Source organism: Coloeus monedula (assembly GCF_965178545.1).
Source record: "Coloeus monedula genome assembly, chromosome: W".
NCBI classification, from domain to species: domain Eukaryota; kingdom Metazoa; phylum Chordata; class Aves; order Passeriformes; family Corvidae; genus Coloeus; species Coloeus monedula.
Genome location: NC_138821.1, coordinates 24,224,608 through 24,296,696, shown reverse-complemented (window position 1 = coordinate 24,296,696; position 72,089 = coordinate 24,224,608). Strand labels below are relative to the sequence as shown.

At 44.8% G+C, this 72,089-nt stretch overlaps 1 protein-coding gene across 1 annotated transcript; it reads left to right on the top strand.

Moving 5' to 3' along the window:
• Positions 1 to 32,601: 32,601 nt before the first annotated feature.
• Positions 32,602 to 66,825, top strand: LOC309584640 (chromodomain-helicase-DNA-binding protein 1-like; the record flags this gene model as incomplete). The annotated part of the gene is made up of 6 exons (XM_082300781.1): positions 32,602 to 32,774; positions 34,797 to 34,898; positions 36,214 to 36,281; positions 38,534 to 38,683; positions 38,984 to 39,237; positions 66,725 to 66,825. Exons 4-6 carry the CDS (start codon positions 38,547 to 38,549, stop codon positions 66,823 to 66,825), a joined length of 492 nt encoding a protein of 163 aa, XP_082156907.1. The 5' UTR covers positions 32,602 to 32,774; positions 34,797 to 34,898; positions 36,214 to 36,281; positions 38,534 to 38,546.
• Positions 66,826 to 72,089: the final 5,264 nt, after the last annotated feature.

Here is a 72,089-nt window from a genome sequence, read left to right as displayed (position 1 = left end):
AGCCGTGGAACCCCCCCCCACTGCCTTGCCGTGGGCAGCCGGAGCGGCTCGGCTCTCCCCCCTCTCCACTGCGATAAGAAAAATTCAACATCCCAGCTGCAAAGCTGCAAGGCCGAGGTGAGATTAACCCTTTTACTGCTGTGAAGAGCTGAAAACCTGAGGGAGGAGAGAGAGAGGAGATGCTTAAAGCTGAAATTCTGTTGTGAAGCTATGATATATCAGAGTATCCTGTTGTAATTTCATGAAGATATGGGGGGTGGAGTGTTCAACTCGTAAGCAAAAGCACCTGCACTGAGATAGGCAGATGCTGACGCAGCTGTAATTTCATGAGAAGTTTGGACAGGGAGAGATGAACCAGATGAGGACTTTTGCTCCAAACGGGAAAGGAGAAAACCTCAGTACCTAGAGATGCTCCCAGAGATAGTCTTAATGATGAAGATGATGAAGACCCTTTGCTCCCAGGGAAGGAGAAGGGCCTCTGTTTTTGTTTCTGAACGGCTCAACCTTAAAATTGTACCCCAAGAAACTTCAAGAGTGGACCCTCGAAAGCAGTTGCGGGAAAAGCTGCAAGTCGGGGGAAAGGACTCACACGCAGGCAGAGAGACTCCTCTTCCTAAATGGACTGAACAATATTTGGAAGTGGGCGGCTGTCTCGTTGTGGTAATGTTTTCATAGCATGAGCAAGAAGAGACTTCTCTTTCTAAATGGACTGAACAAGGTTATTATGGAAGTGGTAAACAGACTGAACATCTTAAGGGTTGTTTTTTCACATTGTCAGTGGGAGAAGGGAGGAAGGTGGGGGGAGGAGGAGAGTTCTGAAGGTGGTATAATTTTTTTTTCTTCCCTCTTTTAGGTCTGTTAATAAACTTTATATTCTTTCAAGTTTGGTGCCTGCTTTGCATTTCTCCTAATTCTTATCTCACAGCAGATAAACAGTAATGAGTATTTTGGACCAAACCACTACACTAAATTGGTGTTTCTGCCCGGTTGCAAACCGAACCCGCGACAAGAATAGTGGAAGATCTTTGCATACGGGATTGAGCCAAAATATTATTGCTATCATCCTAATGAGCCAATCCCCTTTATAGTTGAAATTATTCATTGCACCTGTCGTACCCACCTGAAGGGAATCCGGTGTGATACACCTCAGGTTAAGAACTGTAACTGGGACTCCTATGTTAAGAGGCAAAAAGAGCGACAGAATTGCCCCCAGGGGTCTCCTGAAGAATACTCTTGCTGCCGAGAAGATGGTACCCCTCGTGGCTCGAAGCAACCGAGTCGACGAGCGAGGCAGAAGAGTAGAAGGCTGTGGAGGAAAGAATCCCCAGAATGGGATAATAAAACTACGCTCATGGAAATGCCTCAAAAGTAAGATTAAGAGCAAGGATCCCTGGAGGGAGGGCAGGTCGCAGTGTGTAAATTGGAGGAATCCTCGAACATACTTTTGTACTCCCCACGCCTTTAGTGATGCTCGTTGCTTGACCTGGCATATTACCCTTCTTGTGCTTACATTGTATTTAAATGAAGCTAGCGCAACAGAATCCCTATCACACCAACCATTTAAATGGTCATTAATACGGTGGGAGGATCAGAAGGTTATACAAACAGTAACTACGCCAAGTAACCCAAGCTTTAGTTGTCAACTCTGTGATCTTATACAAGTAAAACCATGCCTGAACAAAAAAGGATTTTATTTCTGCCCAGCATCTAACCCAGGGAAAACCTATTGTAACTGGCCTGGACACTACTACTGTGCATACTGGGGCTGTGAAACAGTCGCCTTTGGGTTTTCCCCTGGAGGAAAAAAAGACAAATATATCAAGGTCGGGTGGAGGCCCAGCGGGTGTCAGCCCCCAGAGGTAGGGTCAGACACAGGAATAAAGCAGGGTGGAAATTGTCACGGAATTCAGATAAATGTGACCAATAAAATGGATTCCGGATAGGCAATAGGAAAAACCTGGGGCGCTAGATTATGGGAATCCGGTACAGATCGAGGTGGGCACTTTCTGATAAAAAGGGAAGAGATACCACCGAGTGCTGAAGCCATAGGCCCCAACGTAGTTATTAACCCCCCTATAAAAATTCAGTCCCAGGGTAATTGAGCGGCAGAGGAAGACCACACTGCTCAAACACCGACTATTTATAATCAAACTGAATCAGACCAAAAGGAATTGAGGGAATACAGCACCTTATGGAAAGTAATGCAAGCCAGCTTTGGCATTTTAAATAAGACCAGCCCAGAACTGACAGAAGGCTGTTGGCTATGCTATAATATCAAGCCTCCCTTTTATGAGGCTGTCGGAATAACGGGTAAACCACAAAGACTCAACGAGAGCAACCCAAAACAGTGCTCTTGGAAAAAGAACAAAGTGAGTGAGCAGGGGATAACACTCTCCCAAGTATCAGGACAAGGACGATGTGTAGGTACTGTTCCCGAAGAAAAAAAACATTTATGCAACATCACAGTGAAAAATCCAAAGCAGAGACAGCCAGCAGCATGGTTAATCCCGGCCGCCAATACCAGATGGGTCTGCCAAAGCATAGGAATAACTCCTTGTTTGTCCCTTGAAGTTTTTAATCATACTCATGACTATTGTATTCAGGTAACCATCATACCTAGAATCACTTACCACCCTAAAGACTATGTTTTCAAGCAACATATCACCCCTGAACACCACTTGATGAGGAGAGAACCTTTCACCGCCCTAACCATAGCAACCCTCTTAACAGTAGGAAGAGTGGGAGCTGGAACAGGAATAACCTCACTAATTAACCAGCAAAAAGAGTTTAAAGCACTAAGGATCTCTGTAGACGAAGATTTAAATAAAATAGAGCAAGCAATTGACGGATTAGTCAAGTCAGTCAGGTCACTGTCAGAAGTGGTCCTACAAAATCGCAGGGGACTAGACTTACTGTTTTTACAACAAGGGGGTCTTTGCGTAGCACTCAAAGAAGAATGCTGCTCCTATGCCGATCACACCGGAGTGGTAATAAACACCATGAACGAATTAAGAAAACAGCTAGAACAAAGGAAACGAGACAGGGAAACACACCAAAGCTGGTATGAAAACTGGTTTAATCATTCCCCCTGGCTGACTACATTGCTTTCAACCATTGCAGGACCATTAATTTTGTTAGTGCTTGGACTCACCTTTGGACCATGTATATTTAATAAACTAATTTCTATAATAAGAAGCCGCTTAGAAGCAGCACACATTATGCTTGTTAGAGCTAAGTATAAACGAATACTTGAAGAAGAAAACTTAGAAACATTAGAACTGGCTAAACAGGAATTACAAAGATTCAGTGAACAAAAATGAATAGAAATGGGGGATTGTGAAGGATACAGGATGTTTTGTCCACTAAATATCAAGTAGCAGGAAACCAGCTGCCTATACCTAGATAAGAGCCAGAGACAAATATGTGCTTGCCTAATCCCTATCTGTACTTGCTTAATCAGCTTTTAGTTCCAGGACCTTGAGCATAATGACCATACAAGGAAGGGTCAACCAAAAGACACCGGAGGATGACTACTAACCTTCATTCTGCGACCACCAGGAGGAAAAAACGACCCCCTAGCAACAAGTCACACATGCGCAGAATACCATGAAAAAGACACGTTAACCGGAAAAGAGACTGTATAAGAAGGAACTGGAACTGGCGAAAAGTGCGGCAGTTGGTGGAGCGGAGACTCCCCTGCCGCCCAGCGCTGTATTTGCTTTTGCCTTGCTTGCTTGCTGTTAATAAATAAAATTGTAATTAGCAGATTGAGTCCCGGAATTCATTACAGGTGCTCTTGGAGTTTTTCTCAACCCAGCATATGGGGGGGGTAGCTCCCACTTTGCAACCCCTTCCCTGGGACCCCGTCCCAGTCACCCCGGGAGATTCTTTCACTCCTCTTATCTCTCGCTTCGTCTCCTCGCTGGCCGCTGTTCTCGCGAACAAGACGGAACCGCAGCACTCAGAGACTGCCACACTCGCTTCGCAGATCTGGGGCAACCAGTCCGCATCTCATTCACACACACTCATCTCCCGTAACCACCCCCTTTTTCTTTGGACAGTACTTACCAGTCCTGTTTCTTTTCCAGTGTCTGTGGGATTTTTGTTGAGAGCGCTCTCTTTCATTTGCTTTATTTTTGTGTCTTTCTTGTCCTCCGGGTGTTGCCCTGCTGCCACCAAATCGCGCCAGAGGATGATAAGCAAAGGTCCTGCCAACTTGGGCGGAGGCGCCTTACCCTTGCTTCTTGAATCCTCCCATGCTTTTCAGAGGCGAGGTGTAGATCCGGGACGAGCCCCCAATTGTGAAAAACGAGGTTCACTCTCCTGTGAGAATTTAAAGAGTTTAATATAAAGACAATAAGAGACACATAAAATAAAGCAAAGAGATAACGGCCAGGTGCCTTGGCGCTCTGCTAAGAGCACACCTGATGCTCGAGGTGAGTCCTTTTTATACCATTTTTACTGTCTGTTCTCTATTCATATTAAAACTTTTCCTGGAGCTGTTCTGCATGGCCACTCCTCGGTTCCGCCTTTTTAGAGCATGCGTAGTCTTCTGCCTTGTGGTTTTATTTCTTTTGATTCTTGGGGTTGGGCCCACTAGGTAAGAGTCAATGGTAGGGTGGATCTCTTAATTCTCCAGACAGTCAGGGCTGATTGCAGCTTTGGCCTCTTTGCCTCCCCCAGGCAGAGCGGTGATAACGGCTCTCGGACTCTCCTGGCCGCCCGTTCTCCGGGCGGAGTAGCCTTTGGGCCCTTTTGTTCTCTGGACAAAGTGTTGATTAGCAGCTTCTCGGGCCTCATCCTCTGTTCGCTTGGAGGTTATCTTACTTGCTCACACTTGCTAACATTCTTGCTAAAAAGAGAGAAAACTACATCCACACAGCAAAAAGCATTTCTAACATTATATAATATCTACCTTAATACTTTGCGAGAAGCCAATATTATAATATATATTTATAACACCTCCTTCCCCTAAGCTGTGCAGGGAGACAGGGAATGGGGGTTATGGTCAGTTCATCACATGCATCTGGTGCTGCTCAGGGAGAAGAGTCTTTCCCCTGCTCCAACATGGGGTTCCTCCCACATGAGATAGCTCTACATGAACTGCTCTAATGTGAGTCCAGCCCATGGATAACAGCTCTCCATGAACTGTTGCAAAGCAGGTCCCTCTTCCATGGGGTGCAGTTCTTCAGGCACAGCTTGCTCCAGCATGGGTTCCTACCAGGAAATCTGCTCCAGTGTGGGCTCCTCTCTCCACAGGTTCACAGCTGCCTGCCAGGAGCCTGTTCCAGCACGGGCCTCCCATGGGTTCACAATCTTCTTTCAGGCATCCACCTGCTCTGGTGTGGGTCTCCTCCATGGGCTGCAGGTGGATCTTTGCATCCCCATGGTCCTCCATGTGCTGCAGGGGCACAGCTGCTTCACCATGGTGTTCACTATGGGTTGTAGAGGAATCCCAGCTCCGGTACCCGGAGCACCTCCTCCCTCTCCTCCACTGACCTTGGTGTCTGCAGAGTTGTTCCTCTCACATGTTCTCACCCTGCTCTTCTCTGGCTGCAATTACATCTGCCCAATAACTTTTTTCTTCTTAAATATATTATCACAGAGGTGTTACCACCATTTCTAATTGGCCCAGCTTTGGCCAGCAGCACATCTGTCTTGGAGCTGGCTGGCATTGGCTCTGCTGGAAATGGAGGAAGCTTCCAGCAGCTTGTCACATAAGCCACCCCTGTAGCCCCCCTGCTACCAAAGCCTGGCCATGCAAGCCCAATACAAAAGCCCACAAAAAAGCTGTATTAAACCATGTTCTTTCCTGAGGCACTTAAATTTGCTTAAGTCAGCTTAAGGGAGTGTGATAGACAACGACAGCACAAGATCAGTGGAATTTAAACTCAAAAATGTAAGAATAAAAGTGCTTTAAATTAAATTCAGATTTAAAAATTTAATTTAAATTAAGGTAATCAACACTGAAACACTTTACCAAGGTGTACTGGGTGTAATTGGGATGGAGTTAATTTTCTTTGTAGCAGCCCATGTGGCGCTGTATTTTGGATTTGCAACTCAAACAGTGTTAAAAACACACCAGTATTTTGGTTATTGCTGAAGAATGCTTCTGCAGGATCCATGCTTTCTCCTTTTCCCACTCTGCCCCTACAGCAAGTAGTCTGGGGGTGGGCATGAAGACTGGGAGGGAACACAGCCTGGACAGGTGACCTGAATTGGCCAAAGGAATATTCCGTGCCATACGATGTCATGTTCAGCAATAAATACTGGGGGGGGGGGGGGGTTGGGGGACATAGTCATTGCTCATAGACTGGCTGGGCATCAATCTGTTTGTGGGAGGTGATGAGTGTCTTTGCATCAGTTGTGGTTTTGTTTTCTTTAATTTTCTTCTTTCCTTTACTTATAGAAGTATCTTTATCTTGACCCACACTTTTTTTGGTCTTCCTATTCTCTTACCTGTCCTGCTTGGCTGGGGGTTGGGTTGAGTGAATGGCTGTGTAGGGTTTAGCTGTTGGATAAGACCCCAGATCTGCAAACATTTTGAATATTTTTACAATTTTCTAACATTCCTCTGATAAGTATTTAGGGCAGAGGAATTCAGGAAGGCTGGACATTCTTCAAGAAGCAAATCCTAAAGATGCAGGAGCAGGCTGTCCTTGTGTGCAGAAAAATGAGCTATTGGGGAAGAAGATTGGCCTGGCTGAACAGAGAGATTTGGAACTCAGAACAAAAAGAGTTTAAGAACTTTGGAAGAAGGGGAAGGTAACTAAGAAGAAATGAATTTGAGTTGTCAGTCTAAGTCAGGGAAAAGGAAAAGAGTTCGTGCTTCAGAATAGATGAGGACAGGAAATAACACTTCTTGGTAGCCTAAACTTAATATTTTTGTTCCCTTTGCTTTATACTAGTGGTGATGAATAAGATGAATGTCATTTACACATATAAATCAGATTGAGTAGTTCTGTTTTCTTTAATTAAAAAAAAAAAAAAAGCACCCACTTGAATTGTATTTGCCTAAATAAACTTACTTACGAACTTTCAGTTTTAAGAGCTTGGCATTTAGTGTCTGTTACTTCTATTCATTCTGGAAGGGGCTCTTCAAATACATGACCTTCCTTGGACTTCTGGTTTATTAAGATAGGGTGGACTGTCATCTCAGATGCTTTTCAAAGACCTTGCAGGAATTAATCTTTTCTGGTTTTAATGGGTTAAACTTTTATTTTGCTCAAAATAATATTCTGTTTCCTGTTGGTTTTTAATTGAGGGATTGTTAAGGCAGTTTAATGTAATGAATGCCCTCTAAATCAGCAGTGATAAATTATCCTCTCTTTGGTCCTTTATCAACATAGACCTTATACAGGGGCCTAAATGCTCTAACAGTGCTTTTGCAGCATGGCTTGTATAACTGTCTGTCATGAAGTTTCTCTTCCTAGTGCCTTGTATAAATTAGCTGACTGTTCCTAGTTGTGTGTTCTGATCAGGGGGACCTTTTTTTAAGAGGTAAGCTAGTGAAGCTAAACCTAAGACTACTGAAAAGAACTAGTGACTGTGACAGAACATTTGTTTTTAATGTTTGCCAGTGATGTTTTTCTTGAAGTCTGTCTCTCCTGTCATCTCCCCAAAGCATACTCAGATTTTATTCCATAGACATTTGTCACAAATGAGTGTGTTAGGTCACTCAAAGAATCACTGGCAAAGATATCAGGTTTAATATAAAAGCAAAGGCACAACAAAGTTCATTGGCAAGGTTGACTCTACTACTTACTAGGTGGTTAAAGCACACTGAGAAAAATTGGACTAAAATCTAAAATAAATCAGTCTAAAACTAAAATCAACAAAAAAATATGTATGTGGAGGTTGGGGATGGAAAAGGGTAAGGATAGAAAAGGGTAAGGATAAAAAGGAATGAGGGAGAGCCTCCCATTGAGTCACAAGGTTCAGAGTGGACCCCCTTGCTAAATTTAGCCCTGGACTCGACCAACAGTTTAGGCCTAAAGGTTTAACAGCACTTAAACTTAACAGCACTTAATTGATAGTCTAATTTAAACAAATTAACAAGAGATTCTATAGAACTTACTATAAACACAACAGTAACTCACTTATAAGCCTAACTTACAAATCTAACGTGCTTAAGAATCTAGGAGAGCAGCATTCCTGGTACATTTGCTATAGCATATTCACACTCGCGTGCACACAGACATAAAGAGTCTGTACAAGCTACCTGTGAAGAATTCCCCTTGAATTCAGTGAAGTACTCACTTCGGATGCACTTGCATCTTCTCAATGGGCAAAGGGTTGAGCCTCGAGGAGTGGAGGGTATCAGCCCAGGATCCATCGTCATTTGGCAATCCTCCGAGTATGGCAAACTTGAGAGTTCGCTGGCTCTGAGAGGCCCCACTCAGAGGGAGGTTTCTGGTCACAGCCTGCTGCAGTCCAGGAGAGCTCAAAGGGTCTCATTTTGGATTGCTGTTTATAGGGCCGCAAGAGAGTGGGCTTTAGTCATAGTAATTTTCCATCCTGGCTGCAATTCGGGTCAGTAACTTTCTTTGAAAGTTTGATAACAAAAATGTTATTCCACTTGGGTTGTTATTCAGGCAAGAAAAATAAGTTTCCGAGGCTGTTAAAAAACAGGAGCTTATTAGACAGCACAAGTTCCTAGGAGCAGACAGTGTTTCTGATAAGCTCAAGAGGAGCTTAGTCCAGGTGCTGTTCATCAAGGCCAAGGCCTAAGGAGCATTTCTCAGATCATAGTGCAGCCTGGGAGGGGAGCACCACCACAATTGGGATTTGAAAAATTAGCAGGTGCAAACATGTAACAATTATTTCTTGGTACTCTCAGTAAGCTATCTTGCTTTTCTTGCAAAATAGTTTAAAAATAAATATTCCTTTTGTGGATCTCTCTTAATCCAGAGACAGTATCAAACTTTCATACCAAGTCAGATTTCCCATATGCTGCTGTACAAATGCAACTATTTGACTCAAGGGCTAGGGGTGTGAGAAGTTTATTTACTACATATCCTGGAAGATGCTCTCTGTAGACTTTACATTGGTTTGCCAACATACATAAAATGATAATTTTTCATGTAGAAATCCCATCCTGAGAGCATGCTATTCACTCTTAGTATATATTCCTGCATGCCTACTACAGTAGGTTAGCACTGTCAGTTAACTTCAGCATCATTGCAGTAATTTGTTTGCATAGTAGAGAAGTAGTCTCACTTCAATAGGATTGAAGAGGTCATTCTTGCTTTATCCATCACTTTTGCTTCTTTTTTTCCTCATGGTCCCGTGATGGTCCTGTAACTGTTTTGTACAATCTCATGCATTCCTGTCTTTGTTTAGTGTTGTTGGGTTTGGTTGTTGTTTTGTTTGTGGGTATTTAAAAGAGCAGAAATGCTCGTCAACAGCAAATACTGAATATTCCCTTTCTGTATACATGATATTAACAGCATCTTTATTCTGTAGCTTAATTTGCCTTGCCCTGTTGTTTTAGATCTAGAGTTCTTCCAATTCTCGTCTTGATCGCATTTATAATTTCTGTTGATGTTTGGACTCTTGGAAGTACATTGATCAATGAAGAAGGGGGGGAAGCAAATTACACCACAGGATAGAGTTGGTTGGAAGAGGGCAGCAATGCAAGAGCAGAGTAAAGGGAAGACATAATATGAAAAGGTGGGATAGGGTAAATTGACAAACACAGGTGAATAGATAAATGAAAATTAAGTCTTGTACATTGTCTCTTTCTCTCATTATATGTAAGCTATGCATGTTTTTTTTACCAGTCTCTTGAGTATACTCAGAAAGGGCAAGGGAAAACCAGGAAGGTTCTAATTTAAGCTTAAGCGTCTGGACATTGCCTCCTACCTTCCAGTTTCAAATAGGCTTTTTTGAAAGAGGGGGGAAAAAGGCAGTGTTTCCTTGACTCCTCCCCCCAGACTATCTTGCTGTTAATGGCCCATCATTGTCCTGCCGCATGACTCAGAGATAACTCCCTCTGGACTATCATCTGTTAATGAGCCCAATCAACACCTGGCCTCATGACTCATTACCCCATTGTGAGATGCTCCACCCAGAGGGAGGAACCAAGCATCCCAGCGTGGATATAAGCTGAGGCTGAACACCAGAGAGGAGGCCTTTCCACTGGATTTCCAGAGGACAGGAGCTACACAGTCACCACTGGACCTTCTGAGGAAGAGCAGACCCTCTTTTCTACAGGATCACCGCTTCAGAGGACTGCAGCCATAATTCTAGCAGACTGCTACCACCACCCTGCCTAACAGGGACTCAGGTTGTATCTTGACACTGTCAGTTTGAACCAGTGTTTTCTTTTAGTTTTTTTTTCTTTCCTTTTCTTTAAACTTCCCCATTAAAATTGTTATTCTGACTTGGTGCCTCCCACTGGTTTGTTTTCAAACTAGTACACAAGGGAAAACCAGGAAGGTTCTAATTTAAGCTTAAGTGTCTGGAGATTTGTTGGGTGGAGTCGCGGGAGACAAGCACTCAAGGCATGATGTTCAGCAAGTCTCGATTTATTTTTCAAAACTACACTTACTTATAGTACCTTTAATTAGCTCATACATATTGCAAAAGTCGAGCTCCTCATTGGTGGGAGCTATTCCGTGGGATCTGCAAACACGGTGGTCTTATCTTCCTCTTCCATATGGTTTCTGTCTGCTTACTTATCTGAATGCACATTCTGTTATCTATGCAACCTCTTGCTCAAGGACTCAGTGTCTGCATCTTTTCTAAGCCTGCTGTGTTATCATGACCTTTGCTTTTTAGCCATTCTTCAGAAAGACTCTCAACACTTCCCCTGTTTTCTTTTTGCATGATCATAGTCATATTGACTGACTTCAAAATTAAATTTTTTACACATGACATTATACAGCTAAGCATAAGTAAACCAAGCAAAACAATTATTAGCAACAGCATTAAAGATTTAATCACACTTTTCATCCATCCTTCTAAGCCCATCCACTCTGTAAGTCCTTCTAATCCGAAAAATCCGGAGTCTTTTTTTATTTTTTGGGAGTGTTCAATCAAATTCTTAATTTCGGCGTGGATGGACTTAGAATGATCCTCAAGATCCATACAGCACATTCCTTCAAAGTCTTCACAGCCATGGCCGTGGGCTAAGAGTAGAAAATCTATAGCTGCTCTATTCTGAAGCAGGGCGTGTTGGACTGAACTCAGGTCTTCTGCAAGTTCAGACAACACTCGGCTGGTACTGTTTGCCTGTTTAACTACCCAACATGCCAGTTTTTCTAAGTGACGATGGGCTCGTGCCGCAGCTGCACCAGGAACAAAAAGGGAGGTAAAAAGCATTTCTGATTTGCTCCATAGCGTGAGGTCATCCTGACATTCAGGTGTTATAGTTTCTGTTAAAGACCTCTGCCATCGTGTTCGGTGTGTAGCATTAGGATGGTGCTGTGGAAGTGCAAGACTCAGTTGGCCAAAGGTACAGGGCCCACCTACAGGCCTGGATGGAATACCTGACCAGGCACGATTCCCACAAATTAGGAAAAACCCTCTGGGTAACTTTCGAGGGAAAAACGTTCCAGGGGCTGCAAGAGATCGATTTCTCACGGTAACGTTGCACCATTCTAAATCCCACTGTGAAGCATTGCCAATAGGATAAATCAAGGTGGGGTTGGATTCATTCAGTCAACAGCCATTAAGGCTGCCCTCTTGGCATAAATTACGTGAACTATTAATATAAATACAGGCTGTAGCGTTAAGAGAATCAACTAGTTCTATCTCTTGTGGCTCAGGGCCCACCGGGAGTTTATCATCCCAGCTATCATACTTCAGTAGGCCAGCGGTAATATTCATTGTGGATTTTAATGGTCTAATAATTTTGAACTGGTTCTGGGTCTCGATTACAAAGTTACGCCATGTATTATCTGTTAGTGGTACTCCAACTAAGCATGTCAAAAATGGGGTACTGGGTGTGGCTAAGGAGGCACAGAATGTTGTGGTGTTCAATTCACGTGCCAAGGAGACCCAGATATTATCTCTAGGGTCAAACACCTTAGGAGGGTAGGAAAGGGGGTGACCCATTACTGAGCCTGCGATTAGCAGCACGATGCTTAAACCGCCGGCAAACATGATCCCACTTTCTTGGGTCAACTTGCCACTGAATGGGGACCCCGATATTTGGTTGGCATGAGGATTGCAAAACTACAGAGTAGCTATCGGCTAAGATCTTTTTTGCTAAATGCTGTACTGACCACGCTAATTCTCTTAGCCGCAGATCTTCAAGATTTTCAACTAATTGCAAACTGTCAATGATATTTTTGCCTGTGAGTTGTACTAATGCTCCTTGAGCCGTCTCACGGTGCCAGTGAAAACTGCAAGACTGACACCAAAACCCTTCTGATAGATGTTGCTGGTGGACCCACCACTGTAAATTACAGCCTCCGCAAAGCAATCTTACCCACGCCTTATGATTATTACAATTACATGCAAAGCAAGCAGACTGGCTGTAGGTGCAGGGGTGTTCAGTCTGGACCGGGCGTAGACGGACGGAGACGAGAGATCTCTGTAGTCAGATCTTGGAACATGCGGTTTATTGCAAAGGGCGTGGGTACAGGGGCACTGCTTAGAGCTGCAGCTGGCAGCTCTGAGCAGGCCCAAGAGAGCAAGAGAGTAAGCGGGTAAGCAAAGAGAGAATAGTAAGAGAGAATAGTAAGAGTCTATAGTAAGAGAGTCTAGTAAGAGAGTAGTACGAGAGTCTAGTAAGAGAGAGAGCACGAGTGTATAGTAAGAGAGTATAGTAAGAGTCTACAGTACGAGAGTCTAGTAAGAGTGTATAGTACGAGTGAATAGTGAGTCTAGTAAAAAGTGTCTGAAGTCCTGGTTACAATACAATAAATCATCTTCTGTACTGAATATTCTAATTGTCACTAACCAATCTAATACAAGATACAAATCCTATAGCATTTACGTACAGCCTATAAGAGTTCTTATATTACCATAGAGTGTTACAGCTTAACTTCTAAAAACTACTCTTTGGACCCCTTCTGCTGAGCTAGTAGGGTCTGCTCTGACCCTTGGACCTGCCTGCAAGCAGACGGTATTGTTCAATCAAGAGGGGATTACCTTCAGTTGGCCATACCATTGTTTTCCAGTTGTTCAGTAACTAAGACTTGGTATCTCAAAGGTGGCTTTCATTTCGATGTCGCTTATAGTTTTCATATTCCCAAAATCTTTTGTCAGGCAATCATATTTATAAGGCTTTCCTGTTTCATCTTCCCCAACAACTGGCAAAAGCGCAAAAAGTGTCTTTGCAAATGTGGGAGGAGATAACCCTCTATCTCCTGTTCAGAGTCCACAAGGAGGGTAATGCAAAACCGCTGCTCAACTTCCTGCAGGATTTGTGAGATCTTCCTCTGTACCCTTCTTTTCTTCTTCTGTTGTGGGTTGCTCATCAGTGACATCAGGCTTAGTCCATTTGGCCGGAACCCATAGGGGATGTTTTAGTTGTAATAACAGATCAAAAAGTCGCTGGTTTTTCACTTCCTTGATGACAGCGTCCTCGATTCTAGAAACAATTCCTACAACATAAAGAGAGTCTGAAATGACATTGAGGGGTTCCGAAAAATGAAGGGCGGCCCACAGTACTGCTACAAGTTCTAAGGTTTGTAATGTATCAGTAGGGGTAGCTGCGATCTTATGGTGGCACCATTGTTGATTATAGTGCCAAACAACGGCAGCTGTCCTGGTTCTGCGTCCGGCATCAGTAAAAACTGTCAGAGCATCAGGGATAGGCCCTCGGTGCTGCAATGGTTTGGATATCCAGGTCCAGCTTCCTAACCAGTTGAGTAATTTTGGAGCTAATGGGCCGGTGCGAACTTCTGCTCCAGAAGAGAGCAATGCTTCAGTGAGCTGCGAGGAGTTGAGTAGGTACCAGTCTAAGGTAGGTTTTTCCATGGGGAGGTAGATAACTGCAGGTTCAAGGCCACTAATTTCCCAGGTGCGTAGACGTCCTTTCTTTAAAAGAGTTGCTAAATTTTCAATCTTTGGAGTAACTGTTTCTCTTTGCTGCAAGGGGGGCGAAATCTATTCTAGAACGGAGATGTCCCCCGTTTTCTTTTGCTGAGTAATGGCTCCTAAGAGATGTTCTCCGCTGTTCCAGACAGTTAAGGATAAGGGGGTGTCGGGGTCTAGACGGTCAACAAAGCCTCTGGAGATACAGGATGTAATTTGCTGCAAGACTTTAGACTGTTGCGGCGTAAGCGTCACAGGAGTACATGGGTCTGTGCCCTTTAGCAAAGGACGTAGCTGTTCCAATAGCATGTTGGGAATTCCTGTAATGGGTTTAAGCCATTGTAGGTCTCCTAGAAGTTTCTGGGCCTCATTTAGGTTTGAAATAGATGCTTGAATATGTAACTTCTGAGGCTTTATTCTCTGAGCGGTAATAGTCCATCCTAGATATTTCCATGGAGCAGAAACTTGTATTTTGTTGGGTGCCACAACAAGGGACCAGGCAGCCAAGGAGGCAACAATAATTTGCATCTGGGCAGGGGTGAAGGGATCCCTTTGAGCAAAGAGAATGTCATCCATGTAGTGATAAATAATGGCATCAGGCATCTGTCTCCATAAGGGTTGCAAGGCAGCATCAACATACAGTTGGCACAAAGTAGGTGAGTTTTTCATCCCTTGCGGCAATACAGTCCATTCAAATCGTCTAGCTGGTTCTCCTTTATTCAGGGCAGGTAAGGTAAAGGCGAAGCGCTTGGTGTCATCTGGATGCAATGGAATAGTCAAATTCCTGCGGCTGTACATTCGCGACAAATATGACCGGGTGTCTCACAGCAATAACACTTCATGCGGCCACCTGGAGCTGGGCGGGGACGTGCTGCTGCCGCTTGGAGAGGAGCAAGGGCTGCCATAACCTGATTTTGAGAGCTAATAGCCTGTTCTTTAAGCCCTTCACCTAATTTTGCTAAGGCTTGTGCTAAGAATAGTTGCGAGCCAGTGGGCATGGTCGCAGCTTTCTCTAAAAGTTGCTGGACAGTCCAATCCCTTGGGGTGGAAGTAATAAGGGCACGGGTGGCTTGGTTACCATTTTGTAGGAGACATTGTTTTAATAATGGGTCGTGCATGTGCTCTTGCACCCCGGCTTTTGAAATTGCCTCCATGACTTTATCAACAAAAGAGCCTAAAGATTCCTCTCTGCCTTGCTTAATGTTCATATACATAGGGATCCCACCCGGGGCTCGGACTTTATCCATAGCTTTCTTAGCAACTGCCATAGCTTCCCGTAGCTTGGCAGGTCCTAGTGCCGCTTGAGCTTCTACTCTCATATGTTGACCTTGTCCTAGAAGTTCATCTACAGTGATATCTGCTAACGGATCTCCCTGGGGTCTAGCGAGATCTGCACTAACAGCTGCCTCCTCCCTCCAGCGAGCCTCAAAAAGCAGTCGCTGATGCGGGGTATACATGAGCTTAGTAATGCCTTTAATGTCAGCAGGAAGAAGGGTAAAAGCGTTAAAAATATAATCAAGCATCTGTTTAACTGGTTCACTGGTGACACCGTAATTCCCCACCGTTGCTTGTAGCTGAGCTAACAGCTTCCAATCCAGATTAGTCACCTGCGCGATATTGCCGCCCCCTTGCGGATTAGGGACAAATAAGACAGGGAACGCTATGCTGTCCTGAGCAGCCGCTAGCATGTCAGAATCACCCTTTTGTAAGCCCTCACGAGCAACCGCAGCTCAAAGTTCTCGATGGTCCCTAGCCATGGCCTCCGCGAGGTCAGACTCTGCCCCAGGGACAGGCTCAGGGCTAACAAAGGGGTTTCGCGAGCGAGAACAGTCCGGCGGAGACGGGTGAGGCAAGGGCGGAGGAGCAGGCTGCGGCAAAGAAGGCGTGGGAGGAGCAGGAGGTGGGGGGGGGGGGGGAGGCGCGGAAGGCAACTCAGAGGCAAGAGCCTCAGGGGGTACGTGAACCGTAGCAAAGGTGGGGGGATTAGGCGGACCAGAGAAGGGAGAGGGACCATGTTCCCCGTAAAGACGATTACGGTCCTGTGCAACTTTAATCTTTTCTGCGGCTTTCTTTTCTGCCTGTACCATTAAAAGTTCATTGTAAACAACTCTCCATAGTTTAGCTATCTTTTTAGCTGGCTTATCGTCATCTAAGACAAGGTCCCAGAGTTTGTCACTATACGCGCGCCACTGACTTAATTCATGAATGGAGTGGGGGTCAGCGAAAAAACCGTAAGAGCGCGCATGCGTTAAAAGAGCGGGGAGGTCTTTATCAAGATCAATCCCTTTAAAATTACGCTTAAGCAAAAAAGCCTTAAAAAGTTCCTGTGCTGCTTGCCTTTCCATACTTACGACGGTACCGTTGCTAGCCCCTCCAGGCTTCGGCAGCACGTATCGGCGAGCCCGCCTGTGTGGTCACTCGGGCGCGGAGGAAATCGCTGCAGTATACGAGACCTCTTTCGCCGTCCGTCTAGCTGCGGGACCCGACCCCAACGCAACTCCCCCATCGCATAAGGCTAGGGCAACTTCTCCTGTTCGGGCGCCAGATGTTGGGTGGAGTCGCGGGAGACAAGCACTCAAGGCATGATGTTCAGCAAGTCTCGATTTATTTTTCAAAACTACACTTACTTATAGTACCTTTAATTAGCTCATACATATTGCAAAAGTCGAGCTCCTCATTGGTGGGAGCTATTCCGTGGGATCTGCAAACACGGTGGTCTTATCTTCCTCTTCCATATGGTTTCTGTCTGCTTACTTATCTGAATGCACATTCTGTTATCTATGCAACCTCTTGCTCAAGGACTCAGTGTCTGCATCTTTACTAAGCCTGCTGTGTTATCATGACCTTTGCTTTTTAGCCATTCTTCAGAAAGACTCTCAACAGAGATTGCCTCCTACCTTCCAGTTTCAAATAGGCTTTTTTGAAAGAGGGGGGAAAAAGGCTGGTTGTATTGTACTCAAACTCTCTCTTTTAGGCCACTTCAGGTGTCTACAACAGGATGTGTGGTGTCCTCTTTCACCTTTTGCTGAACTGTTTCAAATAAAAGCATCTAAAGAAAAGGCCCTGACCCTGGACCGTACAGGAAGAGAAGGGGGCAATAGATGAAGTACTTTGCTTGTCTTTTCCTGTAAGAGGAACTCTGGAGAGCAGAGGATCATAATTGCTGATTATATGAGATTATATTTATGTAACAACACTGGGTAGCAGGTAACTAGGACAGCATTCTGAGTCTTTGGTTGAAGAAATATTTTAGTTCTAATGTTCCTTGCATCCTAAAGCTAGAGATACAATGCCAGAATCTCAGTAATTAGTAGTGCCAGTTCAAGGGATTAATCTTGTAGAGGTCAGTGGTATTATTTTGTGTTAATAGGCATTACTCATTGTGAGAAAAGTTAGACAAATTATGGACCTGTTGTGGTTTAACCCCAGCTGGCAACTAAGCACCACACAGCTGCTCACTCACTCTCCCCTGGTGGGATGGGGGAGAGAATCTGAAGAGTAAAAGTGAAAAAACTCATGGGTTGCGATAAATGCAGTTTAATAGGGAAAGCAAAAGCCATGTGCACAAGCAAAGCAAAACAAGGAATTCATTCACCACTTCCCATCAGCGGGCAGGTGTTCATCCATCTCCAGGAAAGCAGGGCTCTGTCATGCATAATGGTGACTCGGGAAGACAAAATGGCATCACTCTGAACGTCCCCTGCTTCCTTCTTCCCTGCAGTTTTTATTGCTGAGCATGACATCATATGTTATGGAATATCCCTTTGGTCAGTTGGGGTCAGCTGTCCTGACTGTGTCCCCTTCCAACGTCTTGTGCGCCCCTAGCATCCTCCCTGGTGGGATGGTGTCAGAAGCAGAAAAGGCCTTGGCTGTGTGTGAGCACTGCTCAGCAATAACAACATCCCTCTGTTATCAACATCGTTTACAGCACAAATCCAAATCATAGCCCCATACTAGCTACTATGAAGAAAATTAACTCTATCCCAGCCAAAACCAGCACATTCTCCACCCCTTATTCCATACCATTTATATCATGGTCAGGTCCCACACTATCCAATATATCCTCATTAACCACCACCCCCCCTTTCCATCCTTTGATACAATACACCTATCATTCCCTTAGTCTATGGACCACCCCTGCAAAATGTCCACAAATGTCCACTGAGTTCATTTAGTCCATGACTTTGGGCTCCATCTGCTATAGTGATCACTCAGGACAGAAGTGCTGTGTTGGGTGCAGTCACTGGGCACCAAGGTCAGTTCAGGTAGGGTCACTGCTGCGCTGCAACTGCTTCTTGTAAGACTTCTCTTCCATTGGTTCAGGTGATTCCTGCTATAGTAATTCCTATAACAGGCAACTCAAATCATTGGTTGCAACATTTTAAAGGTATTTCCGCTACAATCTCCACCACTGGTCCCTTTGGACCAGGTTCTAGGGTTTAATATTGCAATGAACTCCTCCCCTTGCCCCTGTTCCGGCTTGGACTTATCCACAGACTGCAGTCCTTTAAGGGTATACTCGCTCCAACATAGCCTTACCCATGGCTGCAGGTCCTCCAGGGGTGTACCTGCTCTTTTGTGAGCTCATCCATGGCTACATGCTTTGAGGTGCTCCAGAGAGCAATGGTATCTACCCAGCAGAAAGCTATGGCCTCTCTAAACTCTGCACCCACTGTGACTGACAGCTGCCCAGAGCTCCGGTGGGAGCATGTATCAGGCTGCAGTGTGTGCCCTGCTCTTATGCCAGTACTGGGTATCAGTAGTGAGCACACCTGTGGGAGGTGAGCCCAGGTAAAGGAACTCCTCTACTTAGTGGCAGAGCTCTGGCAGGAGGTGAGTAGGTTGAGGAGTATCAGGGAGTGTGAGAGAGAGAGATTACTGGAATTGTACCCTACCTTCCCTGGGACAGGCCTGACAGGTAGACAGGGTGCATGATATGGAGGATTCCCTATCCTCTCTCCTCCTAGCTGAAGATGGTGACATAAGGGATAGGGGCCAATGGAGGCAAGTGCCTGCCCAGCACAGCAAGTGCATCTCCTCTGTGACTACCCCACCTTCCCAAGTGCCATTGCATAATAGATATGAGGCTCTGCAAGTGGAGCTGAACGATAATGAGGACAATAGTTCATCTAGCATGGAGGCGTTGCTGAGGTTAAGTCAGCCTATGCCCCGCATCAAAACTGCTTCCATAAAGAAAGGTAAACAGGTTGTTGTCATAGGAGACTCCCTTATGAAGGGAACAGAAGGCCCCATATGCAGAGCAGACCCACTTCTTAGGGAAGTCTGCTGCCTCCCTGAGACCCAGGTTAAAGATGTGAAGAGAAAGCTTCCTACCCTGGTACGGCCCTCAAATTATCACCCATTATTGAGTTTTCAGGTAGGCAGCGATGAAGTTGCAACAAGAAGTCTGAGGGCAATCAAGAGGGACTTCAGGGCCTTGGGATGACTGGTTAAGGGATCAGGAGCGTAAATAATATCCTTCCAGTCACAGGGAATGATGAGGGAAGAAACAGGAAGAGCCAGCAGATCAATACCTGGCTCCAAGCCTGGTGTCACTGGCAGAATTTTGGGTTCTTTGATCATGGGTTGGTCTATGTGACACCAGGCCTGTGGGCAACAGATGGGGTACACCTGTGTCAAAGGGGAAACAAGATCTTTGCATAGGAGTTAGCAGGGCTCATTGAGAGAGCTTTAAACTAGATTGGAAGGGAGAAAGAGATAAACCCAGGCTCACTAGAGGTAAGCCTGGAGGCAGCATGCCAATGTTTAAGAAACTAGTGAGGTCCTTTGGTCTGCAGTCTTAGTGGAGGTAGGGGATGGAGATCCATGTGGCAGCAAAGACACAAGGGTTATTGTTGTGTTATAAACTACAGATGTGCTTGAGAATGGCCAGGTAGGAATTAGGGCTTCCCCCTCCCCAAAAAAAAAGACCAGCGTCAGGATCAATGGCCCAACTGAGGTGCATCTACACCAATGCACGCAGCATGGGCAACAAACAGGAGGAACTGGAAGCCGTTGTGCAGCAGGAAAACTATGACATAGTTGCCATCACGGACACATGATGGCATGACTCGCACAGCTGGAGTGCTGCAATGAATGGCTATAAACACTTCAGAAGGAACAGGCAAGGAAGGTGGAGTAGCCCTGTATATTAGGGAGTGTTTTGATTGTCTCTAGACAATGATGGCACTGACAGGGTTGAGCATTTAAGTGTCAGTATTAAGGGGAAAGGCCAACAAGGCAGATCTGATGGGAGTCTGTTATGGAATGAAGAGGCAGATGAAATATGCTATAAACAGCTGGGAGAAGTCTGAAAATCACTAGCCCTTGTTCTCATGTGGGATTTCAACTTACCAGATGTCTGCTGGAAATACAATACAGCAAAGAGGAAACAGTCTAGGAGGTTCCTGAAGTGTGTGGGAGAGAACTTCCTGACACAGTTGGTGAGTGAGCCAATTAGGGAAGGCACCCCGCTGGACCCCTTGTGTGTGAACAGAGAAGGACTGGTGGGTGATGTGATGGTTGGAGGCCGTCTTGGGCACAGCGATCACAAAACGATAAGAGTTTTTGATTCTTGGACGGGGGTCAGCAGAACTGCCACCTTGGATTTGTGGAGGGCAGGCTTTGGCCTGTTTAGGGGCCTGATTGACAGAATCCATTGGGAGGCAGTCCTGAAGGGCAAAGGAGTCCAGGAAGGCTGGATGTGCTTTAAGAAGGAAATCTTAAAGGCTCAGGAGCAGGCCATTCCTATGTTCTGAAATATGAGCCAGTGGGGAAGAAGACCAGCCTAGCTGAACAGAGAGCTTTGACTGGAACTCAGAATAAAAAGAGAGTTTAGGAACTTTGGAAGAAGGGGCAGGCAACTCAGGAGGACTACAAGGATGTTGTGAGCTAATGCACGGAGAAAATTAGAATGGCCAAAGCCTGACTAGAACTTAATCTGGATGCTGCTGTAAAAGACAATAAAAATGTTTTTACAAATACATCAGCAACAAAAGGAGGGCTAAGGAGAATCTCTGTATTTTATTGGATGCAGGGGGAAACATAGTGACAAAGGATGAGGAAAAGGCTGAGGTACTTAATGCCTTGTTTGCCTCAGTCTTTAATAGTAAGACCAGTTGTTCTCCAGGTACTCAGCTCCCTGACAGGGATGAGTAGCAGAATGAAGCCACCATAGTCCAAGGGGAAATGGTCAGTGACCTGCTACACTACTTGTCTATGGGGCCAGATGGAATCCACCCAAGGATACTGAGGGAGCTGGCGGAAGAGCTCGCCAAGCCACTTTCGACCATTTACCAGCAGTCCTGGCTATCTGGGGAGGTCCCAATTGACTGGAGGTTAGCAAATGTGGTGCCCATCTACAAGACGGGCCAGAAGGAGGATCCAGGGAACTACAGGCCTGTCAGTCTTAACTTGCTGCTGGGGAAGGTTATAGAGCAGATCATCTGAGTGCCGTCATGTCAGATGCAACCAGGTGATCATGTCCAGTCAGCACTGGTTTATGAAAGGCAGGTCCTGCTTGAGTAACCTAGTCTTCTTCTTTGACAGGGTGATCTGCTTAGTTGATGAGGGAAAGGCTGTGGATGTTGTCTATCTAAACTTTAGTAAAGCCTCTAACACTGTTTCCCACAGCATTCTCCTGGAGAAACTGGCTGCTCAATGGCTCAGATGGGTGCACTCTTTGCTGGGTAAAAAACTGGCTGGATGGTTAAGCCCAGAGAGTGGTGGTGAATGGTGCTGCATCCAGTTGGTGGCCAGTTAATAGTGGTGTTCTCCAGGGATCAGTATTGGGCCCAGTCCTGTTTAATATCATTATTGATGATCTGGATGAGGGGATCGAGTGCACCCTCAGTAAGTTTGCAGATGATGCCAAGTTGGGTGGGAAGGCTTTGCAGAGGGATTTAAACAGGCTGGATCAATGGGCCAAGACCAATGGTATTTGGTTCAACAAGGCCAAGTGCTGGGTCCTGCACTTGGGTCACGACAACTCCCCGCAGCGCTACAGGATTGGGGAAGAGTGGCTGGAAAGTTGTTTGGCAGAAAAGGCCCTGGGGCTGCTGGTCAGCAGCCAGCTGAACATGAGCCAGCGTGTTCCCAGGTGGCCAAGAAGGGCAACGGCATCCTGGCTTGTATCAGAAATAGTGCAGGAAGCCGGACCAAGGAAGCAATCATCCCCCTGTACTCGGCACTGGTGAGGCCATACCTCGAATCCTGTGTTCAGTTTTGGGCCCCTCACTACAAGAAAGACACTGAGGTGCTGGAGTGTGTCCAGAGAAGGATAATGTAGCTGGCGAAGGGGCTGGAGCACAAGTCTTATGAGGAGCGGCTGAGGGAGCTGGGGGTGTTTAGCCTGGAGAAAAGGAGGCTCAGGGGAAACCTTATTGCTCTCTACAACTACCTGAAAGGAGGCTGTAGCGAGGTGGGAGTTGATCTCTTTTCTCAGGTAACAAGGGATAGGACAAGAGGAAATGGCCTCAAGTTGTGCCAGGGGAGGTTTAGCTTGGATATTAGAAAAAATTTCTTCACTGAAAGGGTGGTCAAGCATTGGAAGAGGCTGCCCAGGGAAGTGGTTGAGTCCCCATCCCTGGAGGTATTTAAAAGCTGTGTGGATGTGGCACTTAAGGACATGGTTTAGTGGTGGACTGGGCAGTGTTAGGTTAATGGTTGGACTCGATGATCTTTGAAGTCTTTTCCAACTTAAATGTTTATATAATTCTATGAAAAAGCATCCACTAATGAGCAGTAGACTAATATACAGTGAGGGAAACAAGTACCACAGCAAGCACAGGAGCCTGTCTATTAATAGCCAAACAGCAATAACAGCTATAAATTCGATCTAGCATATCCTAGTCAATCTGTCATTATCACAAACCCTTCAAGCCCCACATGTGGTACCAGAAAGGACTGTTATGGTTTAACCCCAGTTGGCAACCAAACACCACACAGCTGTTGGCTCACTTTCCCCTGGTGATGCCTTAGGATTTAGCTTTTATATTTTCAAACCCTGTACTGGTTTAGTGTGTAACTCTAAAACTCCACATAGCCTGTTAGCTACTGTTAGACATAACAAATCCTCTCTAGGCCTGGACTCAAGGACACCTTGTTGTCCCAGGCCCTGAAATATGTAAACTAAGCCTCTGGGAAGGGGGAGCAAACTTGGGGTAATTACATCATTACCTGAAATTGTAATTGGAGAATTAACTCTGATATGCAAATGGACCAAACTTATAAAAGTGTGAAAAACCCGTGACCCAGTGTCCATCTTGGGTGTAGCCCCTCGGAGGCTTTTTGACTGCCCAAGGTGTACCTATTGAAGGCCCTTCAATAAATACCCGCTTTTATTCTCTTAATCTTGTCTAGCCTCTGTTTTCAGGTAGCCACTCCAAGGCATCACTGGAATGGGGGGTTCAATCAGAAGGGTAAAAGTGAGAAAACACATCAGTTGAGATAAAGACAGTTTAATAGGGACAGAAAAGCCATGTACACAAGCAAAGCAAAACAAGGAATTCATTCACCATTTCCCATGGGCAGGCAGGTGTTCAGCTATTTCCAGGAAAGCAGGACTCCATCATGTGCAATGGTGACTTGGGAATACAGAACACCATCCTTCTGAACGTCCCCCCTTCCTCCTTCTTCCCCCAGCTTTATCTGCTGAGCATGATGTCATACGGTATGGAATATCCCTTTGATCAGCTGGGGTCAGCTGTCCTGGCTGTGTCCCCTCCCAACTTCTTGTGTACTCCCACTGGCAGGGTGGTACTAGAAGCAGAAAAGGCCTTGACTCTGTGTAAGCACTACTCAGCAATAACAAATATATCCCTGAATTATCAACACTGTTTTGATCACGAATCCAAAACATAGCTTCATACTAGCTACTATGAAGAAAATTAACTCTACCCCAGCCAAAACCAAGACAGGTCCCTAGCTGGACAGCATCAGATAATATTTAAAGCTCTTCAGTTAGAGGAGGAATTGCTTGTATGCTACGCCACAGATAATGCAGAGAAAATCAAAGAAGCCCATAGGCAAAGGAGGAAAAGAAAACGTGACAAGGATGTTAAAATATTACTACCTCACAGCTATTGCTTCCATGAATTTACCTTTTAAATGGCAGTGCTGTTTTAACTGTTGGACTTGATGCTTTTGTATGTTTTTTTCCTACAAGCTTTAAAAACTCAAACAGATTTTTAAAGCTATGGCAAATAAGTTCTCTGAACTTAGAATGATGCTGATAGATATTGCAGTGTAATGGGTTCTAGAGTAGTTTTGGTTTTTTTGGTTTGGTGGTTGTTTGGGTTTGGGTTTTTTTTGTTGTTGTTACGTCAGTAATCTTCCTTGAAGAAAGGGGAAAAGGTATTAGACTGCGTAGCATTTTAAGCACTTGGAAAAGCAACTGAAGTCTGTCATGATGCAATGTGGAATGTTTATGCATGTACTAAAATTGAAAAAACCAAAATCCACCAACAAAACCCCTTTGCGTTGGAAATGTATTTATTTATTTTTCCTAAATTCTGTATTGTTTTGAACTGGTTTATACTTTGTTTCAGGACAGCAGTCTTAAGAAATACTGTCCTGTTCAATTGTGCTCACTTGTTGCACTGTTGTGTGGAGTCTGTAAGTTGGTAGGACGTTTTTTAAAAGCTGAATCTGTTTCTTCTACAGACTGCACTGACAGCACTAAGGGAGTGCTGTGTTGGGGGAAGGTTGGCATTAATAGCAATGTCAAAATAAGCTGTTCTTGTGGAGCATCACTCACCAGCAGGCAAATATATTGTTTGAGGACCAAGACACTCTTTTCAAGGTGCTTGGCTTCAGCTGTGATAGCTCATACTGCTGCTTTGTACCATTTTTTGAATTGTGTGAAAATCACAGAATTTCAAAATGAATGTAGTAGCATTTAAAGTGAAGTTTTGAAATTGCTGCTTCTTTAGTTCCTCCTCTATTTGTAAGGAGATGATAGATGTAAGGGGTTTTTTTAAACACATGCATGGGTAACTGTGTACCTTTTCTTAAATAATTCCCTCCTTCCTCCTAGGGTTAGCACCTGAATTACTGCTCATATGGTAGAGGTTCTTAAGTAATCCCCTGACAGGGATTAGAGATATATTTTTATTTTTAATAACTAAGGGTTGCTTAATGTATCTGTGTTAGGGAGAAAACAAGGCTGCTCTCCATTACTGTTTTTACCCCTTAGTGTGCCAGTAATTTTGTGTTTGTGGTAAAATGTGGGGAGGCTGGGGGAGGAGAATTCTGTTTTTCTTTCATGAATACATTAGCTAAAATACTATAGCAAAAAAAAAAAAGTTGGCTACAATCAAGTCCTGAGACAGGGGAATCTGGGCCCTGCTCAGGTGATACTAAGAGGTAATGACTGTTAAATTTTTACTAGGTCAGCACTAGACAAGTGAAACAAAAATAAAAAGCCAAGTACATATATATCCTAGTGAGGTTATAGCTGCATAAGCAAACTGCTAGAAAGAGATGCTCTCTGGTGGTGAATTGACATGGTGTAGCTGATTGTTCTCATTATGAAAAATTTTCCTCTTGTATCTGATCAGAATCTCCCCAGGAGTAACTTGTACCCATTACCCCCCTCCTCTTTTCCATGTAAAAAGAGAGTCTCTGTTTTCTTTGTCACCACCCTTTAAATACTAGAACATGGTGATAAGGTCTCCCCCTAAGCGTTCTTTCTTCAAAACCCAGTTCTCTCAGCCTTTCCTCATATGGCGGGTTTCACAGTTCTTTGATGATCTTTGTGGCCCTTCTGTAGACCCTCTTGAGCCTATCCACATCTTTTTCATATAGCAAGGACCAAAACTGAACACAGTATTCCAGGTGAGGGCTGACAAGGCACTGAGTAGAGTGGGATAATGACTTCTTTATCTCTGCTGGTGATGCCCTTGTTTATGCAACCCAGCATCCTGTTGGCTCTCTGCCACAGCAGCTCACTGTTCACTCATATTGAGCTCATTGTCCACCAGGACCCCCAGGTCCCTTTCCCAGCCTGTGCTGCACTCCTGGATTATGTTTTCACAGGTGCAAGACCTTACATTTGTCTTTGTTGAACTTCATAAGGTTCTTGTTAGTCCACTATTCCAGCCTATCCAGGTCTTCCTGCAGGGTGGCTCTCCCTTCCCAAGTGTCCACTTCCCCACTCAGTTTGGCATCATTGGCACACTTCATCAGGGTGCACTTCATCCCATCCACCAGATCACTTACGAAGATATTAAACAGCAATGGGCCCAATATCGATCCCTGGGGGATCCCACTTGTGACAGGTTGCCAGTTTGAAAAGGAACTATTTACCACCACCCTCTGGGTGTGGCCTGTCAGCCAATTCCTCACCCACCGCACAGACCACTTGTCTAGACCATAACACATCAGTTTCTCTAGGAGACTAGGAAAACATATCGAAAGCCTTGGGGAAATCCAGGTAGACAGTGTTCTCACATCAACTGAGCAGGTTACTTTGTCATAGATGGCTATCAGGTTTGTCAAGGACAACTTGCCCTTGCGCTGGCTTTTCCCAATCACATGTTTCATCTGACTTGTGATAGGCCCCAGGAGGATTTGTTCCATAACTTTCCCAGGAACTGAAGTAAGACTGATGTGCCTATAACTTCCTGGATCCTCCTTTAAGCCCTTTTTGTAGATGGGGGTGACATTAGCCTTCTTCAGATCCCCCAATCATCACGACTTCTCAAAGATCATGGAGAGTGGCCTTGCAACAATGTCAGCCAGCTCTTAACACCCTCAGGTGGATATTGTCAGGGCCCATAAATTGTCGGGGTCAAGCTCCTGTAACAGTTCACATACCAACCCTTCCTTCACTGCTGGTGGGTCTGTGTTTGCATCTGCCTGGATTCTTGTTTCCAGGTCCTGGGGCCCATCAGTGCTGGTAAAGACAGAGGCGAAGAAAGTGTTGAGAACCTCTGCCTTTTCAGTGTTGTTGGTGACTAATTCATCTCTCCTGTTTAACAGTGGGCCAATATTTTCCTTCTGTTTCTGCTTGTTGTTTACATACCTGAAGAACCTTTCCTTGTAGCTTTTGATGTGTCTGGTCAATTTCAATTCAAGCTGAGCTTTTGCTTTTCTAACTGAATCTCTGCACACCCTGGCAATGCCCTTGTAGCATTCAAGGTGTATTCATTGGCTTTTCCATCTCTGGTATGTTTCTCTTTTGGTTTTGAGCGGACTCAGAAGCTCCCAGTTAAGCCAAGGAGGTCTTTTGCTTCACCTACTTCCCTTACCTTTAAAGGGGATGAACTGGTTTTGTGCTTCCATGAAAGTTTTCTTGAAAAGCTCCCAGCACTCGCTAGGTCCTTTATCCTCTGTGGAAGCTTCCCATGGAATCCCTCACAACTCAGCTCTAAGCAAGCCGAAATTCGTTCTTCTAAAATCTAAAACCTTTTTCTTAGTACTAATCTTCAGTGTGCACAGCTGGGTCCTAAATGCCACAATATTGTGATCACTGCAGCCAAGGCTATCACTAACCAAGTGTAAGGCCTCAAAAACTTGCTCGATGAGCCTCTTAAAAGAGCTTACATTTTTTTATGTACCCTGAGTTAGATGCATGGGGGAAATACTGACAAGATATTCTCAAGAGGTCAAAACAACAAAAAAACTTTACCGGCAACTTCACAAAATCAGAGAACTTTGGCAAAAGTTTAGAGCAGCATTCAATCAACACAAAACATTTCACAAAGCATTAACTTTGCCCATTCAACTTAGCAAACTCCAAGCCCATCCAATTTTAAGTTACTCAAAACTACGAGAAGAGGGAATTAGAAGGAGAAGAAAGAAAGAAAAGAACAAATATAACTACCACTCCTGGTTCCAGCAGTGATATAAAATCCAAGGAAAGGTAGGGTCAAGACATGTGCTTGCCTCGTGCTTTGGTTTAAGTACCCTTTGGCTTTCCTGGGCCCTTCCACCAGGTGGGAATTTCGGCCATTTCGCCACTTAGGAGCCGGGGTTAGGGCAGAGTGGAGCACTGCCTCCAGTGTGGCCAGTGATTGACAGATACTGTGGGTCTGGGATGCTCTAGAGCTGGGGGGTGTGGGGCAGGACACTGTCTCACCAGAGCAAGGCCTGACCTGCCCCCTCTCACACACACAGGCATCCCAAAATGTTTAAAGACATCAATTTTTCCAGTCTCTGACACATGGTAAGTTCAATTTAAGGTTGTTTATTGCTTATTGATAGTGCAATGTATTTTATTCCTTTTAAAAAAATACAAACTTTAAAGATAGGCCAGTGTTGCAGTGGGGATACTGCAACATGCATATATCAAACCAGGAGTCCCGTGGAAAGGAAATATATATGGACAGACAGATTCTTGATGGCTGTTTCAGAGATGTTTATTTCCCCAGCCGCATGGCCGGAGCTCTGCCCAGGAACTGTTCCAGTCACCGGACCAAGGGTCCTTCTGCCCCCGCAGGGAACACAAACCAACCAATGGGAACGAGGCTGAGCAGGGGCAGGGAAACCCCGTGTCTGTCCCCTCAGGGCCCCTCTCCCAGGGCTACATGGCAGGGGAGGGACCCCAACAGGCCAGTTTTTTAATAGTTAGGCTGCCTTGCCTTTTAGAGTCCATAATTTTACAGGTCCAGGTATCGTTCTAACCCAAACTAATATACATGTTCCAGATAACCCCCCTTATTCCTCTCACCAACCAGGTTTCAGGGGGATCCCCGGGACCCATACCCAGGGAAAGAAGAAAAAGTCAGCGGGCACCATGGGAAAACTACATTCACAAAAAATTCTACTACGTAATCGTCTGGATTGCTTCAGGGGTGGGGGTCAAAGATATAACAAAATTTGAGCCATTCCAATCTCCTCAGCACATCATTTCAGTCAGGGTCCTGGGTTTGGACCAAATACCTTTCCAACTTTACCAAACCCTTCATTGGTTTTCAAACCCAAACCTGCTGCTTCTCTTTTGTCAGCTTAACCACTTATGCCTTCTTCATCTACAGCTAGAGAGAACTTTCCAGCTGCTACTTCAGCTCCTCTGTCAGCCCCTTTTCTCCCTCCTTCCAGGGGTCACCGACAGTTTGACATCCCCTTCTTCTGCATAACGATGCTTTACACATTGCTTACCATTACTACATGCGCGTCCCTCAGTATAGTAATTTTATGCTTTTCTCTGAGGAGGTAGGAAGAGGTATACAAATTTGGTTCCATAATCATATGAAAACATAAGTTAAATTTAGGGAGGAATCTTCTCTATCCACTGTGGCAACCAGAGAGAAAACACATCTTAAAACATTGCTTGCAACCAACTTTTATAAAACATGTACGAACATAAATATCTTAAAACTATCAAGATAAAAACATGTAAACAATCAATGCAGCGAAGAACAGCAACTCTTCAGTCCTGTTGTCACTTCATCCTCTCATGGAACACCTCTTCTTTTGGAATACCTGTAAGAGGAGAGAAAATTTGATCCCACTTGGACCGGTCTTAAAAAGAAAGAACCACCCATCTGTTGGTATTTTGTGTTTTCTACCATAGGCACCTGAGGCCTTTAATCCGGAATGACTTTGTCAATTCTGTTCCTTGCCTCTAGTGGCAGACAAGGCTCTATACTCGCTACCACCAGAAGGTGGCAGTGTAGGAGCATTTTGCAAAGATTCCTTGAGAATACAGGGAAACTGAATTTCCATTTATTTTCAGGGAGGCTTTTAGGATATTTGGATTTGCCACCCTCTCCCAGCTCACTTATTGAGGGCAACACCGAGAATTTGTTTTCTCGGTCTCGATCCTTAAAGTTTGCAATAAATAATAATAACATGGGAGAAGGCCGACGGGGCACCAGCTGTTTCTCGTGCATTGGTTGGAATCCAGCCACCTCCCACACTCTCCTGGTAATTTTAGCACATTTTGGAGTGGGGAGAGGGGTGGGTTCTCCCCCCTCCAACAAGTCCAAATTTTCACACAACAGGTTGCTCCCTGGGCAAGAGACCAGGGCTCTTCACCATGTTCTTCCTCCTCGGAAAGCTTTATTTCATTCACCCCCATTAGTGAAATTCTCAACGCATTCTCTGTTTCATTTTCTTTGGGATGATTACTACTTTTCTCTTGCCACATAACCAAATCTGGTGCAGAGTGAGATACATTACCGTGGGCTCCACCTTCAGGTAAACAAATTCCATCTTTACAAGAGGGCAGAACTTGGGGTGAGGAGGGGAGGAGGGGGTTGGCTTTGCTGAATCAAACTCCTCCTCCAGGGAGTGGAGGGAGGTGACATCATATTCAGGGAGGCCCACCTCTTCCTCAAAGCAGAAAAACCTTGGTTCATTCTCCACTCTTTCCCTAGCAGTGTTAATTTGCAAATTTAAAGCTCTTTGGACAAGATGGTTCAGACGAGGTTTTTCAGGTTTGGGGCTAACTTCTGTGCATTCAATTCTCAATCCGCCCTGAGGGAGGCTATTGTTTCAGCCTCCTAGGCAATTTGCAACTCAGCTCTTTCTGTTGCTACTCGGCAACATATTTCTCTCCTTTTGCAGCTCTGAGTCCAGCCTCCACCCATATGGATACCAGACCTTTTTCCTTACTACGTTTTTTTTGTCTTTTCTTTTGCCAAAATTCGGATTTTCTCAGCAACTAACTGCAGATTGTGCCAGATTTCCTCAGCCCACATCTCCTGTTTGGGGCTGGACAAGCTTTATAAGCTTTTAGCAACTTTACCAGTGGAGAGCAGTTAAGGACAATTGTTACCCGTGTTTCCATGACTTTTCTGACAAAGAATATCGGTTTCGACCGAAAATTAATTTCTCCTTTATTCCGCGACTAGTGGTTATCTCCATATAAAATACCTCTTCATCACCTCAAGAGTACCCTGCTTCGCTGTGCCAGTTAAAATGTAAGGCCCCAAAAACTTACTCGATGAGACTCTTAAAAGGGCTTACAGGTTTTTTCTTTATGTACTCTGATTTAGACACACGGGAGAAATACCAACAAGATAATTTTTAGTAAATAGTTTAAACTCCAGTCATATTCTACAGTGGGTGCCTTGCTTTTATTTTTCAAGTCAGGTTAATTATGTTAGCATTATAGCTTCATGCCTGAAGTAGGCCCTTGATGACAGGAATGGGAAGCAACTTTGTTGCTCTCCAGCAAGTATAAGTAAAGCTAGCAGTCATATTTTTTCATATCCCCCACTTCAAAATAAGGAAGTTTTATCATGGTTTGTTTCTTTCTTTAAAAGTCAACAGATGCAAATGGTTGGTTGAGGTGCTGTCTACAGGAATCAGTTTGAATAGCTTAATTTTTTTTCCCCCTCACTAGTACGATTTAATTGGTGTTAGCAACAGGGAGAGTAGTGGTTCTGTTTTGTGGCTTTAAATGTTGTCAATTAAGTGTGTTCTAGTGCAGAAGATGATCAACCTACCACCCCCCACACACACACACAGTCTTGCTGGTTGACAGCCAGATGAATTATGCTGGCAGTGATAGGCTTAGACTTTGATATTAGCTTTTGGGTTTTTATTGTTTTGGATTTTGTTATCATCTTTAATGAACGGTTGTTTCTTTTTAAATGCTTGCAACCCAAGTGTACATAATTTTAAATCACTTTGTTTGTGTGGTGTTGTAATTCCAATGTTTTCCCCGGTGATATCTCTAAAGTATGCTAGTATTTAATCTAATGAGGAATTTGATTAAAGTGTCAACTCGGTTCCTTTGTAAAATTATTTTAGAAAACCAAATGATTTTATGCTTTTGAATAGTCATGCAATAAATGTTTAAATATTATTTTATTTGAATATGTTAAATCTAGTGTGAAATGGATGTACAGGTGGAATAATCCAGTGGCTCAAGAGTATGCTCAGGTCACTGATTATGTATGACTTTGTACAAGTCATATAATTAGTGACAAATTCAGAGTTTGTCTGTGGGAATTTTACTGCTGTTATTTTAACAGTATAAGATGGTATAAGATGGTCTGCATGGATTTATATTATGTGTGACAACACGCTTCTGGTTTTCCAGTTACTTTTAAAAACATTTAATCAAGTGTTTGGTTATATTTTGTATATAGATGGTCCAAATCACAGCATTAAATGTAGCTTGCAAGCACTTCTTTACAGATACTTTTCCCCCTTATTCTTTTAATGAAAAAAAAAATAAAAGTAGGGGAACAAAACAGAGTTTATATTTGCTTTGAAGAAATGCATGCTCAAAATAAAAAATTGGGGAGCAACACACTGCTGATCTAAAAAGACTTAAAACAATTTGGGTGTATGTGTATACACAAAAATATGTTTGTTAAAGGTAAGTAAGTATTTGGGTGGGTGAGAAATAGTCTTGTTTTACTCCTCCAAATTAATGATAAATGTTCTTCCTCTTTCTCCTCTCTCTCCCTCCCTCGCTGCTTCCTCTTTCTGCTTCTTTTAAGGTTTAATGAAAAGTATCTGATTAAACTGAATTTTCATTCCTGATTTATTTAATCCAGTGCATTCATTTTTATGCTATCCATGTGTCTGGGCTAAGCTAACAATTGATTTATAGGTGAAGCTAAAGGTTTTTTTATGTGACTTTTTAAAAAATTCTATTTAATTAGCCATTGTGTAATATCCTGTTAACTTCTAATTGCAGCCAGTCAGATGATGATTCTGGGTCAGCATCAGTTTCTGGATCTGGTTCAAGCTCTGGAAGCAGTAGTGATGGAAGTAGCAGTCAATCAGGTAGCAGTGACTCTGAGTCTGGTTCAGAGTCTGACACATCTAGAGAGGAGAAACAAGTTCAAGCTAAACTACCACCCAAACTTGATGGATCTGAGGTAAAACAAAACATAAGTTAACCCTTTGTGGGGAAAAAAAAATACTCTGTGCAGAATAGTTGCAAAAGTAGTTTTGATTTAAACAAACAAAACCCCCATAACTTTTACTTAGAATGTTGATTGGGTTAATGAATTCACATACTTAGCTCTCATAATGAACAGGGCTGCTAAGTTCTCGTTTCTGTAAATACCTACAGTTAGATAATTACCTAAAAGTGGTGTCTAGCAATCTCTTCAATGCAATGGATGAGTTACCTCAACTCTCATCTGTTTCTCTATGTAATAGGGCCTTAATTTGGATGATATGATATACATGAAGGGTAATAAAATATTTCCTACTGTAAGATTGAGAGGCTGTTAAGGATACTTTTTTTGTGTTTGTGTTTTTGGGTTTTTTTGTTGTTGTTCATATTCATGGTTTTGATACTGTCTCTCACAGTATCCCTCTGGATAAAATGTCCAGCATACAGCTAGGCAAGTCCATAAAATGATGGGTGAATAATTGGCTGATGGGTCAGACTCACAGTTGTAGTAAATGGGGTTACATCAGGCTGGTGACCTAGTCATCAGTAGGGTTCTTCAGGGCTCAATATTAGGGCCTTTTCTCTTCAGTGTTTTTAGAAATGATCTGGGCACAGGAATTGAATGTACATTAAGTTTGCCAACAATACTAAACCAGGAGGAGCTGTTGACTCCCTCAAGGGTAGAGAGGCCTTATAGAGAGATCTGGATAGACTAGAAAACTGGGCAATCACCAACTGTATGCAATTTAAGATGGCCAAATGGCAGATTCTGCACCTGGGGCAGAATAATCCTGGGTATATGTACAAATTGGGGAACAAGCAGCTGGAGAGAGCAGTGCTGTGGAAAGAGATCTGGGGGTTTGGGTTGATGGCAAGTTGCATATGAGTCAACAGTGTGCCCTAGGAGCCAAAAGGGCCAACTGTGGCCTGAGGTGCATTGCTAGCCAGTCGAGAAAGGTGATTGTCCTGCTATGCACTGCACTGGTGCGGCCCCACCTCGAGTACTGTGTGCAGTTTTAGGCACCTCAATATATGAAGGAGATCAAACTATTAGAATCATAGAATATTCTGAGTTGGAAGGGACCCACAAGGATCATCGAGTTCAACTCTTAAGAGAATGGCCCGTACAGGGATTGAACCTTGGCATTATTAGCACCATGCTCTAACCAACTGAGTGTCCAAAGGATGATGAACAAGGTGGTGAAAAGCCTCGAGGGCAAGACTTTCAAGGAGTGGCTGAGGTCACTTGGCTTGTTCAGCTTGGAGAAGTGAAGGTTGAGGGGTGACCTCATGGCAGTCTACAACTTCCTCAGGAGGGGTAGTGGAGGGGGAGGTGCTGATTTCCTCTCTCTGGTGACCAGGTCAAGGAAATAGAATGAAGCTGCATCAGGGGAAGTTCAGATTGGACATTAGGAAAAAGTTCTTCACTGAGAGGGTGATTGGTCACTGGAACAGGCTCTCCAGGGAAGTGGTCATGGCGCCAAACCTGTCAGAGTTCAAGGAGTATCTGGACGACACTCTTATTCATATGATTTAGTTTTAGGTAGTCCTGTGAGGAGCAGGGAGTTGGACTCGATCCTTATGGGTCCCTTCCAACTCGAGATATTCTGTGATTGTGTGTACTTCAATATTGCCATATGAAGCAAAAATAGATCAGCAAAGTGGCCTGGAAGGACTTATCTAGATAAGTTTAAAAATTTACTTTAAAAAAAAAAAAGAGTTATCTTAATAATAGAGGCCTGCACAACCATTGTTATGCTTAGTGTAAAAATTGTGCCAACAATTCTTGTATAACATTCCTTTCTACAGAAGTCTCACTACTTTAAAATGCTATCCAATATTATTAATGCATGTGGTATTTTGTAGTGAGTTTTTTATTAATAATAAAATTGAGATTCATCTTAGTAGTGATGCTGCTCAGCTTAAGAAAAGTAAGTATGTGGTAAACTGCAAAGTTTCAATAGGTTTAAATGACTCTTGTATCTGAATTCCAATTCAGTTTTGGAAGTCCAGTCCAAGTATACTTGCTGTGCAGAGATCAGCAGTGCTCAAGAAGCAACAACAACAGAAGGCAGCCTCATCAGACAGCGGTTCAGAAGAGGTGAATAACATATAAGTTAGTAAATAAAATGTAAAAATGCATTTCTCATTACCCCATATGTTAGAATAAAATTATATAGAGCCAAGTTCTGTTCTCTCTGTGTTTAACAAATCTGGTTTTATTCTATAAAAGTAATGTTCGAATAACTGACACGTTTATAAGGAAACATGGGGGGAATATTTAGTTGCATGTTTTCAGGTGAGTTGTGTCAAAATGATAGCAGTTTAGATTGATATCTTTAGCTAGATATTCTGTGATGTATGGACAAATTTTTCAAGTCACGTTGTATTAAATTTCATTGTATTTCTTCCTTCTGAGTTCCATAAAGACAGTTAAAAATACTAAAATATTTTTCCACTATTGTTTCTATATAAAGGTAGCTGCTGAAGTTTTCAAAAACACTGTGGAGTAGAAAGCTAGATTTTTGCAACTTTTGTAACAGTTATAAAAGAATTCTTGTCTTTTAAGAACCATACTTCAATTTTAGAGATTTTTAAAACCTAAGCCATAGGCTCAACAAAAGTTGACTTTCTTCAGTATGAATATCTTTTAAGGACTCTAGTGACTGTGAATTAGAATTTATTTGAAAGCAGACTTTCATATTTCCTTCATTATTAAAAAAAAAAAGCATTGTAATTGCAAGTCAACATTACTGTGTGTCTCTTTTTTAGTCAGATCTTGCTGCTCATCATTAAAACTGGACACAGGAGTTAATTATATATAGTTAAAATATTAGTTTATAGGTCTTGCTAAATACTCTTTTCTTGAAGACTTTTTCAGGGTAAAAATGATTTAAATTTAATCTCTATGAGATTGGTTTTAGGAAAATAATTTTAAGAGGGTTCATCAATTTATTAAGTTTTTTTTGTTTGGGAGTGGAGAGAGAAGAAACATACATGCTATTCTAACAATTTTCTTAGTGGTATTTAAATGTGAGAGTATATGAAAGGTGAGACAGCTCTCAAAGGGCAAGAGGTTTTATGAGGCTTTTGATAGAACCTTCATCTTGATTTATTAACTTGCAGCAGTCTAAACTGCCGATATGTAGGCACAATGATTATATTTTAAAACAGTTTTTTTGTAGTGGTTTCTAGAGTTCTGCTGACATGGTATGTTTGTAGATGGAGAAATATGAAATCAATAACAATCCTGATCTTATTCAATATCAGTGGGTACACTGAAGGGGGTGAAGAGGATAAGACATGAAGAATAGGATTTCAGTTTGAAAGTGGGAGCTGAGTTATCTTTTTAATACTAAAAATACTTCATTCTTTTTGTGGTACTGAATTGTGTATATTCTTTCTTTCATCTGCAGGATCCATCGAACAGTGAAGATTCTGCAGACGACTCTTCCAGTGAAGCCAAGAAGAAAAATCATAGAGAGTAAGATGTTTTTCATAAATAATTTTTTGTTACGGCTACATAATGCTTATAATTAGCCAGTCTTAATTTCTCTGCACCTGAAATACAGTCTTGCGCTTCTCAATTTTGATTAACATTCTGAAATATGTTAAAATAAATACTCTCAAAGGAATATATATAGATATTAAAGGTCTTTTCCAACATAAATTATTCTATAATTCTATGATATCACTATTCATTTCTGAGCAAAAGAGACTGTATTACCTACAGCGTTATTGAAAAACATTCATCAGCACTTTTTATTTTTAAAATAGTCTTATTTGTGGCATGTTTTTGAGCTGAAGGTCCTCTCTGAAAATTATTGAAGAAATAGGAAATTACTTAATTAAGTTGTCTCAGATAAAATTTGAATTGGAATCCCGTAGTTAATGCCAAATTTTGAAACACTTTAGAGGCAACCTTTTCCCCCCAATTATTACAGGTTTGACAGTAATAAACCATCTTTGGCTAGTCAATAAACCTAAGTTGAAATTTAGCTCATTTTAAGCTGTAAATGAAATAGTTTGTGAAAAAGGTTATACCTTCTCATTGGTAGTGACCTCTTGTGTGCAGGGGAGGGGTGTTTTTGTTTGTGATTTTGTGGTTTTTGTTTGGTTGTTGTTGTGTTTTGTATTTTTTTAATGAACAGTGTATAGAAATTGAATTGTTTTTTCATTCCTCTTCTTCAGTTAATTTAGTCATCTATATATTCAGGGTTGTCAATATAATATCTTCAAGAAATGGGGGGGGCAAAAAGAGCCTGTTATGCAAAATAGTACTTCTCGAGTGAATTGTCATTCTGTCTTTTGTTACTTAAGAATGTGATTAAACCTAACAACATAATCTGTTACAGGAAAGATAGTTTATAAACTAGTAACCAAATAACCCCATATATCCAGTGCTTCAATTTTGATTTATACCTATTTTGAACAAGTATGTTTGCAGCTGTTATCTGACATGCAGAGCTGATTTCTATATATAAACTTAGTAAGGCATCCAAGCCATAAAGAGCGTGATGTTCTATATGTTGTCTATATATCTCCAAATAAATACAAGTTGTGTATTTGCATAGGGGTGGGGGAGTTGGTTGGTTTGGGGTGGGGTTTTTTTCTGCTTTTATTGGAGGGAGAGGTTGTTGTTTGGGTGTTTTTTTAATTTACAGCTTACAGAAAAAAATCTTTTAAGGAAACAGATGATTCTATAGTATTTCCAAGACACACAGATGTATTGACCACAATGAAAATGTAATTTGAGGACCACTGCATATTTAATTGAAAGAAGTGTCAAAGCCCTGATTCTTAGGGTTCCTGATCTGAAATGGAATGAAAAGGTCTTTGAGTAGTATTTCACTTTTGAAGGACATTAGTACTATTTGATCATCTTGGTCAAAGACCCCCTAAGCCTGGTAATAGATAGTAGTATAAAGATTTAGCAACCTTTCAAAAATGCATGCCAGATTTTCTTCCACCCCCAGCCAAGCAATTAAGATTAAATTTCTCTGTACAAACAGAGTCTGAGGTAAGATACTGTTGATCAGTGGGTACATCTTTCCTCTTGCAAAGTAGAATATCTCAGCTAAGCAGGAGAACAGAGATACGGCCACTGGGAGTCATAAGTGGCTTGCTCATAATATCTTGCATGAGTGTTAAGCACTGAATTGGAAGCTTAGTGGGGGCTTTTGGGAGCCAGTGCCTCTGATTGCCATGGTTGAAGTCTTTCTGTGTGTTTCCCAGTCTGATTCTGTATTATTTTTTGTTCCTGTGCTGAAGTTGCTAATTATTCACATGAGGCACAGGGGATATAGGTATTAGAGAATTTTGGATTCTGCAAAATATAATGTTATGGTTTTTATGATGAGCCTAGGTAAGTTCCAGTAAATATGTACCTTTCCAACTAAAGTTATTAAGGATGTCAGGTTTATTCATGTCAAAATAAATCAATTATTAAAGCTGCATTTTATACAGAAATCCATATTTTTGGTTTGATTTGTTCTTTACATCTGTCTCTTGATAATAGAATTCAATTCCCTTTGAAGCCATTTGGTATTTTTACCTGTTAGCCATCCATGATAATTTTCCATCATTCTAGCTGAAATTAGTATTATAACATTTTTGTTTCTGTGAAGAATGTTGAAATTAAAGCAGCAAGCCTGTGGTGAATGCTTGATTTAAAAACAAAACAACCCCCCCCAGAAAACTAATGTGAGTTACTATTTTGTTTCTCAATATGTACAGTGAAGACTGGCAAATGTCTGGGTCAGGGTCAGTATCAGGAGCTAGTTCTGATTCTGAATCAGAGGAAGATAGAGAGAGAAGCAGTTGTGAAGATAGTGAATCTGACTATGAGCCAGAAAACAAAGTCAAAAGCCGGAAACTTCCAAGCAGGTAAGAAGGTCTTGCATTTTAGCTACTCTGGTACTATTTCTAATTTGGAATCAAGTATTGTACTACTATACAGGCAAATGAAAACATTAATATTTATTACAGAACTTGAAAACTTTTTTTAATCTGCAAAAGATGTTATCATACCAGTGATTTGTGTTGAATACCTCTTTCCTGTCTGCTCCAACTGAAATTGGTGTAACTGAGCAGTCATGAAATACATGTATTCAGAAACAAATACAGAAGGCTTGTAGTTGTCCGTGTTGAAACTCCACTGTTGTGTTGTATCTTATTGCCTTCAAGAATTGAGCCAAAAAGTGGCAAAAAGATTGCAGGACAGAAAAAGAGGCAGCTTGATTCGTCAGATGATGATGACTATGACAAGAGAGGATCTCGTCGCCAGGCAACAGTCAATGTTAGTTACAAAGAAGCTGAAGAAACCAAGACAGATTCTGACGACTTGTTGGAAGTTTGTGGAGAAGATGTCCCACAGCCTGAAGAAGATGAATTTGAAACTATAGAGAAGTTTATGGATAGTCGAATTGGCCGAAAAGGAGGTAATTTTGTTATCAGTGTTCTTAAGATGTTGCACTGCATTGTGGTGCAATGCCAACAGCAATTGTTCTCGGCTGTAGGTAACCTGTGATGTTTGTAAAGAAGTTTTAAAGTACCAGAAAGTAATCTTATTTTGTTTTTCCTACTCATAAGGATGTTTCTTTTGTAAGCCTTATAAAATAAAACATAGAAGAGCTTAAGTAACTAGAGAAGTGGTCATAGAACCAAGCCTGACAGAACTCAAGAAGCATTTGGACAATACTCTCAGGCACGTGGTGTGACTCTTGGGGGTGGGCCAGGAGTTGGACTCGATGATCCTTGTGGGTCCCTTCCAACTCAGCTTATTCTGTGATTCTGTGAAAGAGAAAAAAATGAAGTGGAATATAGCTCCATATCGCTTAAATGCATAGCATACTGTTACATCACTATTTGTACAGTTTATTGATATTTGATAGGTATAAACTCTATACAGGAGGGTGAAGAAAAAATGGAATGAATACGAGAGCTAACCAGTATCCTGAATGATGAAGGATGATGTTAGGAAGGCTGAACCATTGAGACTGTGATTTCGGTTATTTATTTTCAAATAGTCCCAATACAGTGCAACGGATGGTGGAATATAAAATTTCAGTGGTGTGCTTGCATGTGCATTTCTAAAAGTAATGTTATGGATGATGCTAGGGGTTTCATATTTCCAGCAGCTGGTGAGATGCAGTGTCCTGCTTGTGTATTGCTTCTTTTTTTTCCAGTGCATTCTTACTCTAGCCCCTGTCTCGGTTTTGAAAGACAGGTGTCTGCTAAGGAAGGCAGAAGCCCCCCTTGAAGTGGCAGATATAACCCCTTTTCCCTCTAAGTTATTATATTTTGAAATCAAGGGCTTTTAGGCAAAGATGTGGGAAATAGGAATAACAGTTCTTTACTATATATATATATATATATATATATGTATATAACCAGTCAAACAAAACAACAAGAACTATGGCAGTAACAGCAAACACAAACCCAGTCCCAGCCTTCTTGGCTGTCAGGCTATTTCCCCTCGGGTGCAGTTCCGCTCGCAGCCGGCAGGGGCGCTGGCGGCTCCCGGTGAGATGGGCAGGTGCAATGGTTCCCCCGCGGCTGCAGGGGGCGCTCCGGAGCGAGCTCGGGAAGCATGCGGCACCAGTGCCCTGGGATCCCGGGAGGGATGGAACAAAGGCTTCACAAACCCCTGGGCAGCCGATCCCGGACTCTCAGGAACAGCAGGCTGGAACGGCAGGCTGGAACGGCAGGCTAGAGCGGCAGGCTAGAATGGCAGGCTGGAGAGGCAGGGACGAACACAAATCCCGGGTGGCAGGCGAGATGTATCCAGATGGGAAAACCCCACGGAGGCCCAGGCAGGCAGGACGAGCAGGGCTACAGCGTAGCGAAAGCTCGAAGCAGCAGCGGAGCAGGGCAGCCACAGCCCGGTCTCCAGCAGGGCAGGGAAAGCGGCTTTTGGGGTCCCGGCGTTGTTTCCAGCAGGAAGAAAGAACGGCCGAAAGAAAGAAGCAGCAGCTCCTTTCTCTGCAGCTCCTCTCTCCGGACGCTCAGAGCAAACTTGTTGGGTGGAGTCGCGGGAGACAAGCACTCAAGGCATGATGTTCAGCAAGTCTCGATTTATTTTTCAAAACTACACTTACTTATAGTACCTTTAATTAGCTCATACATATTGCAAAAGTCGAGCTCCTCATTGGTGGGAGCTATTCCGTGGGATCTGCAAACACGGTGGTCTTATCTTTCTCTTCCATATGGTTTCTGTCTTCTTTCTTATCTGAATGCACATTCTGTTATCTATGCAACTTCTTGCTCAAGGACTCAGTGTCTGCATCTTTACTAAGCCTCCTGTGTTATCATGACCTTTGCTTTTTAGCCATTCTTCAGAAAGACTCTCAACACAAACTGACCCCACACCCAGGTGTAGACAAAGGAGTAGCCAGGCCCGCCCCACCCCCCTTTTTGTCTTTCTTAAGTACAGCTATTTGTCCCCTAGCAACATGCATATGGGAGAAAATTCCTTTAACAGGAAAAAAAACTAAAACTAGACTAAAACCCCAACATTATCCACCCCGAATTTTTCCCATACTAACATGTTACATGAAACTTAACTTTTTTAACCATGTAAATCTATGCATCACCCAAATTATATGCAAATATACATGCTGATACTGATACAAGTACAGAGCCGTGGGTAGTTCACCCTAAAACAAGGTCCCCTTGAGGTATGCATCGGGTCTCTCCATCCTTTTGCATCACCCACCAGGTGCAACCTGGTCCCTGAGCAAAAACGACCCCACGGATGGGTTTGTCTTTGCTCAAGGCAGACTTTACCCAAACAGTTTTCCCAAGCATACCTCTCATGTGCACCACTGGAACCTTATCTCCATCTGTTGTTTGTAGGGGTTCGGATTGGGCAGGGCCTGCTCGGCTGGTGGAGCCTCGGGTGTTAACTAACCAGGTGGCTCTTGCTAAATGCATCTCCCAGTTTTTGAAAGTCCCCCCACCCAGTGCCTTCAAGGTGGTTTTAAGCAGTCCATTAAACCGCTCAACCTTCCCAGCTGCTGGTGCATGGTAAGGTGTTGGGGAAGATGAAACAGGAAAGCCTTATAAATATGATTGCCTGACAAAAGATTTTGGGAATATGAAAACTATAAGCGACATCGAAATGAAAGCCACCTTTGAGATACCAAGTCTTAGTTACTGAACAACTGGAAAACAATGGTATGGCCGACTGAAGGTAATCCCCTCTTGATTGAACAATACCCTCTGCTTGCAGGCAGGTCCAAGGGTCAGAGCAGACCCTACTAGCTCAGCAGAAGGGGTCCAAAGAGTAGTTTTTAGAAGTTAAGATGTAACACTCTATGGTAATATAAGAACTCTTACAGGCTGTATGTAAATGCTATAGGATTTGTATCTTGTATTAGATTGGTTAGTGACAATTAGAATATTCAGTACAGAAGATGATTTATTGTATTGTAACCAGGACTTCAGACACTCTTACTATACACACTCTTAATACACACTCTTACTATACTCTACACACATTCTCTCTCACTACTTCTTCACCCTCATTCCTCTCTCTCCCCCTCTCTCTCTTTGCTTACCCGCTTACTCTCTTGCTCTCTTGGGCCTGCTCAGAGCTGCCAGCTGCAGCTCTAAGCAGTGCCCCTGTACCCACGCCCTTTGCAATAAACCGCATGTTCCAAGATCTGACTACAGAGATCTCTCGTCACCGTCTCCATCCGTCTACACCCGATCCAGACTGAACACCCTGCACCTACAGTCTGGCGCCCAACGTGATTGCCGAACCCCCCAAGCTCCTACAGTAAGGGATGTGGTACACCCACTCTATACCATGTTCTCTAGCCCAGGTGTTTATAAGGCTGTTCTTGAAATGAGTCCCATTGTCAGACTCGATTCTCTCAGGGGTGCCATGCCTCCAAAGGACTTGCTTTTCAAGGCCCAGGATGGTGTTCCGGGCGGTAGCATGAGGCACAGGGTAGGTCTCCAACCATCCAGTGGTGGTTTCTACCATTGTGAGCACATAGCACTTGCCTTGGCGGGTTTGAGGCAGTGTGATGTAACCAATCTGCCAGGCCTCCCCATACTTGTATTTGGACCATCGCCCACCATACCACAGAGGCTTCACCCGCTTGGCCTGCTTGATCGCAGCGCATGTCTCACAATCATGGATAGCCTGGAAGATACTGTCCATGGTTAGATCCACCCCTCGGTCCTCGTGCCCACTTATAGGTGGCATCTCTGCCCTGATGACCTGAGGCATCATGGGCCCATCGAGCTAGGAACAGCTCTCCTTTATGTTGCCAATCCAAGTCTATCTGGGACACCTCTATTTTTGTAGCCTGATCTACCTGTTTGTTGTTACGATGTTCTTCATTAGCCTGGCTCTTGGGGATGTGAGCATCTACATGACGGACCTTCATGGATAGCTTCTCTACCCGAGTGGCAATGTCTTTCCACTCTTCAGCAGCCCAGATTGGTTTTCCTCTGCGCTGCCAGTTTGCCTTATTCCACCTTTCCAGCCAACCCCACAGAGCATTGGCTACCATCCATGAATCAGTGTAGAGGTAGAGCTTTGGCCACTTCTCTCTTTCAGCTATGTCCAGAGCTAATTGGACAGCTTTGAGCTCAGCAAATTGGCTCGATCCACCTTCCCCTTCAGTAGCCTGTGCAACTTGTCATGTGGGGCTCCATACAGCGGCTTTCCATTTCCGGCTAGCGCCTACAATTCGGCAGGAACCATCAGTGAAGAGGGCGTATTGTCTTTCACTCTCTGGTAGCTCGTTATATGGTGGGGCTTCTTCGGCACGTGTCACCTGCTCCTCTTCTTCTTCAGAAGATAACCCAAAAGTCTCACCTTCCGGCCAGTTCGTAATTATTTCCAAGATCCCAGGGCGACTTGGGTTTCCAATTCGGGCGCGCTGCGTGATGAGGGCGATCCATTTGCTCCAAGTAGCGTTGGTGGCGTGATGCGTGGAGGGAACGTTTCCTTTGAACATCCACCCCAGCACCGGTAGTCGGGGTGCCAGGAGGAGTTGTACCTCTGTGCCGATTACTTCTGAGGCAGCCTGGACTCCCTCATAAGCTGCCAAGATTTCCTTCTCTGTGGGAGTGTAGTTGGCTTCAGATCCTCTGTAGCTTCGGCTCCAGAATCCCAGTGGTCGGCCTCGAGTCTCACCAGGCACCTTCTGCCAGAGGCTCCAGGACAGACCATTGTTCCCGGCTGCAGAGTAGAGCACGTTCTTCACCTCTGGTCCTGTCCTGACTGGGCCAAGGGCTACGGCGTGAGCAATTTCCTGTTTGATCTGGGCGAAGGCTTGCTGCTGTTCAGGGCCCCAGTGGAAATCGTTCTTCTTGCGGGTAACAAGGTAGAGAGGACTCACGATCTGGCTGTACTCGGGAATGTGCATCCTCCAGAAACCTATAGCGCCTAGGAAAGCTTGTGTTTCCTTCTTGTTGGTTGGTGGAGACATTGCTGTGATCTTATTGATGACCTCAGTGGGAATCTGACGTCATCCATCTTGCCACTTTACTCCCAGGAACTGGATTTCTCGGGCAGGTCCCTTGACCTTGCTCTTCTTGATGGCAAAACCAGCTTGCAGGAGAATTTGAATTATTCTCTCTCCTTTCTCAAACACTTCGGTTGCGGTGTTCCCCCACACAATGATGTCATCAATGTACTGCAGATGTTCTGGAGCCTCACCCTTTTCTAGTGCAGTCTGGATCAGTCCATGACAGATGGTGGGACTGTGCTTCCACCCCTGGGGCAGTCGGTTCCAGGCGTACTGCACGCCCCTCCAGGTGAAGGCAAACTGAGGCCTGCACTCTGCTGCCAGAGGAATGGAGAAAAATGCATTGGCAATGTCAGTTGTGGCGTACCACTTTGCTGCTTTGGACTCCAGCTCGTACTGGAGCTCCAACATGTCCGGCACGGCAGCGCTCAACGGTGGAGTCACTTCATTCAGGGCACGATAGTCCACAGTCAATCTCCATTCCCCATCAGACTTGCGCACAGGCCAGATGGGGCTGTTGAAGGGTGAGTGGGTCTTGCTGACCACCCCTTGACTCTCCAGCTCGCGGATCATCTTGTGGATGGGGATCACAGCATCTCGATTTGTCCTATACTGCTGGCGGTGCACTGTCGAGGTGGCAATTGGCACTCGTTGCTCTTCCACTTTCAGGAGCCCAACTGCAGAAGGATTCTCAGATAGTCCAGGCAGGGTGTTCAATTGCCTAATGCCCTTTGCCTCCACAGCAGCAATCCCAAATGCCCACCTGAGTCCTTTTGGGTCTTTGTAATAGCCATTCTGGAAGAAGTCTATGCCCAGAATACACGGGGCCTCTGGGCCGGTCACAATCGGATGCTTTTGCCACTCCTTCCCAGTCAGGCTCACCTCAGCTTCCAAAAGGGTCAACTGCTGTGATCCCCCGGTCACCCCAGCGATGGATACAGGTTCTGCCCCCACATGTCCCGATGGCATTAAAGTACACTGTGCCCCAGTATCAACCAATGCATCATATTTTTGTGGCTCTGATGTGCCAGGCCATCGAACCCACACCGTCCAGAAAACTCGGTTCTCCCGTGCCTCTTCCTGGCTAGAGGCAGGGCCCCTCTAGCCCTGGTTATCATTCTTTCCCTGGGCGTACATATGTCATGGGTTAGCTAGCCTAGTCTTGGAAGTGATGTTCTCGCAAAGGAGTGCTTACAGTTTTCCCCATGACCTGACAGAACCTATCAGATGGCCAGTTTGAATATGGACAATTCCTTAAGCCACTAAAAATTGTGACCGCCTCTGTGATACACACTTAGGAATAGACAAACTCCCCCCCCCAAGCTCTCTCTCGTTTCCGGTGCTGGGACAAGTGGCTGAGGGCCCCGTGCGGGGTCCCGTGGGCCTAGCCCAGGCCCTGCTCGGGCCAGGCCAGGCTGGGCCATGGCCATCCTGGAGCCAATGGGCCGTGTTCCATATGTGGACCCCGCCCCCCCCCCCCCCCCCCCCCCCCACTGCCTTGCTGTGGACAGCCGGACTGGCTCAGCTCCCTCCCTCCACTGCGATAAGCCACATTCCAGCTGCAAGGCCTAGGTGAGATTAACCCTTTTAGTGCTATGAAGAGCTGAAAACCTGAGGGAAGAGAAAGAGGAGATGCTTAAAGCTGAAATTCTGTTGTGAAGCTATGATATATCAGAGTATCCTGTTGTAATTCCATGAAGATATGGGGGGTGGAGTGTTCAACTCATAAGCAAAAGCACCTGCACTGAGATAGGCAGATGCTGACAAAACTGTAATTTCATGAGAAGTTTGGACAGGGAGAGATGGAAGCGATGAGGACTTTTGCTCCAAATGGGAAAGGAGAAAACCTCAGTTCCTAGAGATGCTCCCAGAGATAGTCCTAAAGATGAAGATGAGGAAGACCCTTTGCTCCCAGGGAAGGAGAAGGGCCTCTATTCTTAGAGATGAAATGCTCCCAGAGATGGGTGAAGAGAACTTTTGTTTCTGAACGGCTCAACCTTAAAATTGTACCCCAGAAACCTTCAAGAGTGGGCCCTCGAAAGCAGTTGTGGGAAAAGCTGCAAGTCGGGGGAAGGGACTCACATGTGAGCAGAGAGACCTCTTCCTAAATGGACTGAACAAAGTTATTTGGAAGTGGGCGGCTGTCTCGTTGTGATAATGTTTTCATAGCACGAGCAAGAAGAGACTTCTCTTTCTAAATGGACTGAACAAGGTTATTATGGAAGTGGTAAACAGACTGAACATCTTAAGGGTTGTCTTTTTACATTGCCACTGGGAGAAGTGAGGAAGGTGGGGGGAGGAGAAGAGTTCTGAAGGTGTGGTATAAGTTTTTTTTCTTCTTTTAGGTCTGTTAATAAACTTCTTCATATTCTTTGAAGTTTGGTGCCTGCTTTGCCTTTCTTCTAATTCTTATCTCACAGAAGATAAACAGTAATGAGTATTTTGGACCAAACCACTACAACATGCTGGAGGTACCTTAGAGGGGATCCGACATATCATCCTCCCTTCTGTAATACCTTGCAGCTCGGTCACGGGAGGCTGAGGCTACTTTCACCTTAGCGGAACCCCCTTGGTTAGTGTTTCCCTCCTTGAGTTCATGCACCCGCGCTGCCAGGACAGAAGTGGGTTTCCCATGCCACCTTCTCATGTCTTCCCCATGCTCGCACAGAAAAAAACACAGCTCAGCTCGTGGAGTGTACCCTGTCTCTCTAGCAGGACAACGGGCTCTGACTTGTGGGCCTGTGACTCACTGGTGCCACACTGATCTTCCTCCCTCATTTCCTTCCTCATCTCCTTCATCTCTTCTTTGAGGTCCTTAACCACAGCAGAGACATGAGCTTTCAGTGGACCATTGACCATACTGTCATAATTCCTGAGCCTGTTGGCGACAGAGCCCACTGTTTCTCGGTTATTGTCAGCATCAATCGTTGCAATGAAGGTGGTGTATTGTGGTGGCCCTAGCTTTGCCAGGTTCCACAACATCTGTCCTGTGCACCTGACCTTATCGAGGTCGTTATCATGCTGTCCATCCCTCCGAAAGAATACCTCTAATACTGCCACCTCTCTTAGCTGCTGGATCCCTTCCTTGAGTGTCTCTCACTTCATTCTATGATGGTACTCCTGCAGTCTTTCTTTGTGAATGAATCTTTCTCTCTCACTCATTAAGAGCCGCTCCCAGAGAGAAAGGGGCCCTGGCTTCCTCACAAATATCTGGTCCACACCTAGGTCCTTGGTCAACGATCCCAGATACCTTGCCTCACCACTATCCAGTTGCACACCTATGCCCATAAGGTCCCAAACCCGAAGCAGCCAGGTGGTATAAGGCTCACGCCCCCTTCACACAATGTCTTTTCTCATACTACGGAGACTGTCGTACAACAGGGACTCAGTGATGATTTCTGGCTCTGGCTCTCCTGCTGGTTGTGAGGGCCCTGGTTGCCCATCATCATTAACTGGTCATACTGATTTGGTCTTACACTTCCTCCTTTGCACAGGGGCGACTGCTGCTGGCTGTGGTTGTCCTTGTGGTTCAGCTGAAACCTGGACGGTTGTAACATCCGTGGGTTCCACTGCTGCACCATCGGACTCACCCTCTTTGGGGCAGGGAGAGGGTTTTTCACTAGCTGAGGAGGTGTATTCCCTTAGCACTTGGCATATCTCCTGGCACATCTCCTGCATCCCCTTCACCAGTACCTCCACCCAGTTCGGGTAGTCCATTTCCGAGGTGGGCTGTTGAGTGGCATCAGGCTGTGGGGCAGGGTCAGGCTGTGGGGCAGGATGTCTAGTGTCTGGGGCTGTGTCAGGCTCTGGGGTAGGATCTCTAGTCTCTGGGGCCGGTGTCTGGGTAGTTATCCAAGTCAATCTCAACTTATCCCTGAATGCTAAATAGAGTAGGCCTATTAGCACCAGTTGGTTTGTACTCAGAGGGAATCTAAACCCTTCAAAAATTGGTTGGGTGGGCCCAAAGAACTGGTTGAGGGATTGGGAGAAAACTTCCCCGGTGTCATTTCCTCACAGAAGGTACCATTTTTAACATAACCCCAAAAACATGCACTCAGTGTGTGATAGCTGTTTATCCATGTTCCCACATTCCAGAGGAAGTTAAAAGCCCATGAATTCCTCACCTTCTCGACCCATAGTGCAAACTGGATAACAGCAGTGGTAGCCTTAGTCAGAGGACCCATGTTTAGGTAAGGAGCTGCAAAAGGGAAGAATATAGCCACGACCACCTGCCACCCGAACCAGGGTAAACTAGACCACATAGTGCTGCCTAACAAGGTTCCTATATCCAGCACACAGAATTAAGTTATCCAGGAACTGTTATTCCTTTTTCACCCCTCTCCCTTAACGTCCTCAGGCCCCACAGTTGGGCGCCAAGATCTGTCTTGGTTTGAAAACACAGGTGTCTGCTAAGGAAGGCAGGAGCCTCCCTTGGAATGGCAGATGTGACCCCCCTTCCCTCTGAGTTATTATAATTTTGAAATCAAGGGGCTTTTAGGCAAAGATAGGGGAAATAAGAATAACAGTTCTTTACTATTATATATCTATATGTGTATAACCAGTCAAACAGACAACAATAACTATGGCAGTAACAGCAAACAGAACTACAAACCCAGTCCCAGCCTTCTCGGGTGCAGTTCCGGTCACAGCCGGCAGGGGCGCTGGCGGCTCCCGGTGAGCAGGGCAGGTGCAATGGTTCCCCCGCGGCTGCAGGGGGCGCTCCGGAGAGAGCTCAGGGAGCACACGGCACTGGTGGCCTGGGATCCCGGGAAGGGATGGAACAAAAGCTTCACAAACCGCTGGGCAGCCGATCCCGGTGTCTGCCCAGACCCTCAGGAACAGCAGGCTGGAACGGCAGGCTGGAATAGCAGGGACGAGCACAAATCCCGGGTGGCAGACGAGATGTATCCAAACGGGGAACCCCTCAGAGGTCTGGGCAGGCAGGGCGGGCAGGGCTACAACGTAGCGAAGGCTCGAAGCAATGGCAGGGGCAGCGCGGCCATGGCCCGGCTCCCAGCGGGGCGGGGAAGGTGGGCTTGGGATCCCGGGGTTTCCCTGGCAGAAGGAAGAGCAGCCGAAGAAAGCAACCTCTCTCTCTGTCCAAACTTCGGGGGCCGACTGACCGCACACCCAGGTGAAACAAAAGAGTAGCCAGATGCACCCCACCTACAGTGGCTAGCTCTTTTGTTTTTCTTAAATACCCAGCCATTTGTCCCCCTAGCAACACGTATGGGGAAAATTCCTTTAACAAAAAAAAGCCAAAAAGCCAGGAGAGCTCCTAAAACCCCAACAGCGGGTTGGAAACAAACTTGATCTAAGCATTTGTTGCATTAGGTAAGGAGCCACTGGTCACAACATTTCTTGGTCTGTTCATGTGGATGTGGTACCTAACCCTGTATATGTTCCCATATATGCACTATGTGCCCATCACAGTCCCCTTTTTTGAAGCAGGGAGAGAGATCAGGATTTCTTTGTTCCTGTACTGTGGGATATCAGCTTATGTCATGGTAAGGGCAATGAGGGTTATTTGGAATGTGTGTTCAGGGCTGCTCTTCTAGCCTTACCTCAGTGATAAAGGAATAAAATATGTGATGGAAAAATGCTGTGGCAGCTCCAGAGAGGTGCAAAGTTATGCAATGTGCTGGGCCCTGGCTACTATTTATTGGACACTGCTCTATACTAGACAGCACCCTCATGAGGACGAGGAGGAAAAAAGACCAACAGGCACCATGGCCACCTAAACTGCAGCTGAACCAGAGGAGCAACCCATGTTGGTAGCAGTCACCCCTATACAGAAGAAGAAATCCAAGGCCAAATCAGTTTGCTTTAGTGAGGGATGAAGAGGAAGTAGGGCCCTCAGAACAGGAGGAAGAGTCAGGGACTGTGGAAGGTATCTTTTCAGCTTTATACCGGCTAGCGCTTGTATTTCAATGCCTTAGAAAGCCCCGAGCAGCCTTGAGAGGTAGCAAGGGCGATCTAGCACTTTGGTAGCTCTAAAATTGGTACCTGAATCAGCTGCAGAGCAAATACCATCAGCAGAAGCAAAGAGGGAGAAATATAGCTCCCTGCCCGCTCAGTTCCCTGCAGTTAGAAGCTTTCAAACGAGACAGACAACCAGAGATGTTCGCAGGAAAGTCGCTGAGCTGAGTGAGAGGGCGTGGCCTCTCCTCGACCATCTTTTATTAGGAGAAGGGGAAAGGGGAGGACTGGGGGCGGACCCGGGGTGAGCGGCCAATCAGACACTGCTGAAGAGTCTGAGTTACATTTGGCTTTGCCCGCGCTTGGAACAAAGGACCTCTGAGCACATGTCTTTGGGAGGGGGGAGGGGAAGCTCGGAACAGGCAGCAACAATTCCCTATTTTTTTTCTTTAAAGCTGGGTTGTAACTCTTAGCAACTTAAAAGTGCATAGAACAGTAACAAAACAACAGTGCAAAATATAATTGTAATCTATCGTCCTTACAACTCAACAGTACCTAGGATGCCTTTAAACTAGTTCCCCAGTCAAAACTCAGGGGTTTAGTTAGGACATCTATGGTATGGAGTATCAGGATGAAGATTTACAAAATACAGTGCAAAAACCTGAGTGCAAAACAGTGCAACTTAACTTAAGGGATTAACATAAAGATCTGCAGTAGGGGGTTTACATGAAGGTGCAAAATCAGGATTCTTTTTTACGGCGTCTCTTCCAGGAGGCAGTTTTAACCTCCTTAACTTTTGAGGAAGTGACATAAGGTTTTACCCATTTCCCTGGGATCCATCTCAGTCCTTGAGGGGTAGATACACTGGCATACCCATGTCCCCAAGTTACAAGTTTGTACGGTCCTTGGATTTTTTGAGTCTCTGGGTCCCAGATCAGGACTTCTGGATTTTCCTTCAGTTTCTGTCTCCCGGTGTTCTGGAAATGACGATAGATGGGAGGGTTTGGATCCTCAAAGGTGCCATTCAGGAAGTTTATGGTAAACAGTGCTTTGCTGAGTCTGAGGATAGGTGAGTTGAGTTTGGTGGTCCCTGATTGTTGTAGCAGCATTCGCTTGAGGGTTTGATGGGCACGTTCAACAATGCCTTGTCCAGTTGGGGAGTGAGGAATACCTGTAACATGTCGAAATCCCCACTGCTGACGAAAGTTTTTAAACTCCTGGGAGGTGTAGGCAGGTCCATTGTCAGTTTTTATCTCCTCAGGTATACCGAGCACAGCAAAAGCTTGGACAAGATGTTTTTCAACATCCTTAGCTTTTTCACCTGCATGTGCAGAGGCATACATAGCACCAGAGAAGGTATCAATAGAAACATGAACGTATTTTAATCTCCCAAATTCAGGGAAATGTGTGATGTCCATTTGCCACACTTCACCGCTATTGATGCCTCTGGGATTGACCCCCATGCCCAGTGATGGAAGCTGTAGCTTCTGGCAGTTGGGACATGTTGCCACTATTGCTTTTGCCTGTGTCCGCGACAGATGGAACATGCGGATAAGAGCAGGAATATTTTGATGGTACATGGCATGGCTCAATTTTGCTTGTTCAAAAACTTGGGGGAGCTTTGGTAAGTCAGCGGATAGAACTATATCTGCTGGCATAGCCAGAGCATCAGCTCTACAATTACCTTCCGCAATAAATCCTGGCAGGTTTGTATGTGATCTCACATGCATGACAAAATAGGGATGCTCTCTGTGGGAAACCAGATAAATTAATTTTGAGAGCAAATCATAAATTTTCTTGTTTGAGATTTCTTTTAGGAGAGCGTGCTCAGCTCTAACAGTTACTCCAGCTACATATGCTGAGTCTGTGACCAAATTAAAGGGTTCTTTGAACCTCTCAAATGCTCTAACAACAGCTGCTAATTCAGCTACTTGTGGTGATCCCTGGATTACCTTGATGTCAGATTCCCACTTTTGCGTCTTTGGATTTTTCCATGTGACCATGGACTTTTTACTTTTTCCTGAGGCATCAGTAAAAACGGTAATCGCATCGAGGGGTTTTCTACTTTGAATCTCTCGAGGGATGAAAGAGAATGGCAGATTAAACATGTCATGTTTTGGGTAATGATTTGAGATTTGGCCTGAGTAACTATCTAATGCAAATTGTAAATTTATATTATTTTGGAGTAGGTGATCTAATGTGTCAGTTGTTACAGGTAAGTAGATGCATGCAAAGTCACACCCTGCCAGGGTGCGGAGCCTTGCTCTACCCTTCATGATAATTTTTGCCATTAGTTCTTGTGGCTGTGTGATGGTTTTAGGAGGTTGGAGTGGAAGGAATACCCATTCAATTATGATGAGGGGTTCCTTCTGCTCTTTGTCCCACTGAAATATGAGGCCATGAAAGCGTGGTACCCTCCCTAGAATGACAAGCTTAAAGGGTAGGGAGGGCTGATACCTGTGTGCTTGTCTGGTGGAAATGAGCTCTTGTATCTTTTTGAGAGACTGCCTTGCCTCTTCTGTCAGGGATCTAGGGGATGCTGGACCACCTTCCCCTTTTACTAGGTTTGCAATAGGAGCTACATCCTCTGTGGTGAGTCCTAACCAGGACCTTAAATACTTCAGTGTCCCACAGATCTGTTGCACTTCTTCTTGTGTTTTTGGGTTATTATTAATGGTTACAGGTGTTGGGGTCTCCTCCCCTGCCGTGTAGCCCTGGGAGAGGAGCCCTGAGGGCACAGACACGGGGTTTCCCTGCCCCTGCTCAGCCTCGTTCCCATTGGTTGGTTTGTGTTCCCTGCGGGGGCAGAAGGACCCTTGGTCCGGTGCCTGGAACAGTTCCTGGGCAGAGCTCCGGCCATGCGGCTGGAGAAATAAACATCTCTCTGAAACATCTACCAAGAATCTGTCTGTCCATATATATTTCCTTTCCACGGGACTCCTGGTTTGATATATGCATGTTGCAGTATCCCCACTGCAACATAATGGTGGAGATTTGTGAGCAGAACGATCCCCGATCCCTAAGCGACTGATTTGTGTGAGTAAACCCTGGAAACTTTGGATTCCTCTTCTTGGTTTTGCTTTGCTATTCCATATCTAAACTATGGAGGAACGGTGGGAAGACTCTTGGCTCTCAGAGCCGCATATGGACATTTATCTTAAACTTGAAAAGATTCTTGAAAAACGATTTGTAAATTTTAGCTTGGTTCAAGCTCAAAAAGAACTGAAACACTTCCTGGCATGGTTGTTTAAGAACTTTTTCTATGTTTCTTGGGATTTAATTATTACCAAGGGCTTTTGAAAAACCGTTTGGACACAGTTAATATTGGAGTCAAAATATATGCCGATGGAAGAATATTTTCGTGAATATTATTTAATTACCGAGACTGTTGAGCAATGTCAGCTGTGTCCTGGTGAAGGGAAGCCTGGCGCAGGGACCGTGCGGCCCAGGCCACGTGCACCGAGCGCTCTGCGAGCAGCAGCGAGGCAGTTCCCGCGTGCGGGCGGAGCCAAGCGAGCCGCAGTGTCGGTGGCGGAGCGAGGCGCGGCGGGAGCAGCGGGACCCGGCGGTGCCCGCCCGGCCCAGCACAGCGCGTGGTGGAGCGAGCCCCGGGAACGCCCGGCCGAGAGGGGCGGCGCGCGGGCAGCGGCTGGCGGCGATGGCGGTGGAGCGGAGCCGCGCCCAGCTGAGACGCGCGCTGGAGCAGGGCGTGGGGGGGTCGTCGCTCGGGGGCCCGGCCGAGACGTGGGTACAGCGCCTGGCAGCGGCAGCGAAGCTGCGACCAGAGGAGGCGACGCACGGAGAACTGAGCGGCGCGGCCCGGCCCGGCCCGCACAGCCCCGAACGCGACCCCGGGAAGAGCGCGCAGGCACGAGCAGCCCCGACAATTCCAACACGGGAGCGACCGAAAGAGAGAGCAAAGACGCAGTGAGACAGAAAACAGCAGCCACTCGGAAAAAGGAAAAGATCATAGTAACTAAGATCTTAGGGATAGTAAAATGGTATAATGTTAAGCAAAATTATGGTTTTATAACAAGGTGTGACAACCAGCAAGACATATTCATTCATAGAACTGCTATTAAAAAGAATAACCCTGAAAAATGCATCCCAAGCTTGGGAGATGGAGAAGTCGTGGAATTCAAAATTATACGAGGTAGAAAAGGGTTACAAGCATCGCAGGTCACTGGGCCTGATGGTGTTCCTGTAAAAGGCAGTATATATGCAAAAAATCGTAGTCATGTTAGACAATATCTCCATTGTAAGCCCCCCCTACAGTCTCCCTTTCCTAATCCCACCTTTCCCTTTTACCCTATGTCCTATTACCCCCAGTGTATTCCTAATCCGTTTTTTTATCCATGGTTTCCCTCACAAAACCATGCTTTTGCCAATTGTTTCCCCAAAAATCCCTTTCCAATGCCGAGTGGGGGATGAAAAGGGGGAGGGAAGAAGTTAAACCCTCTCCTGCCTCAGTTTCCCCACAAAGCATGCTCAGAGAGTTCTGTCTCCCTTCTGTCAGCCCTAAGATGTTCCACAGAATCTGATTGGACATTTAAAGACTCAGGAGGGTGGCTTGTTTTGTCTTGAAACTGTTCTTGTTATGTTTATCCAGTTGTTTTCATTTTCCTTTTATTAAAATAAAACGGGTGAGGTGTTGGGGTCCCTCCCCTGCCATGTAGCCCTGGGAGAGGGGCCCTGAGGGCACAGACACGGGGTTTCCCTGCCCCTGCTCAGCCTCATTCCCATTGGTTGGTTTGTGTTCCCTGCGCGGGCAGAAGGACCCTCGGGTCCCGTGACTGGAACAGTTCCTGGGCAGAGCCCCGGCCATGCGGCTGGAGAAATAAACATCTCTGAAACAGTATCAAGAATCTGTCTGTCCATATATATTTCCTTTCCACGGGACTCCTGGTTTGATATATGCATGTTGCAGTATCCCCACTGCAACAAGGGACAATCACCCAATCCCTATCCCTGTGTGAGCTGCGAGATATGCAAAAAGATTTCAGCAGCCAGTTGGGTGAGCCCCTGGTGACTCGGCTGCTCCAGTGCTGGGATATCATGGCCAATGATGTGAAACTAGATGGTAGTGAAGCCAAGCAACTGAGATCCCTGTCATGGGATGTGGGCATTGACAAGGGAATTGGGAAGAGGGCAGAAACTCTCAGTCTCTGGAGGCAACTCCTGTCAAACATGAGGGAAAGGTATTCTCTCAAGGATGATCTAGTAGTACGCCCAAGCAGATGGAATGCTATGGAGAAAGGTATCCAGTACTTGAAAGAATTAACTGTGCTGGAGGCAATCTCTAGGCATTCAAATAATGAGCAGTCCCCTGTAGACCCAGATGAGGTCCAGTGTACACAATCCATGTGGCAGAAGTCTGTATGGAGCGCGCCATCGTCATACACCAAATCATTGGCATTGATGTCAATGAAAGAAGGAAAACAGTGCTTCAGGTGACTCCTCAACTCAGGCAATATGAAGATCATTGTCTTTCCTCCCTACCGACCTGTGCCTCGGCTGTGGAAAGACTGTCCAAGACTGTAGACAGACTCAAAAGATTTGAGCAAGTTAGAGAGGAAATGTCCCATGCCTCCACCAGTATGGGCCAGAGTGTCTGCTATTGGGAGCAAGTGCCCCCTGCTTGAGAGAGAGGGTCCACACCACGAGGTAACCTGTGGTTTTACCTGCATGAAGACATGAGTAAGTGGGATGGAAACCCCACCTCTGTCCTGGCAGCCCAGGTATGTGAGTTGAGAGGAAGAACAATCACTGCATGAAATTCTTCAAGGATAAATGCTGCTTCAGTTTCCAGTGGGTAAATCCTCAGACAGAATAGGAGGGCTGATGTTACTTCTGATCCTCCTGAAAGGACCTCCAGGTCATATTTACAAGAAGTGAGCAACAAGTACTATGACCAGAACTAGAGGAGGACTGCCTCCAGCTAGGTGGAGGAAAGGGGCAATCAGATCTACTGGACTGTGTGGATCCAATGGCCTGGCACATCAGACCCACAGGAGTATAAGGCTTTAGCTGACACTGGTGCACAATGTACCCTGATGCCATTAAGCTATGTAGGGGCAGAATCCATCTCCATTTCTTGGGTGACAGGGGGATCACAACACCTGACTGTACTGGAAGCTCAAGTGAGCCTGACAGATTGAATGGCAAGAACACCCCATTGTGACTGGCCCTGAGGCCCTGTGAACTCTTGTCATAGATTATCTCAGGAGAGGGTATTTCAAGAACCCAAAAGGGCATAGTTTGGCTTTTGGGATAGCTGCTGTGGAGACAGAGGACATTAAACTACTGAATACCTTGCCTGGTCTCTCAGAGAACCCTTCTGCTGTGGGACTGCTGAGGGTTGAAGAACAAGAGGTACTAATCGCTATCACAACAGTACATTGTTGGCAATACCGCACCAACCGGGACTCCATGACCCTCATCCATGAGATGATTCATGAACTGAAGAGCCAGAGAGTGGTCAGCAAGACTCGCTCAACCCTTCAATAGCCCCATATGGCCTGTAAGTCCAATGGCAAGTGGAGACTGACAGTGGACTCTTATGGCCTGAACTTTAGTACCAACTGGAGTCCAAGGCAGCAAAGTGGTGCCACCATTGACATGGCTAATGTGTTTTTCTCCATTCCTTTAGCAGCAGAGTGCAGGCCACAATTTGCTTTCACCTGGAAGGGTGTGCAGCACACCTGGAACCAACTGCCCCAGGTGTGGAAACACAGCCCCACTATTTGCCACAGACTTATCCAGACTGCACTGGAAAAGAGCGAGGCTCCAGAACACTTGCAATACATTGATGGCATCATCGTATGGGGCAGTACAGCAGAGGAAGTTTTTGAGAAAGGGGAGAACATAACCCAGATTCTTCTGAAGGCCGGTTTTGCCATAAAGCAAAGTAAGGTGAAAGGACCTGCCCAGGAAATTCACCTTTTAAGAGTAAAGTGGCAAGATAGATATCATCAGATTCCAAAGGATGTGGTCAACAAAATAGCTGATATGTTCCCACCGACCAGCAAGAAGGAAACACAGGCTTTCCTAGGGGGCTGTGGGTTTTTGGAGGATGCATATCCCAGAGTACAGTCAGATTGTAAACCCTCTCTATCATGTGACATGGAAGAATGATTTTAAGTGGGATCCTGAACAACAAGAAGCTTTTGAAAAAATTAAACAGGAGATTGTTCATGCAGTAGCCTTTGGGCCATTCAGGACAGGACAAGATGTGAAAAATGTGCTCTACACTGCATCTGGGGAGAATGGTCCTTCCTGGAGTCTCTGGCAAAAAGTAGCCTGGGAGACTTGAAGATGACCCCTGGGGTCCTGAAGTTGGGGATACAAAGGATCCGAGGTCTGTTACACCCCCAACTGAAAAAGAGATACTGGCAACTTGTGAGGGAGTTTGAGCGGCTTCAGAAGTGATTGGCACTGAAGTACAGCTCTTCTTGGTACCCTGAGTGCCAGTGCTGGGCTGGATGTTCAAAGGGAAAGTCCCTTCCACACATCCTGCCACTGATGTGGTGTGGAATAAGTGGATTGTGGCACTTGTCCTTTATCAGGGAAAAAACCAGCGGAACCTTCAATGGGAGCCAATGTCTTTTTCAGTAGTTAAAGAGCTCAGTCGGACCGTAACTGAGCACAGTCTAAGCTCTCCATATTTTGCGAATTTGCTGTCTTCTGTGTTTAATGCTTATGTTATGACCCCACATGATTTAAAATCGCCTGCTCAGCTTTTGCTAACCTCCCCGCAATACTCTCTGTGGGAAACTGAGTGGCAGAAAGGATTACAAGCCCTCCACTTTTGCAGCCCTTTGTCAGAGACTGAAAATAGTTTATGCCTCAAACACTGATATAAAGTTTTGCTCATTATAAGGAAGCTACAACTGAAGAAGCTTCCTTGAAGACTGGGACTTTGAACTGAAAGTCAAACTGCTGATTAGATAAAGGGAAACTCATTGTTCAGTCAACCCCGGCTGACTTTGGGGTGGGGGGAGAGCACAGCTCACAGAAGCCAGGTTTACACAGACTCCCTGCCCAATCGAGGCAGAGGGAGGAGGTTTCGGGTACGTGGCATAACCTCCGGTCAGAGGCACTAAACACTCATCCTCCATTACACAAACTGGCCCTGTCGCTGTTATCCTCAGGGAGACAAGAAGAATCACGACATAAGGCAGGTCAGATGATATGGCCGAAGCAGAGCTAAGACCACGGTTAATGGAAAGCTCATCTTTTATAGTGTGGTTTGCAATAAAGAAATTACATGATTGGCCTATTCACCCACCACCTCTCAAGGTGATAGGTTGAGCGGTATAACGCCCATCTGTAAATATTTTTCCATGTACCCAAAACAATATACAGTTCTCATAACAATTATGCAGCTGCAAAGAGTTTAATTTTCTCATGAGAGACTGCATGAGAACGAAAGCTTCTCACAGGAAAACAGGAAAACTGTAAGAAGCTTGTGAGAAGCTGTGAGAAGCTCTCTACCAGCTTTTTAGCATTCACATGGCCCAGCTATGGAAACCCCAACCCCACAGGCCACATCCAAGGGACTTTCACGTGAGAGGCTTTGCACCAGAGGACTGCCCCCCTCCCCCAGGGGGACATGCCTGGACATTGCTACCTGGCTCGAGGGTATATAAACCCATCAGATTCTATGCTTTCACCACCAAGACCAACTGGAGAGGATCAACGGAACATTGTTGGGATCCGCGGAGTGGTGATATTTTCCTTATTCTGTCCCTGTCACTCTTTCTGTCCCCCCACCTATTTTCTACTTCTTTCTTTCTTTCTCTCTCTCTCTCTCTCATATTTACCATCAAATAAAACCCTTACTATTGTCACTGGCATATGGTCTCGTTTGCACCTTAATTCAGGCAGAGGCATTTCTAAGAACCTTAAAACTGGATCTCAACATTTTATTGGCGTAGTTGAGCAGCATACCTCTGACCTGAAGTGCCTTTCACAATAGCTTTGTCTCCTCTCATGAAAGTATTTACTTTCAAAAACTGCGAGGACTGTTAATATTCTTTCCGTAAGAGTCTTTAACACCTGGGCCAACTTCCTTTGAGGTGTTGTGGAAATTGTGGTGAATGGATTTGGGGGTTTGAATCCTTTGTCTATGTGGTGGTTGTGCAGAGCCTAGAAACTCCTTTTTGGTGGGGAACCACGCCCCAACATAGTGTGAAGCTGCACAGTTCCTGTTATGTGGCGGTTGTATGGAGCCTAAAAACTCCTTTTTGGAGGGGAGCCACGCCCCAACATAGTGGGGAGCTGTAAAGCTCCTGTCACGTGGCGGTTGTGTGGAGTCTAAACTGTTTGGAGGGGAGCCACGCCCTTGTGCTTTTTGTGTTTTGTTGTGAAAAGGCAGAATTGGCAGGTTTTGGTCCTGAGACCAATTCTGCAGCTCCTATCTTGTGGGGAGCCCCCCCCCAACAGTCTGTGGTTTATTGTGGAGAACTAAAATTGGCAGGTTCCAATCCTGAGGCCAAAAGGCAGCTGCTGCCTTGTGAGGATGGTGTTGTCCCTATGCAGGCTTAGGTATTTATCCTGCAGCTCCCTCTGTGGGGGTTATAGAGAAACTTTAGAGGGAAATGACTGTCCTGAGTAGCCAGTGCAAAAAAGTGTTTTGTTGTCTTTCCTTGGTTAATTTGTTAGTCACCTCTCTACTCCTGGGGTGGACTTGGTAAAAAAAAAAAAAAAAAAATTGAGATAAGGAGCAATTGGTTACTAAAAGATGATTGATTACTAAAAATGTGATCGGTTATTAAAAAAAAAAACCAAAAAGGGGTTTTAGGCATTAGCATTGCTTGCTGCCGAACTCGATCATGTCCAAAAGGAAAATCACTAGAACAAAAGGAGCAAACTGATAAGGCAAACTGCTCCAGGGCAAAAAGCAGAAGCCTACTAAAACCCCGAAAGAAAAAAAGCAACTCAAATGCCTGATTCACAGACTGCAACTCTTGCAAAAATTTTAAAAGCAGTCTCACTCCCTCTGCCGAACAATCAATTGGAGGAAACCCCACTGAAAACCTCTGAGAAACAATAGAAGTGGTGCAACAAGCATTTCACTGAATAAAAGCTAAAACTCCACCTGAATAAGTTAATGCAATTAACAACTTGTTTCACTCAGACTTTTTTTCGGGGAAGTTTGTTTCTTTTATCTTTTCTAGGAATGTCACATGTCCCGACATCAAAGATAAAGCAGTTTGAGAGCAAAGAAACTGCAAGCAGAAAAATAACACTTAAATGTGAAAACCATTGCTTCACTGTGACTTTGTGTTAGCCCCAAGAAGTTTTACTTCTTTTTAATAATCAGTCTAGTGGGCCAAATTTTCACTTTTCTTTTATAGGAACCTACCAATACATGAGATGGGGCTGTGTGAAAACCAGTGAAATTTAAAGTGCCACCATAATTTCTTGCACTGTCAGTTGGTTAACATTTGTAATTTGTTTGTGTTTTCATTGCAAGTGACTTGGTGAAAGATCAAATAGAAATTAAAGCATTCTACATATTCTTGAGTTTAATTTTTGTCTAACTTGTTTTGTCTTTTTACTGAAAAAATGATGTGGCTAAGGTCTTAGGGATGTATAATTTGTCTCAACCAATATTATCCTGAGAGTTGGTATAAGAATTTATACATATTTGAAATCCTACAAATATGTACTAACCTTCCCAGTTCTGCCTCAGATGGCTTCAAAATTATTATAATCTGTCTAATTTTTTTTAATTTTCTATTTAGTGAATTAAAGAATCTTGGCAGAACACAAGCAAATGCTACATAAGAAATGATTGAATCCCCCTTCCTAAACCAGGAGGAATACAGAAATGCCTTCTACCAGCTCTCAAACGAATGTACTGTGGAATTTCATGCCATCAATTTACTCACTAAAATTCAAAAGTAAACACTACTTGGGATAATAAAACTAAGTTTGAAAGGGAATTAATTTCATTTTTAACCCCACCAATAATTTAAAAAGCCACACTTTCTGGTTTGTGTCAAGATTAAATGACAACAATGCTATAATCTGTCTCCTGGAAAATAGAGCATAGCCCTGATATGTGGGAAACAGAGGAGTAAAAACTTTTGCAGTTAATGGTGGGTTTGATTTACAACCCTGGAAGAAACTTGGGCTGGTGTAATGACAGAGATATATAAACATTAAGCAAGAGAATTACAAACCTATGTTTCTATAGTTATAAGGAAGAATATGTATTGGGTGTTATGGTGGACGGCTTTAAATATAGTAATGTGATTTTATAGTTTAAGTTAAGAATTTAGATGTTATAATAGAAGTATATGTGTGTACGTGACCTGACAAATTATTGGTTAAAACACAGCTGCATTGCAGTAAAAAGTACTACAGGTGTTAGGTCATAAAGACAAAACAAAGTTTTGTTTTAATTGCTTATTGGATTAGAGTTATAAATTGCCATATAACTTTGAAACTTGTGACTATCCTTCGTTATGGCGACTTGTTACTAAATCTCACGCCTCTGAGACTGATGCCTTGTTTGTTGTTTTAAGTAATAAATTGTGTATAACCACGATAGTCCCATCTCTTTAATAAGAACTCTGATGGCGGTGAAAGCAGTACCAAGAAAAGGCACCAATACTGATGTAAAGATATGTTTGCATGAGAACATTTTGTATGAAAATGTTTTGTGTGTTAATCTTGTATTGTGGATACAATATGCAGCTAGCAAGAATTTTTCTTGCTTCTTTCCAGTTCCGTGAGATACTTTTCTCTCTCACAGAAGATATTAGCAGAGTTCTATAAACTATGAACGCCTGCGACCTTGCAAAGCTTTGTTTATGATACAGTAGAAAAATATTTTGACAATGGATGTTTTAGGATTTTAGCCAATCACCCCAAGGGGTGGCTGATCCTTTGACCAATTAGACTATGAAGAAAAAAGTCTATAGAAGAGTTTGTAAAATAATTAAATAAATCAATCTTGCTGCACAATTCCTGCCTGTTGGATCTCTCTTCTCCTCCCTAGCACTGCGGGATACCGTAATATTGTATCATAAAAACAAATCCTTCATACTGTATAGAATTATCCAGCGGAGTAAGAATATTACCTATGAAACTCTTCTAACTATATGTGAATGCAGTCAAGAAGAAAACACACATCCTCAACAAATCCCTTCAAATTTATTCCACAGTGCAAAGTTATACTACAAGATCTGGGAATCCTCTTGGAACTCAGCTGATTGACACATGTTAATACATGTACCTGTTGAGGATACCCCTCTATGGAATTTAAAAATGAAGACCAGCTGCATAATTCTATAACTAATTTCAAAACATATTGAACAAACATCTAAGAGATACAATATTGTGATATCCCTCACACCCACTACGCATTAAAAAACACTGATTTCTAGGATTCATGGGGTGGAAGCACTGACTAATGAAAATTGAATTGATTATTACAATTGAACTTGCATTTTGACATTTCAAACTGTTGGACACTGTAAGATTACTTATTGCTTCTACTGTTTCTATCCTTTCTCCTACTATCTCTCTTCATCACCTCCGTGGACAACCCATAAAGTGAAGACCTCTAAGAAAGAGACATTTATTACAATGTTTGAGTCACGGGGTAGCTGTCAGAGACTGAAAATAGTTTATGCCTCAAACACTGATATAAAGTTTTGCTCATTATAAAGAAGCTACAACTGAAGAAGCTTCCCTGAAGACTGGGACTTTGAACTGAAAGTCAAACTGCTGATTAGATAAAGGGAAACCCATTGTTCAATCATCCCCAGCTGACTTTGGGGTGGGGGGAGAGCACAGCTCACAGAAGCCAGGTTTACACAGACTCCCTGCCCAATCGAGGCAGGGGGAGGAGGTTTCGGGTACGTAGCATAACCTCTGGTCAGAGGCAGTGAACACTCATCCGCCATTACACTAACTGGCCCAGCTATGGAACCCCCAACCCCACAGGCCACATCCACGGGACATTCATGTGCGAGGCTTTGCACCACAGGACTGCACCCCTCCCCCAGGGGGAGATGCCTGGACATTGCTACCTGGCTCGAGGGCATATAAACCCATCGGATTCTATGCCTTCTTGGGGGGACCTTCACCACCAAGAAGACCAGCTGGAGAGGATCAACAAACATTGTTGGGATCCACAGAGTGGTGATATTTTCCTTATTCTGTCCCTGTCACTCTTTCTGTTCCCCCACCTATTACCTATTTACCTACTTTCTTTCTTTCTTTCTTTCTTTCTTTCTTTCTTTCTTTCTTTCTTTCTTTCTTTCTTTCTTTCTTTCTCTCTCTCTCTCTCTCTCTCTCTCTCTCTCTCTCTCTCTCATTTTACCATCAAATAAAACCCTTACTATTGTCACTGGCATATGGTCTAATTTGCACCTTAATTCGGGCAGAGGCATTTCTAAGAACCTTAAAACTGGATCCTAACACCCTTAAAGGCCCCTCTGGGGCTCCAGCAGTTTGCTTTGGCTGTGGCAAACCTGGTCACTTGAAAAAAGATTGCTTTTCTTTAAAAGGGACTAAACCTAAAACTCCTGCCATGTGTCCCCGTTGTCATAAAGGCCATCACTTTGTTAATCAATGTCATTCTAAGTACAATTTTGAAGGTCGCCCGATCCAGGGAAACCAGACCCAGAGCGCAGGATGGCGCTGTGCGCAGACACAAATGTCTCAGCCATGGCAGACACCCCAAGGAGGACCGCCTTAAGTCTTCACTCAGCAACTGCAGGCAGCGCCGGATTGGACCTGGCTACCCCAGTCAGAGTAACGTTGTTAGACTCCTCTGTTCATTTACTCCCTACAGGAATTTTTGGGACCCTGGGGCCTGTCATGGGTTAGCAAGCATAGTCCTGGAAGTGATGTTCTTGCAAAGGGGTGCTTACAGCTTCCTCTGGGACCTGACAGAACCTATCAGATGGCCAGTTTGAATATGGACAATTCTTTAAGCCACTTAAAGTTGTGACCGCCTCTGTGATCTACACTTAAGAATAGAAACCCCCCCCCCCCCCCCCCCCCCCCAGCTCTGTCTCGTTTCTGGTACTGGGACAGGTGGCTGCGGGCCCCGTGCGAGGGCCAGCAGGCCTGGCCGAGGCCCTGCTCGGGCCAGGCCGGGCCAGGACAAAGCCATCCTGGAGCCGATGGGCCCTGTTCCACCCGCGGAACCCCCTCCACAGCCCTGCTCTGTGCAGAGGGGCCCCTCCCCCTCTCCAGCGCTGCCAAGATTCAGCTAAAGCTGCACTGCTGTCCAGCAGAGGTCATGTGACCGACATCGATAAGCAACATTCCAGCTGCAAGGCCTAGGTGAGATTAACTCTTTTAGTGCTATGAAGAGCTGAAAACCTGAGGGAAGAGAAAGAGGAGATGCTTAAAGCTGAAATTCTGTTGTGAAGCTATGATATATCAGAGTACCCGTTGTAATTTCATGAAGGCATGGGGGGTGGAGCGTTCAACTTGTACTTGTGAGCAATAGCACCTGCACTGAGATAGGCAGATGCTGAAGCAGCTGTAATTTCATGAGAAGCTTGAACAGGGAGAGATGGAAGCGATGAGGACTTTTGCTCCAAATGGGAAAGGAGAAAACCTCAGTTCCTAGAGATGCTCCCAGAGATAGTCCTAAAGATGAAGATGAGGAAGACCCTTTGCTCCCAGGGAAGAAGGGCCTCTGTTCTTAGAGATGAAATGCTCCCAGAGATGGGTGAAGAGAACTTTTGTTTCTGAACGGCTCAACCTTAAAATTGTACCCCAAAAAACTTCAAGAGTGGACCCTTGAAAGCACTTGTGGGAAAAGCTGCAAGTCGGGGGAAGGGACTCGCATGCGAGCAGAGAACCAACCCGGACGGCTGTCTCGTTGTGATAATGTTTTCATAGCATGGGCAAGAGAGACTCCTCTTCCTAAATGGACTGAACAAGGTTATTATGGAAGTGGTAAACAGACTGAACATCTCAAGGGTTGTCTTTTTACATTGTCAGTGGGAGAAGGGAGGAAGGTGGAGGGAGGAGAACAGTTCTGAAGGTGTGGTATAAGTTTTTTTTCTTCTTTTAGGTCTGTTAATAAACTTCTTTATATTCTTTGAAGTTTGGTGCCTGCTTTGCCTTTCTTCTAATTCTTATCTCACAGAAGATAAACAGAAACGAGTATTTTAGACCAAACCACTACACTAAATTGGTGTTTCCGCCCGGTTTCAAACCGAACCTGCTACAGGGTGATAGAGGTTTCTGTGATTTTGAGTCCGAGGTATTTCCAAGGGCTTGTTCTCTGCATTTTTTCAGGTTGTAATTCAAAGCCCTTGGCCTCTAGGGCCTCAATCACCATGTTAAGTGTCTGCTCGAGATACTGATTATTGGGAGCACATACTAGCACACCATCCATGTAATGTAGGATGATGGCTTTCTCTGCTTTGGCACAGATGGGGGATAGAATTTTTGCAATATACTCTTGGCAGAGAGTTGGGGAATTTTTCATACCTTGGGGAAGTACAAGCCAATGGTAATGTTCCATGGGAGTTTCACGATTAATAGAGGGCACAGAAAATGCAAATCGAGGGGCATCTGCAGGGTGGAGTGGAATATGAAAGAAGCAATCTTTAATATCAAGAACAGCTAAATGCCAATGTTGTGGGAGCACAGGGTGAATTTGGTGTCCAGGACATATGGACGAAGTGTCGCTATTTGTCCTTCAGGACCTTCAATTTGAATGGTGTTTTTGGATTGCTTCGCATTTTGGGTACCTCCAATCCCTTGTATGATACCCTGAGATTGCAATTCCCATTGCGCAGGCCACTTATCAAATGGAATGACCAACACATCAGCACCTGTGTCTATCATTCCCATTATACTGATTTTATGTGATGGAGGTTACATTCTATTACAGGTTTGCCGTTTCCCAAAACCTCAGTCCAACAGATGGCTGGGATATGACCATCTGTGGGCAGATATTTGGGCAGTGGAATGGCCTGTGCAATGACTTGACCCTTTGGCATAAAGTACGGTGGATATATACATTGTACAATTAGGTTAGAACACCCGTTGTGATCCACTTTCATGAGTGTGGGTGTAACCTCTATCCCAGCAGGTGTTTCCCGAGTGTCCCCAGTAACAAAAAGGTATGTAAAGTCTGGCATGTGTTCCACATTCTGGAATGAGATGGGTATCACAGTCTGTTTGTTGTTGTTGAAATGGTGTGTTTCATCACAGGTTACCTTAAACCTGAGTCCAGAAGTCCAAGTTGCTTTGCAGCTCTATTTTTGTCTGAACGCAGAACTGTTAGGACGCGTTGAGTCTTTAGTTTCCCCACTGTTGACCTGGGGAAACCGTCTTTGGAGAGTTTTTATCAGCAATTATAATTGTTTTTCAAGTGCGAGCTACATGTCCCTTTTTCTGACGATAGCATATAAGGTTACCTCAAGATTGAGTTTCCCCTGTACCCATAGCATTTTCCATAACCTCCCCCACCATCCCCACTTTTTTGAAAAAGAGAACAGCTGTGTTCAGCTGCACCTTCTTTGTACAGACTTCGAGGATGGATTCAACGGTCGGAGGGGGATGCAAAGGGAGAGTGAGGATGACTTTTTTGCAAGCATCATTCGTATTCACTTGGAGCAGTTCGAGTAGGAGCGCTTGTTGGAGGTCAGGATTAGGGACCTGGGAAAAGATAGCTTTGTGCAAATGGTTATAAAAGTGAATAATATTTTCATTTGGCAATTGTTTGATGTTGGTATAATGAGATGTGGGAGTTTGAGATGGTAGTAATGTTAAGGCCTTTTCAGCAGCACGTGATTTCAGTAAGAACTGGACGAGGGACAAGCATTGCTTGTTTTTGAGGATTTGCCATATTATTGTCACCAGATAAAAGGTCTAATGTGATATAATTATTCTCAAAGTCCAGGTAATTATCTGGAGTTTGCCACAAAATTTTCAATAAATCAGATAAAATTATTTTAAAAATAATATTTTCCATTGCTTTTTCCACATCATAAAATCACCAGGTGTGAGAAGAGTTTGCATCAATGTAATTAAATCACGAGGTACAAGTAAGTGAGTTGCAAAAGTAGCACTTAAAAGGCTCTTAAAATAATTACTCTGCATCCCAAACTCCTTAATTGCCTTGCACAAATCTTTGATATTAGAATAAGGAAAGGGCGTCCAGCCAGGGTTTGCTCCTATGCTAGTATGAGAGTGTAGTAGTAGCAGTTGGAGGTACTTCCTGGTAGCCATGGGTTCTCGGATTTAAGGGGGTAGTCACGTGACTGTGGGAACCTGGGGCGGGACAATGGGAAGCAGGGGCGGGGAGTGGAGGGGCAGGGGAGGGGAGTGGAGGCGGGGACACGGCGGGAGGAGGGGAGGGGTTGGGGGCGGGGTTGTGGGAGGCAGGGGCAGTACTTGAGTCACGGGCGGGAACAGAGGGAGGGGTGAAACACGATGCTGTGGGGGCGGGGTTGGGGGCAGGGACAGGTTCCGACCCAGGAGTGGGAAGGGGTGGGGACAAGAAGGGATTTGTGGGGTGGGGGAGAAAGGGATTGTGGGAGGTGTAGTTTGAAGAAACGTTGCATCCGCCATTATCGGAGACAAACAAACTCGGAGAAAAGGGGTCTGGGGGAGGGGGTTTTTCCCGGGCTGCGGGCACATGGCTATGGCTGTCCCTGGGAACAAAGAGGTCAGGGGAGAAGGGGTTTTTACCTGCACTTAAAACACGAGGACTAGAAACTGGGGACAAAGGAGTGGAGAAAAGGGGTTGGAAAGGTCCTGGGATGGGCTCCGGATTCCCGTCCAAGGCAGGGTGCTGAGGAAACACGGGTGAGCCAGGAGGACGATAGCTCTCCTGTGCTAAAAAGCAATCTGCCCTAGCTGTGTTTTCCAGCATAGGGGAAGAGGGGTCAGGGACACAGGGATTGGAAGGTGTAAGAGAATTAACAGGGTGTTTTTGCATTGGCTTTTCATGTACTGCCTTTTTCTCCGGCAAAGTATTACTTAGCAACAGGAGAGGAAAAAATTTTGAAACTGTTTCATCTCCAGATCATCTGAGAGAGAAGAGTTTTCTCCCCACCTTATCCCAAAATTCAGGAGATCTCATATCCTCGGAGGTCAGATTAGGAAAGTACTGGAAAAACCATCATGCAAAAGATTGAACTAGATTTTTAGGGTATTTATGCCCAGTACAAGAAAGGTAGCTTTGAACTTGGTAGTATATTTCTCTGTGGTGTGCTGAAACCTCAGACCCCATTACGAATGAAACACCACAAATCTCAGCCCCAAATCGCAAAAAAGAGGAAAAAAAAGAGAAAATTTGCACCAGCACCAGCTTAAGACAGGAGCCCCTAAACCAGCAGGGAAATACTCACCAGAATTCTGGATTTACCACAGGAAAGCAGGTCCGGACAAAAAAATAAGTGAAGTGTGTCTTCTACTTTCCAGCCGTTCCCTCACCACGTGGTGTGGGGGAGAGGACAGGCTGAGGCTCTGGGCTCACTGTTACGCAAAAAGTAACAGCTTGCTACAAAGAGCTGGCACAGCAGGACGTGCAGGGCTAACTCCAGCAGACACGCAGCTGCTGGGACACCCTAAAAGTGTCTCAGAACCAAGGTTCAGAGATAGCATTCTGGGCGCCAAATGTGGAATACTCACAGCTTTTTACCGGCTAGCGCTCGTCGTTCAATGCCTTAGAAAGCCTCGAGCAACCTAGAGAGGTAGCACGGGCAATCTAGCATTTCAGTAGCTCTAAAAGCGGCAAATGGTAACTGCAAAGCTAATACCACCAGTAGAAGTAAAGAGGGAGAAATATAGCTCTTGGCTTAAGCTATAGTCCTGCTTTCAATAAGAGACAGAGACACACAGACGTTGTTCGCAGAAGGGGTGCATAGCCAAAGAGGGCGGGCCCCCTCTGGGGTCCTGTTTTATTCGGGAAAGGAAAGGGGAGAACTGGGGGGAGGACCCGGGGTGACTGGCCAATCAGACACTGCTCTAGAGTTTAGAGTTTCTTTCAGCTTTTGCCTGCACTTGGAACAAAGGAGTTCAGAGCACATGGCAGGGACAAGTCCTGGCTTGTTTGACCAGGGAGGGGGAAGGGCAGCTCGGGGCAGGCAGCAACACCTTTATCTACTGTGATCCACTTGCCTAGGCAATGGATAACATCTTCCTTGAAGGGATACCTTTCCTTCACGCTTGACAGGAGTCACTTCCAGAAGCTAAGGACTCATGTCCCTCTTCTAATTGCTTTGTCAATGCTGTTCTGCTGGTGGGCAGATTCAGAACCAAAGACACAGACACCAACTTAAGGAATATATAATTTACTATAATGCAAAACTGAAAAGAATTACAAAAAGATAAGCTAAGCAACGCATCTAAACATTCCTACAATAGACTGCCTATAGTGATTATAGGAGAAAGTTTCACGAAGGATGTCTGGACTTCAGGCGGCTCTCTTGAAAGCTGTTTATTGCATAGGCAAAGTTACAGCATTTCAGGGAGTGGGTATCCAGAGCCAGCCCTACAGCTGCCAGCTCCAGCTGTAGGCATACCTGAAGCCACTTTCTGTTCAAGTTACAAAGCATTTTATACTTTTCTTTGCAGAGTATCTTAACACATAACAACCAATAAGCACCATACACAATACCTTTACATTTGCCTATAGCCTATCATAGCTACTACCATCACCATATTATAGCCATTATTATCCAATCACAAGAGTAAGTAAGTTACAATTTAAGCTTACAGTGGAAAATTCTTAGACCTTTCTTCTTCTTGCTACATCAACATTTCTTGTTTGCCTGCCATATCTCTCTTTTTGGTAAAGACATGTTTTCTATTTACTTATGCTCTTCTTGAGACTTATTTACTTGGTGAAAAACATGTCTTTGTTTGTAGTCACATACCTTTGTCCTGCTCCTAAAAATCTCCTTCCAATTCATCTCCAACCTTTGCCTTCTCAGTTACTCAGCAATCACTGTTTCAGCAAAACACCTTTTATTCTATATCAAAACTTGCTTTCATTTCTACCTCATCCCCAGCTTCTACATTCACAGACCTTTCTGCCAAGCCTACATACCTTACCAAACTTTCATCCTCCCCAACAGTGATTAAGAAGGATACATCACCAGTTACCCTAATACTTTACCCCTTCATCCAGATCCACAAACATCAGCTGGGGGAAGCTGTCACAGCGAAGGAATGGAGAACCATGCCCTGCAACTGGGAAATCGTGTGGTGCGTTCACCTTGCAGGCAATGAGGCTTCCAACTTCGCTTTGAGAGTAGCCCAGCTTTTATACCGTTGAATAAACAAGCTACCGTTACTTCTAGTGCGTGAACATCTGGTTTCATTCTCCTGTTGGGTTTCTCCCAAAGCCTGGCCAGGGCTCAAGGAGGAACAAAGGGAGTTGTCTTTGATCCTACACCCCCTAACAAGGCCAGATGTGGCCTTGTCCAATGTTGTGGGTTCGGTTTTTTCAGTGATTTTTCTCCCATTTGTTACCTGAAAAAAAGCTGAGAGAAAAGGGAGGTTGATGCCTGGGGGGAATGAATGATGGGCAATTCAGAGACAAAAGACGTGGCTGAGTGCTTTGGCATACCATTGGAATGGTTCTGGGGCAGGGGGGGAAGCGGTGTGGTTTCGGCAGTTTCTTAGCTGGGGGTAGTTCAGTCTTTGCCGGGTTGGGAGCAGAGACGGTCGTGTGGTGTTTCTTCGCCTTGGACCTCTCCTGCGCAGCATTTTTTTTCAACACTGCCGTGGAGCTCTGCCTGTTGCCGGCTTTGTGAGCCCGTTGCTCGCAAGAGAGAAGCACTGAGACACCAACACGGTCCACCTGGGTTCCTGGGGGAATCATCCCTTTCCCCCTCAATCCCCATAGCCGCCGCGTGGAGGACTGCCTGGAGCCGGAGCAACACCCCTGTCGGACCTTTCCTCTGTACGGTAGTGGGACATCACAATAAAGCCCTGCCTCCCTTCCCAGCATGTATTGGCTGCTGTTAGCAGGAGCCGAAGATCGATCACCGCTCACGTGGGTGCCGGGAGGAGTTGCCCCTTCTTTCCTCTCCCTCATCTGAGCTGCCATCACCACCAGGGAGGTCCCGATCTTGCATCGGAGCACCCCCTGAAGCTGAGGGAGGTACTGATGCCTTAAGTTTTAACTTTCATATTTTTCAAATCCTGTACTGCCTAGTGTGTAACTCTGAAGTTTCTTGTAGCCTGTTAACTTCTGCTCTCTCATGCTAGGTAGACATAACAAAGCCTCTCCAGGCCTGCTCTCCAAGGACACTCAGACCGTCCTAGGCCCAAAAAATATAAACCAAAAGCCTCTAAAGGGGGGGCAAGCTTGGGGAAATTACATCATTAACTGAAGCTTTAATTGGATAATTAACCCTGATATGCAAATGAACCAAACTTATAAAAGCGTGAAGAACTTGTGACCTGTGGTCCATTTTGGGGTCCATATTGGCAGTAGCCTTTGGACTCCCCAAGGTGTACCTTTGAAGGCCCTTCAAATAAATACCTGCCTTTATTCCCTTATTCTTGTCTAGTCTCTGTTTTTAGGTGGCCACTTCAGGCATCAGTACTGTGGCCTCTCTGCTTCCACATGGGCCAACAGAACCCCCTACCAGTTGTGGTCATAACTATACCAAAGGGTGCTTGATGGGTGGGAAAAAGGCTGTTATTGGATTTTCCTTTTTGTTTGTGTTGCTGCTGTTGTTGTTTGTCTGTCTTATATATATATATATATATATATATATATAGTAAAGAACTGTTATTCCTTTTCCCATATCTTTGCCTGAAAGCCCCCTAATTTCAAAGTTATAATAATTCAGAGAGAGGGGATCATATTTTCCATTCCAGGAAGGTTCCCTCCTTCCTTGGCAGACACCTGTCTTTTAAACCAGGACAGT